This window comes from Anas platyrhynchos, chromosome 1, assembly GCF_047663525.1.
Source record: "Anas platyrhynchos isolate ZD024472 breed Pekin duck chromosome 1, IASCAAS_PekinDuck_T2T, whole genome shotgun sequence".
NCBI lineage: Eukaryota > Metazoa > Chordata > Aves > Anseriformes > Anatidae > Anas > Anas platyrhynchos.
The window spans coordinates 133,350,146-133,422,234 of NC_092587.1; positions in this window are offsets into that span (position 1 = coordinate 133,350,146).

Genomic DNA, 72,089 nt, shown 5'->3' on the forward strand with positions numbered 1-72,089 from the left:
GCCTGATTTGCCTGATACAAGTGACATTAGAATAACTGAAGACTAATACTATGCTGCAGCGACAGACAGTGACACTGTATTAGTACATAGCTGTGTTCTCATCATTTTTCTTTCAGCTGCCATTATGCTATATTACTTGGCTATATTTTTCTTTTTTATCCCTGTCTATTTATTTATTTATTTATTTAATTATTTATTTTCCCCTCCAAAAATGATTCCTTTGTATAAAACCATTAAAAAAAAAAAAAAAAAAAAAACACAAAAGGTAGGCATAGTGGAATACCAGTTAGTAAAGCAGAGGAACTAGAAGGGTATTGTTTATCTGGATGAAATCTTCTTTTTTAATGTGCGTACAAAATTGTTTGGAAGTATTTCTAAGGGGTAAACTGTAGGCAGATTTTGGATATTATGAGCAAAGTGATTCTTATTTAAACTGCTCAGAAAAATTGATGTTTCTCTCTCTCTCTCTCTTTTCTTTTTCTTTTTTTTTCTTTTTTCTTTTTTCCTTTTTTCTTTTTTCTTCTTGGTTTCTGGTCTCTAAGTCCACACAGTAGTAGAAAGGAAGTAAGAAACGTCACCTCTTTTCCTTTATCCTTCCTACTCAGCTGGAACAGTGTGCCTTGAAATTTAAGCTCCCATAAAATTGCTCAACTGTAATCGTAAAGTGCTAATTAAATAACACATATTCCTTGAGAATATGATAAGAAGTAACATCTTCTCAAGTTATCCTGTCTTTGAATAAACTGAAGGTAATACAGTAATTATCCAGTACAGTTTGTAAAGCTTACACTTCCAAAATTACTACAGCATGAACCTCTAAACTTAGCAGGCGGGCAGGTGGTGCCTTACCTTCTTCAAATCAGTTACTTCAATGGACTTTTCTGACTTAAATGAGTCCTAGAGAATCTGATACATTTTAACATCTTTGGTAGCCTTCCATGTAGTTTGAAATTTTGAAAATTCATAGAAATCTTAAAAAACAAAAACCCAAACAAACAAACAAATAACAACAACAAAAATCAGCTGCCAGCTGTTCCTCCAACACTGCCCCTTTCTTGGAGCCCATAATATAATGGTCCTATGACAAAATTGAAACTTCAGTGTGTTCTATACATACATGTATGTAATCCAAGGGTGGGATGTGAGAGACGTATTGGTTAACACATCTCCATGTAATAAGAGAAGGAAGAGCTGTAAACCTAACATTGTTTAGGATAAAGCACAGGAAGTTCTGCACCAACATGTGAAAGAGTTTCTTCATGGTGGGGGTGACAGAGCACTGGAACAGACTGCCCAGGGAGGTTGTGGAGTTTCCTTCTTTGGATATATTTAAGGTTTGTCTGGATGCCTACCTGGGCAGCCTGATCTAAGGAACCTGCTTTGGCAGGGGGGTTGGACCCGATGATATATCGAGGTCCTTTCCAACCCCTTCAATTCTGTGATTCTATGATAAACATGGAAAGTTATTAAGCTGCATTGTGATTTTTAATATGGATATACCCCATGAAAAAGACTTAGAAATGCAATAAAATCTTTAACTCAAGATACTCCTTTTCCTCCAGAGTTGTTGTTGTTGACTGAGTCAACAGAAGTAAGGTTTGGTCTAAATTATTTATTTCCATATGTATATTTTTGTTTGTTATGATTTTCTTAAGTAAAAGAAATCATCCAGGTTAGCTTTTTAAAGTGTGTATATTCAGAATATTTTAGGTGCTAAATTATATTTATATCATTTTCTAATATATTCTTGGGTCAGGCTATAAACAGCACCTGCATGCACAAGAGTTATATAATTTCTCACCCATTAAAGATCTAATGGTCAACATCTTTAATATACAATTCAATATTCAATATATTGCAACAGTAAAAACAATGGGTGGTAGTATGTCTTCCAGTGGATTTCTTAATATTTAGTTTAATAGTAATATCCTTTTTTTTTTTTTTTTCTTTTTTTCTTATTCAGGTAAATATTTGGTATGGTACTCAAATGATAATTATGTTGCAAGAATAATGCTTTATATAAAAAAATGTACATAAGATGTGTACAATGAACTGATACTTAGATTGCATCAAAACTAAAATAATCCATCTGTTGCTTTGAAAATATGCTTCTAAGATATCATTATAAACAAGAGAAGTTATTTCGGTCAACTTTTCAAGAACTGAAACAATTCACAGAAAGACTGATGAATGAAGAGGTACACATGGGATGAATTTGACAGTTCTCTTCAGCTTTGTTCATTAGGCTGTAATTTTCGTAAGTAAATACACAATTAATTGAGATGCTCTGTCACTCAGACAAGCAATACATGTGTCTCATCTGTAATCCTTTAACAAGTATCTACTCCTCTTGCTCCAATAAATAATATTGCAATAATGGAGGAGATAACTACACAAATAAGCTCTTAATTTATAGATGTTGCAATAAGTATTGCAACAGCAATAAGTGTTGATTCTGAGGGATCTAGAAAAGCGTTAGTGAGGCACCAGAAAGATAGGAATCTGTCTTCCTTTTTGGCTGCTTTTTGAACTACAGCATTTCAGATCTTGCCCTACACTAAGTGAGAACTACGCTACACCATTCTCAAGTAAATGGGTTGCAGATCTACAGTTCCTCCTTTTCAACACTTTTTCTTGAGGAGTAAACTTTTTGTAGTTAGACAGTTTCTAGAGGATAAGAAAAGAAAAACCATTCTATGGTTATAATAATAGACTTCCAGTATGACCTCTGACTGACTACTTTGCCTGCAATTTTCTAGATGGCAGGTTGTGTTGGCTGCAGACATATGGCTTGGAAATGTATTTTTGTGTCACTGTTCCTCTTAAAAACATGATAGGCTCAGTTTTGGTAAAACATTTCATCTAAAACCTTTAAACCTGCAAAGCACTTATGCAAATGTTTAATTTTAAACATGTGAATAGTACTATTAACTTTGATGGGACTGTTCACATACCTAAAGCTAAGGACATGCTTAAATGCTTCACTAATAACAGTGAAGAAGGGGGAAAGAACACTCATGACCTCCATTTATGTTATTGCTTCATTTTTTTTTTTTTTTTTATTTATAGCCTCCTTTATGGCATTCATTATCACACTATTGGAGCATGTCAAGAATATTAATGTTGCCATTCATTTGCCTTTTCTTTACAACTGATGTGTTTCAGGAAAATAAATAAATAAATAAATAAAAGGTTCAGTAGAAGACTGGGCTGCTTATGTAGGTAACCATGACAAGTTCTTGATGCAATTATAAAAAATATATTAATAGCTTCCCTCACATAAATATATTCCAGTGCTTTGAGATTTTCACAATCTTAATTTTCCAAATTTTCTGAAAGAAAAAAAAAAAAAAAAGCCTGAACATATAAACCAGAATTTTTCTGGAAAACAATAACTTTTTAACCTTCTCTTGTGTATCTAAGTAAAACAAAAGAAGCATACTTTAAAAATGTTTGCTTAAAATGTATTATTAACTATGTAACTTCTTTTGCTGTTTCCCAGATGTCATATTTTTTATAGGTCCCACCCTTTAGATTAGTACCCATGAATCTAATTCAAGAAATTCACATGATGTCTCTGTTTCTATTAGAAATAAATAATGATACTACAAAGCAAATAAAACACTATGTGTTAATATTGACACCTAGTAAACTGCTTGTCAGAATCAAAAACAATGTTTGTTTCCTTGTCTTTGAAAATATGGTAGCAGAACTTTGACTAACATATGATATGGATACAAACTGACACAGGGTCACAATTCTCATAAAACTTCAAGGTTTTACCCCAGCCCACATTTTTGCAGGTAAGACTCAGATTTGCTTAATGTTAAGTTATTGTATGTACAGGATCTAGAAGGAATGTGGGTCTTTTTTTTTTTTTTGTTGTTTTGTTTTTTCTAAAATGTTAACAACATAAGCTAACAACCATAAATACAAAATGATAACCATACCATAAATGACCATTCTCAAATATAGTCTTTTGTAATTCCTGTTTTGTCTCTATTTGCTCATTTATCTAATATTGGAAATGCAGATTTTAATAACTGACAATGCTACAGGCTCTTCAATGTGAGATCGAGAGAGCAGAATAAATAGCAATGTCATCTCTAAGATGGAACTGCTGATTCTCTTGGGTGTTGTCTCTGCATTTGTTTATTACCATGCTTGTTATAAGTGCTATGAACTGTAATAAAAATAAAACCAAATTAAATATGATGCAATTAATCACTTAGGCAGGAAATTACAAATTCCTTCACACTAAAAGTTTTTAAACAAAACAAACAAACCAAAAAATAACAAATGTGAAAACTAAAATATATAGTTATCAAGCTAATACTGTTCAGCAGAAATACTTGTGAGAAATTTGTAATCATGGTTTGTATCTTGTCCTAAGGGTGGAACATAGGATCTTGGAATTTTGTGATGAAGGCAACATCCTTCAGTCAGGTTGTTTTCACAGAAAGGACTAAGTTATTTGATGACAAGTTGGTGTAGACAGATCTGTTTTTCACTTTTGCTCTGATATAAAAGCTGTCTTCCTGGTCAAAGAGTTGTGCTACCATCACACTGTAATTTCAGGTACATAGATGAGCTGGTGGTAATAATTGGTAATTGATACTTCTGTTGCATCCTGTCAATTCTATCTGAGCTGGAGATAAGCAGACAGGCTGGACAGCATAGGTCAAATTATCATGATATACGTTATCTACATGTATCACGAGTGGCTGAAACTCAAATTTTCCAGCTTACAGTGAATTTTAGTTTGTTTTATAACATAAATAGTTAAATTTGAGTTTGAGATTCAACAGTTGGAAAGTACTAAAAGTTGCAGTGCTGAAACTTGTTAAGCATTCATGGATTTAACTTTAAGTGTTTAGGAATTTAATTGTTAAACAGTCACAAACTGATTGTGTTAGATAAGCCTTAATTATTTTATTGACTGGAGGCTATATTAAATCTCAAAGTGAAATTTTGTTAGCTAACACACTTCAGCTTTACCTAGAAAGAGACAGCTGAAGTTTATTCAATTCTATAGTGTCATCTGCCTTACCTAATATTTTCAACCTTCACTTAAAAAAGCTTTTGTTGCATATATTGTTTATATATATATATATATATATGTATATATATTATAATATATATTATATAGTACATTTATAAATATGTTTACTTTCTAAACTGGTTGTTAAGAATGAACATTTCCAGTCTGTTTTACTTTTGAAGTTGTGCAACATCAGATTTTGCAGAACAATTTTGATGTTAGACTTCAGCGTATGAAACACTTTGGATGCTACCCCATTAGATAGCATTATGGATTAGTGCAAAATACCAGTCTTATCACAGTTTGTGCCATACTCAAGGCTGTAGTGCATTAGGAGCTGGAATACATCAAGAGGTAATATTCTAATACATTTCTTTAATAGAAAGACAAGGAATTAGAAGCCTTTAACCAGGGTTAAAGTTTCTTGTAAAAGTATAAAATGATGTAAAAGCATTCCTTTTATGAATTTAAACCTACAATTATATGTGTATACAAGGCACACTACTATGACATTGAATCCCTAATAGAAATATATATATATATATATATATATATTTTTTTTTTTTTATTTGAGGATTTTTATATGGGAATTTGTTTTCGCATGAGGAGAGGTTAGAAACAAAATTACTACTATTAGACTCTTTAAGCAGTTTTGTGCAGTGTTCTGCTACATTGAAAATAGCAACCAATGTGTACAACCTCTTAAAATTGTTTTAAAAAGTGTTGTACAACAGTCATTAATGAGATATAGAGTGCACTGGAAATACAGATTCAGATAAATATTGCCCAGTTTAATTCCTGCAGGCAGAGAAACATTAAATAAGGGAAATTGGTTTCATTGTTTTATAATGCTTATTCTGTCTGTTTTAGTAGATAATAATCATTGATGCTGCCAACCTTAGCTTCATAGATAATATTTAGTAGTATGTAGCAAATACTAAGAGTTCTGAGTGAGTAGATTTGTGCAGTTCTTTAGTTGTATAATGTGTAGAAGTAAAGTAACTAAAATATATCACGGTTTTACCAAACTAATAAAAGTCATCCCTTCTTAGGTTAAACACAGCCAAGAGCTGAGTTACCATGTTGAAGTTGTTCTTGGGCTTTGGCTTTCATGGTGAATTTTATTTATTTTATTTTATTTTATTTTATTTTATTTTATTTTATTTTATTTTATTTTATTTTATTTTATTTCACTTCATTTCATTTGAAGACTTGAGATATACATTTCCTGAAATGAGAAGTACTCCTGAAATAATTTCTTTTTGTTTTGTTTTCCTTCAAACTTTATGTTGTGTGTAATCTATATTTCTTTTTGAAGTACATCACTATGAAGGCCTCTACAGTGCAAACACCAAATGAAGAGTCTACAGGACAAAATAATTATTAGGTAAATTTCTATTACTGTATAGTTAGAAATTATGCTATTGATACTTCATGCTTGCATGGATTTATATCAGTTATTTAAGCTTTATGAATCAATGAAGAACTGAAAACAGTAAGAGGTTACTGTTACAAGAATGTTAAGAAAAACAGTGTTGAGTATAATAGACAGTGATGGATTGAGAGTAGGTCTAAGCAAAATAGGACTTGTAGGGATGTGTCCATGAAATGTTTAGTCAACAAACATTTATTTCAAAACTATAAAACTATTTTAAACACCTTCTTAATAATATATTCTGACCTGTTTAATAGAATATCTTAGTCTTAAACAAAGTGCCTCACATATATAAAAGGAAACAGGTCTTGGATGATAAATCCCATTGTCAATCAAATTTATAATCTCCTTAAATAAGAAGGTTAAGTATGTTTGGCAAGACTATTTATCCTATTATTTTGACATTAATAATACTTCTAAAGCTTAATTCCAGTATACTGTATCATACTTCCTGTGATTTTGTTCAACATCCATGTCATCTTACTTGAGTTTGCCATTTTTCCAGTGCCTGTTCCTTGGAGCTTATGGAGTAGTCTACACTCTCTATTGTTGACTGCCATTGATGTCTAAGAATGACGTTCAATCTATTCTTTTAAAACAATAGAGAACTACTAATCTAATTTAGCATATCTTGAAAGATGTTGTTTTCTTAATATCTCAATCTACTACAATAGTGGAAACTATCTTGTTATGATTTGTAAGCTCTGAGTATACCCTTAAGACTATAAATAATAATAATAACAATAACTATCATAATAATAAAGAATGTTCTTCCATTACTGTTTACATTCTGCATATTTTAAAGAAGAAACTTTTATCAGTTTTTAGAACTCTCTTGTCCCTGATGTATATTTCTAAAAATTCTTAATGACAGTGTAAATGGCATTGAAATAAAAAGGATGGATTTCTGTATTTTATTCAAATGTTGTGGTATTCATCTGCTATAGCTCTTCCTTTTGTTCCTCTTTTCTTTGGAACAATGACTTTTTCTGTTAATTTATAAAACAAAGAAATTATGCAATGTTCAACTGCACTGTGTATTAACAATTTTAAATCTGTATCCAGTGACTACTTTTATGCATGCTTCGGAAGAGAAAATCCGAGTTTTTCTCCTTGAATTGTTTACTTTCTATAGGGAAAGATTTGGGTATTTTGTGTTTAAGTGTTTAAGACCATATCTTCTCATCAGAATTAGCCCTTTTAACCTATATATATATATATATATACATATAAATTTTACTTGTGTATATATATAAATATATATATATGTATTATTTCCCCCAGGCACATTAATGTCGATAGTCTGGGTTTTTAAGTACAGGATATGAGAGTGACCAGATTCAGTACCATTAATCAGTAAGACAATCTGTCAAGCACAAGTTATAGAGTTTGTATAATAAAATATATCACCCATGTGATATTGCAGAACAGAAAGGTTACTCATGAGATAACATGCAGACATTTTAACTTCTGGTAACACATTGATTGAAAAAAAACAATGGGAAATGACACATGCTTGAGACTTGAATTTTAAAGCACAATTGCATGTTGCCTGCTGTGGTGACTGAGGACTTGTGAAATGAGCCTAGAGCATGCTGCAGTCCTTGAACTGAATTAACTCAATCAGTATGGGAACACCACTTGCTATAGGCAAAGATTGCCTGTGTTCAGAAGAGACAAGATTCAGTAGTTCAGAAAGTTGATCTTTTTAGACAGAGAAATAGATGGAGTTAGGAACAGGATCTTTTAATCTATAAAACTGGGACATAAAACAAGGTAAGTGATATTAAAGCTAGGAAGTTTCAAAGCAGAGTTTTCCCCTTTCTCCCCTTAAGAATGAAGATAATAAGAACAACTTTACATGTCATAGTGCATTCTTTGTGACTGGGAATTTTGGTATGTCTACCTTAAAACAGGAATCACCATTTTGGCGAGATCATCATAATCATATACCTACAATTTATATATCTCCCCAAGAAGGTGTTTTAAAAGTAGCACAGCCATGCCACGAAAGATTGTTAAAAATGCTGCAGGTGTTGCTACAGCAAGCCAGCAGCAGGAATAAAGTTAGATAGCTATAAATGCCTCTCCATTTATTCATTTTTCTAGTATTTTTAAAGCAAAATATTTTGAAAATATACATACTTGAATATACAACAGCACAGAAAAAAAAAATAAAAAAAAAAAAACCTGAGATTCTGGCCCATTACCTATAATTTTTTAAGGATAAAGAAAGTTTTGCCTTGTATTATTCTGATGTGGAAAGTTTTCTGCTAATATGAAGAGACAATAATTATTAAAACTTACTTTTGAACAATTGCATAGTCTTTTTTTTTTTTTTTACTGTGTGTTTAGTTGTTGTCATTTATTTTTACTGAATACTGTGGATATTGACAGTTCTTGTTCTAGGAGTTTTACATAGCAAAGATAAAAAGAGATCCGAATAGGTAGCAGTTTAAAAATTTGGAAAGGCAAATAAAACACAGTATACAAATATATTTTTAATCAATCACATCAGGTTGCATCAGGCTTGAAAAGACACAATTTTAATGCTTACACTGAAATCAGGATAAAATGTACAAAACCTCTTTTCAAATTCAATAATTTATCATTGTTTTCAGAAGTATCATTAATATCAGTTAAACTAGCCTACTTATCCAAAGGAAACTAACCAGTTTTCTTTCTTTCTTTCTTCCTTTCTTCCTTTCTTCCTTTCTTTCTTTTTTTTTTTTTTTTTTTCTGTCTAGATATAGGCCTCAGACTTGTGTGGAAATATGTGCTTAAGCTAGCTGAGAACTGAGAACTTACCAGACAACATTGATTTAGCAATAATTTGATTTCCTTTTCTAATTTATAATGTAAAATAAAAATGCACATACTGGTATGTACTGTATCAAAGATTTCTTTCAGCGCTGATTCTGTACAAGAAAACAAAAAGATGACAGACACATATTGCTAACTGTGTAGCAGTAACCAATGAATAAAAGTTTATTGCTGCCAAGGAGCTGCCATTTGGCAGCTGCTGCTTTTGAACTAATTGCTATGATAACAGATTGCTAAACTGAATTCAAAGGTTCAGGTGTAGAACCAATTGTCTTCAGAGTTAGTGAGGCTAAGGAAAAAAGGCAAGCAAATTTACATTTCTGTTAAAGATCTAAGATTGTTGCTCTAAATATATATACTGATGTTTTACTGCTACTGATTTTAACATAAATTTGAAATAATGGTGCATTAGTCCAACAGAGAGAGAGTCTGGATTAACTTTCAAATATATTTATCTTCTTGGAGCCCGTATTTGTTTTGAGTCATCAAAGAGCTTCTCCTATAAAGAGCTACAAAATAACATTTTAGAAAAAGATCCAGTGATACCTTATGAAGCAGCAAGAAAACTAGAAAATCCTTTAGGCCATTAATAAATTTGTTTACACTTTCCATTTCAGGGTATGTGAAAGGATGATATATGTTGAGCAAAGAAAACTAATATGTATTTGCTTTCTATTTCACCAGTGTGGGGATGTTGAATAACTTTTCCTCTCAAAAGTAGCTAAGACATAAGATTGAGCATCATGTATTGCACCTGCTGCTTACTTAAAATTACTTAAAATTCTTTCATGTGTGGGTGCAGTCCTACAAGCAGTGTGAATTTCAGTGTAAATGTGAGAATGTAGGTGTTATGACTTAAAAAGATACAAGGTGGTAGTGACCAGATATTATCTTCATGAAAATCAGAATAAAATACCTACATTTTATTATTATTATTTATTTATTTATTTATTTATTTATGTGTTGGAAGAGAGAACATCTCATTAGCAAGAAATGAAAAGCAACACCAATCTTTCAACTTTCAAAGTTGTGTTTATCATCAGGGAGGCTAACAATTGTCATTACAACTTTTTATTATTATCACATGCAGTGTGAACCTTATGATATGGGAGATGATGAGTTGTGATGCTCATCTACATGAAACTCTGTAAATTTAAGTGAAACACTGACTGATGTTCACTGTAAAGGCAGAACTGCTTTATCCTGGCTACTCTGCTTTATGAAATTCAGTCTCTGAAAATTATTAAGTATAGTTTCATATCTAAAATAAGACTAGATGCTTATTGTGTCTTTGAATTCTATGTATCCTAAATATTCTCTGAAAGAAAACTCAGTACTTGTGGAAAATATTAGAAACAAAACAAAACAAAAACAAGCAAACAAAAAACATGTAGTCCAGATAATTCAGAGAGAACAAATAGCTAGAATGTGCTATGAAGGACACATAGGGCTTTGAAGATCTAGGACTTCATCTGACAGCAAACAAAAATTCTAAACTTCAAAGTATAAATTTGTCAGTGAATTGCAGAAGAGACAGCCAGTTTATCATAAATTCTCATAACAGTGGCAGCTTTTTCATCCTTGCATAAGCGAAACCTAAAGTCTAAAAACATCTAGTATCACAACAGCTAAGGGTTCTGAAGATGGAAAGATGTTATAACTGACCTAAGCAATACAGAAATTATTAAATAATTATGAATTGAGAAAAAAGGTCAGACTTTTAGATACAGTATTCTTAGTTTACCAAAACTCAGTGTTTTATCGTATCATCTTAATGGTGGCACAACAGTTTTTAGTGGTACAGGATCAGTGTAGTAATTTGTTTTAACTAATGAAACAGAAGTAAGCTATTCCTGTTCTAGGTGTTTCTGCTTGAGTGTGTGATGACCTACAGAGGTCCCTTTCAACCTTATCCTTTCTTTGATTCTGTGACATTTAAAGCAAACAAGCAAACAAACAAACAAAAACAACAACAACGAACAAAGTTTGTACCTTAGTACAAATTCCAAACAATCATTTCCCTCACTGGAGTCAAATATTTAAGCATGTATTTAATTTTAATTGCATGCTTAAATGATCTGCTGATATGGGGCCATGATGAGTTAAATATTTCTACAATATTTTTTAAGACAAATGTTTAGCAAAATTTAAGCAAATAACTTTGGCCACAAATAATAATCTCTTAACTTCATGATCATACATAATGTATTTTATATAAAATGCAAACTCAATAGCATTTAGAATCTGCCCAAAGTCTTCCTAATAAATTAGGTAAAATTAATAGGTGATGTTATGCATGCTGACATCAGTGAAATTACATTAAAGATTAATTTGGCCTACTGCTTAAAATTCATTCTTTAACCTTTAGGGTTAGATGATTTGCATTATGAAGAACTGATACTACATTAAGGCTACTTTTCAGTCTGTATGTTTGTTCTGAAGCCTGATTGAAATCTCAGATACATAAGTAGATGGAATCATGAAAAGGACAAATAATATTGTATTATTATTTGAGAAGAGAAGGTTCTGGGGAGACCTTATAGCAGCCTTCCAATACTTAAAGGGAGTCTACAGAAAAGCTGGGGATGGAGTCTTTGTCAGGAAATATAGGAATATGACAAAGGCTGATGGGTTTAAACTAAAAAAGGATAGGTTTATATTTGATATTTGAAATATTTTTTTTTTACTCAGAGGGTGGTGAGGCACTGGAACAGATTTCCTAGAGAAGCTGTGGGTTCCCCATCCTTGGAAGTGATTAAGGTCAGGTTGGAGGGGGCTTTGAGCAACCTGGTCAGGTGGAAGGTATCCTCACCTTCAACCTCAGGGAGGTTGGAATTAGATGGTCTTTAAGGTCCTTTCCAACCCTAAGTAGTCTAGTTTCAAAGTGATTATTCTCCTTTACTGAACAGTTATTTGATAATATGTTGAACAACATTCTTAGTTTTGGGCTCCCCAGTACAGGAAAGATATCCGCAAACTGGATCGGGCTCAGCAAAGGGTCACCAAGGTGAATTGGAGCTGGAGCACTTGCCTCATGAGGAGAAGCTAGGGGAGTTCTACTTTTTCAGCCTGGAAGTTTTTTGGCTTACCAGATATGGGATGCATAATTCAGATGACCACATGTCATCAGTTGCTTAGTGCTATTTGATGGTGAGGCGTTTGAGGCATCTGTGTGGCTAGTATGATATAGGATCTATAGAATACCTGGAACATCAGGTAGAGGCCAGGCAAGATGTTATTGAGCATTTAAAATGAAACAGTTAGAGAAACTGGTAGCTAAAACAGTAACTAACAGGCAGTAAATAGTACCCTTAGAAACTAAGTGCTGGTATTGAGCAAAAATGGAAATAGCTATGATGAGGCAGGGTAAATTGGTAGATTACCCAAGACATGCAGTAGTAAGCTAACCAGTCCTAATATTTTAGTATATGATGCTCAGGTGTTACCCAACATGTACATCCATAGTCATCTAGAAAAAATGTGAAAAAGACATAAAAAATGTTGGGAAAATATACAACTTACTAATAGTCCAATTAACTGTTAATAACAAATTATTATTGAACAAATCAAAGAACTGAAAATGAATATGAATACATGGGAGGTTTAGACCAAAGAACTTTTATTTCACAAAGTTATAAGCATCTAAAAAAATCTAATAAGAAGATTTCTCAACTAAAACTTGAGTTTTGGTTTGCTAACTTAAAAATTAACTGTCCTTATATTATCATGAAGTAACGACAGGTTATTGTGAAACCAAGTGTAACCTCTCACCATACACTTAAAACTTTCCTAGTGTGACCTTTTCTTCAATGTGCTGTAAGAATCTTGGAAGAACATTGGGCATGTGCACAGAATATACTATATTAATATACTATATTAGTATTATAATATACTAGATAATGTCTAAATACTGTGAAACGAATGATAAACTATTGTTTTATAAATCACATTTTCACTAAACTTTTGCAGCACTTTTGTGTCTTTGATAAATTTGGATACAAAATGTAATAAACACATTGATAGTCTGAAAACAAGCACAATGTTTTCTCATCAGAGAAAATAGTATATGCAAAAATGAATGTCTGAGAATTAAAATCTATGTTAAAGTACCAGAAACATTATTATTCATATGCAGATAATGCCTACAATCCTCACCAAAGACAAAGTTGTTACTCTAAGCATTGAACAAATGTTTTGTACAACACACTCTAATCCTTTCAGTTTAAGAAAACAAGAACAACAACAACAACAAAAACAGAAAGAGGAGAATATAGCATTAATCTTCTCTCAGTGCAGGTGCTGGCATAGAAATTAGATGGTTACGTTAAAAGTTTTGAATTTAGCTCTCTTGACTTTTGGTTGTACATACAGTCTTTCACCTGTCCATAAAATCTTCTTTGCTGATCTTCTTAGCTGATCTCAAACTTCTAACACAGTTCCAATTGTTCTGCTTCTTGCTGGCTTCCTGGCGTTACTAGCTCTCAGCTCTGGAATAGTAGATCTTATTGGAAAAATTGCCATTAAAGTAGAATGTTTCAGAGACAACATTACCCAGTGGCCTGATGTGCCTTAATTATGAGAACCATGTTTATTCTTAATGATATGACTCTAGTTCAGTCTGGATGAAATAGGAATTTCTACTATGAAATAAAAAAAAATAAAAATAAAATAAAATTTCTCCTAGGAAATAAATCTCATCTTCCTGAAAATTTCCCAGATTCCTGTACAAAAGTGTATTGTTATTTTACTATAAGTTGGCAGATATTAGAAAATGGGGACTTGATTTTTGCTCATGTAAAGCAGCATCATAAGTATTAATAGAAATTCATGCTACAGTTTCTATAACATACTTAAAAATTTTGAGTTCTATGTAAACTTTAGAATAGAATTTAGAATTCTAATTATATTACTGAGCTTCAATACATTTTGATTATATGTATATACTATTAGACTATTTTTTGTTAATTGATAACCAAACATTGGAAGTATTTTGATTAACAATGTGTCCACATGAAATCCTGGTAGTAGGAAGTGAGGAGTCCAAAGCCAAAAATGAAGAGAAAAAGAAAAGTTGATTTGAGAACAATGGGGTGTCTGTGGATGAGATTTTGTTCAGCTCTAAGTCACTTGGGTTAGTTTTAGTTTCAAGCAGGACAAGACATTAAATCAGCTAAGCTGTACTGATTGATTGGATAATCACAGCTGACTTATCATAGAATCATAGAATCATAGAATATCCTGAGTTGGAAGGGACCCTTAAGGATCATCAAGTCCAACTCTTGACACCGCACAGGTCTACCCAAGTTCAGACCATGTGACTAAGTGCACAGTCCAATCTCTTCTTAAATTCAGTCAGGCTCGGTGCAGTGACCACTTCCCTGGGGAGCCTGTTCCAGTGTGCAACCACTCTCTCTGTGAAGAACCCCTTCCTGATGTCCAGCCTAAACTTCCCCTGCCTCAGCTTAACTCCATTCCCGCGGGTCCTGTCGCTGGTGTTAATGGAGAAAAGGTCTCCTGCCTCTCGACACCCCCTTACGAGGAAGTTGTAGACTGCGATGAGGTCTCCCCTTAGCCTCCTCTTCTCCAGGCTGAACAGGCCCAGTGCCCTCAGCCGTTCCTCGTACGTCTTCCCCTCCAGGCCTTTCACCATCTTCTAGCCAAGAAGTGCTACCCTGAGCTATCTCTGTAAATAAAAACAAGCTGTGTGGGGGGGGGGGGGGGAGGGGGAAGGGGAGGGGCAGGGAGGAGGAGGAGAAGGAGAAGACAGGCACAACACAAATTGGGTAAAAAAATCTGGATCATCTTTCTTCCATCTCAGAGTAAGATGAGTAATAGTGTAAGTGGGTTTTCATAAAGCCTCTTAGGGTGAAAATACCTATTATTTTAGGTTAGTGAGATCCAGATGCAATTCAGGTGTCTGCAGTGAAGTTTTCTACATGTCATTTTGGTGTCTTTATCTCCCATCACAGCCAATGGAGATGTGTGGCAGTTTTCAGTGCCAGTTTAGATGGTATAACCTATCCCACCTTGCCCTCATAACAGCTTTCAGAACAGCATGGCATTTCATGTCTACCAGTCCTGTTTAAATAGCTCAAATACACAAACATATCCTGAATGTCACAATATACATATATTAAATACTAAGCTGAGCCTGTAGTCTAAATAATAACTAGAAAATCATTTGTCTGATAAAATGTAGTTGTTCAATTTTGTATGACAAAATAACTTTACAAATTAGCTAATTAAATCTTCACTGGTGTAGACATAATGCTGGCATACAGATGTCTTTTACTATTGAGTTACACACTTACAAAGTGTTGTTCTTCAACTGTTATGATAAAAAGCTAATCTTACACATGATGTTTTAAATGACCTAATAGATCTTTATTGTTTAGAGGACAAGAAAGAAGGAGAAAGTGAGCTATGGCTATAGCCTCTTAACATGACCATGTATATTGTAAACTTAACTATTGTAAACTATTAGGCAATAGTCTGTGAGTCTGTATACAACTGGAATCTGTTCTGGAATGAACCAAGGAACACTGTCATTGCAAAGATAATGGCACAGCAATTGTGCATATATCTGAAATTGTTTTGGTTGACTATTCCTTAAAATAAAGGTCAGCATAATATCCATATGAATTGTCCAAATATTAATTTAGGCCTGACAGTCTGTGAAAAAAAAAAAAAGAAATACTGAAGGGAACAGAAATAATAAAAAAAAAGAACACTACTAATAAAAAAGTCCACCAATACTGCCCTTCATTCTCTGCAGAGACACCTTTCCTGGTGTTTTGCGGAACAAGAAGAGTACAAAAAATTTTGGTTTGTGTATTCAGTCAATCCCACTTATTTTACTTTGTTGAAATCAGTATGAAAGTAATTTATGTGTGTGTATATGTGTGGTTTTTTTTTTTTTTTTTCCTCCTTCATATCTGTCAGACATTAGTACAGAATTTAAAGTCTTACTACTGAAAAGTGTTGTATGGTAATGATGGACATAGAGAAGGTGAAGGTACTCAACAACTTCTTTGCTTTGGTCTTCCCTACTGGTCAGGCTTCCCATGTTGCCCATTTCCCTGAACTCATAGATGAGGGCTGGGGGAACAAAGTTCTTCCAACTGTAAACAATGAGCACCTGATTAAAGTGGACATGTGCAAGTCTACGGGGCTTAATGTCATGCATCTCAGGGTCCTCAAGGGACTTGCTGATCTAGTGGCCAAGCCACTCCTTCACATTTGAAAAGTCCTAGCAGTCGAGTTCCTGGTGACTGGAAAAAGGGACATATAACACCCATTTTTAAAAAGTGTAGAAAGGAAGACTTGGGGAACTACATACAGAATCACTGAATGGATGAGGTTGGAAGGGATCTCTAAAGATCGTTTAGTCCAACCCCCCTGTGGTTTGAAGGATTGCCTAGAGCATGTTGTATGGGATGGCATCCGGGCAGGTTTTGAGTATCTCCAGAGAAGGAGACTCCACAACCTCTCTGGGCAACCTGTTCCAGTGCTCTGTCACTCTCACAGTAAAGAAGTGCCCCCTCATACTCAGTTGGAATTTCCTGTGCTTCAGTTTGTGCCCATTGTCTCTTGTCCTGTCACTGGGCACAACTGAAAAGAAACTGGCTACATGCTCTTGACACCCTCCCCTCAGATATTTACATACATTAATGAGGTCTTCCTTCAGTCTTCTCTTAGGCTAAACAGGCCCAGTTCTCTCAGCCTGTCCTTATATGACATGTGCTCAAGTCCTCTGATCATCTTTGTAGTCCTCCTCTGAACTCATTCTACTAGTTCTATGTTCCTCTTGTACTGGGAAGCCCAGAACTGGACAAAATGCTCCATGTGTGGCCTCATCAGGGCTGAGTAGAGGGGCACCTCTGTGCACCTGCTGGCAACACTCTTCCAAATGCACTCCAAGATACTGTTGGTCTTCTTGGCCACAAGGGCACATTGCTGACTCGTGGTCAGCTTGCTGCCCATCAGGACTCCCAGATCCATTTCTGCAGAGCTGCTCTCCAGCATGTCAGCCCCCAGCTTGGGGGCTGGTGCTTGGGGTTATTCCTCCTGACGTGCAGACCCTACACTTGCCCTTGCTGAACTTCACAAGGTTCCTCTCAGCCCAATCCTCTAGCCTGTCGAGGTCCCTCTGAATGGCAGCACAGCCCTCTGGGGTATCAGCCACTCCTCCCAGCTTTGTGTCACCAGCCAGTTTGCTGAGAGTGCACTCCTTTCCACCATCCAGGTCATTGATGAATAAGTTGATACATTGTTGATACATTGTTGAACACTGATAAGTTGGACAACACTGAACAGTGCTGATGCCTGTAGATTACTGCTAGCTACAGGCCTCCAACTAGACTCTGCACCACTAAGTACAATCCTCTGAACTCTGCCATCCAGCCAACTGCCAATTCACCTCCACTCATATAGGCCACACTTCCTGACCTTGTCTATGCGGTTGTTATGGGAGATAGTGTCAAAAGCCTTGCTGAAGTCAAGGTAGACCACACCTATCACTCTGCCCTTGTCTACCCAGCCAGTCATCCCATCATAGAAGGATATTGGATTGGTTAAACATGACTTCCCTTTGGTGAATCCATGCTGACTCTTTCTGATCACCTTCTTATCTTCCACGTGCTTGGAGATGACCTCGAGGATGAGCTGTTCCATCACCTTTCCAGGGATGGAGGTGAGGTTGACTGCCTGTAGTTGCCTGGGTCCTCCTTCTTGCCCTTTTTGAAGACTAGCACGACATTGCCTTTCTTCCAGTCCTCAGGCACCTCTCCTGCTCTCCATGACCTTTCAAAGATGATGGAGAGTGGCCTAACAATAACATTGGCCAGATCTCTCAGCACCTGTCAGTGCATTCCATCGGGGCCCATGGATTTGTGGATGCCAAGTTTGCTTAGATGATCACTCACTTGATCCTCTTCGACCAAGGAAAGTCCTCCTTTCTCTGGACTTCCTCACTTGTCTGCAGGGTCTGAGATTCCTGAGGGCTTATCTTAGCCGTAAATACTGACAGAAAAGGCATTCAGCAACTCTTCCTTCTCCATATCATTTGTCACCAGGGCAATTGCATAATTCTTCAGCTAGACGACATTTTCCTCAGTCTTCCTTTTTCTACCAATGTGTTTGAAGAAGTCCTTCTTGTTGTCGTTGACATCCCTTGCCTGATTTCCAAATGGGCCTTCTCCTTCCTTGTCACATCCCTGAACACTCACAGCTTCCCTATATTCCTCTCAATTGGCCTGTCCCTTTTTCCACATGCTGTAAACTTCCTTCTTCTGTCTGAGCTTCTCCAGGATCTCCCTGCTCATCTATACAGGTATTCTGCTCCCTTTGCTTGCCTTTCTGCTCAGAGGGATGCATCGATCTTGAACTTGAAAGATGTGATACCTCAATACTGACCAGCTGTCTTGGCCTCTCCTTCTTTCCAGTGACCTAACCCATGGAATTATTACATGTGGATCCCTGAAGAGAACAAGTTTGCTCTCCTGAAATCCAGGGTCACAATCCTACTTTTTGCCCTGCTTCCTCCTCAGAAGATCCTGAACTCCACCATATCATGCATGGTCACTGCAGCCAAGGCTGGCCCTGACACTCACATTTCCAACTCATTCTTCCTCATTTATTAATACAAGGTCCAGCAGCACACCTCTCCTTGTTGGCTTTCATTCAACTCAGCTCTTCTTGAGGCAGATTGACGGGTCTCCCCCGCATGTAGTTCCTCAAAAAAATTGGAGTGCAGTGCCATAGCTTATCACCGTAGGGCCTGTTTTGGACCCTTTTCCCCTTCAAATCTAGCTTAAAGCCCTGTCAATCATCCCTGCAAACTCCTGGGCAATATACCTTTTCTCCCTCATAGAAAGGTGCTCCCCATCAGAAACCAGTAGGCCCAATGTCATGTAGGCTTTCCCATGACCAAGAAACCTGAAACTGTGCCAGTGGCACCAGCCTCAGATATTGATCAGCTGGGTTCACCTGTTTCTTTCAGTATTGATCCCCACTACTGGAAGGATGGAGGAAAACACTACCTGTGCACTTAATGCTTTAACCAATTAATCCAAAGCCCTAAAGTCCCTTTTGATCACTCTTAGGCTCCTCTTTGTCACCTCATCACTGCCAACATGAAAAAAAATAAAGGGTAATAATTAGAGGGGTGTATCAGGCAAGTGACTGTCCGAGCGATGTCTCTTACCTGTGCCACAGGGATACAGCAGATTTCCTTATGGGCCGAATCTGGAGGACAAATTGGGCACTCTGTTCCCTTTAGAAGGGAGTTCCCTATGACAATATCCATTCTTTTTTCTTGATGGGGCTTGTTGTAATGTGGGGCATAGGTAAATTTTACCTGGGCAACTCCCCCAACATGTATGGACCATGATCCACATTGTCATTTGTTTGCCCATGAAGTTTCAGAGCCTCATACTAGTTGTTTAGGGACACCTGGGAAAGTGAGGTATGTAGCAGGAGAGTTCTGCTACATCTGCTGCACTGAACAGGAACCCACTTCCATCCCCCTTGTCTCTTAGTCCGTCTCCCCCTGCCTGGTACCAAGGGGGTAAGGGAGCCCTCATTTCCTGCACAGTGACTCTGGCTGCCTGAGGAGCCTGCCTCAGGGATGGCAGAACTTTACCTTACCTTAACAGTAAATCTAATTCTCTGAATCCCTGATAATCCTCAGCCTGCCCACCTCCTTCTGAAGGTCTGGCACCTGGTGAAGCACTACAACTTAGGCACACCTCCCAGAGACCTGTGATACTCACTTCTGTGTCTGGAAAGATTATGGAACAGATCCTTCTGGAAGCAATGTCAAGACACATGCAAGACAAAGAGGTGATCTGAGACAGCCAGCATGGCTTTACCAATGGAAAAGTGTGCCTGACCAATCTGGTGACCTTCTGTGATGGAGTGACTGCATCAGTTGACAAGGGAAAATGTTATCTGATTGGACTTCTGTAAGGCCCTTGACATGGTCCTAAATGATATCCTGATCTCCAAATTGAAGAGATATGTATTTGAAGGGTGGACCATCTGGTGGATAAGGAATTGGCTTGAAGGCTGCACCCAGAGAGCTGTGGTCAATGGCTCTATATCCAGGTGGAGGTTGGTGACAGGTGGTGTCCCTCAGGTTTTCTGTCCTGGGACCGGTACTGTTTAATACCTTTATCAATTACAGAGATAGTGGGACTGAGTGCAACCTCAACAAGTTCTCAGATGACACTAAGCTGAGTGGTGAAGCCGATACAAAAGAAAGAAGAAAAGCCATCCGAAGAGACCTGGACAAGCTTGAGAAGTAGGCCCATATGAACCTAACAAGGTTCAACAAGTCCAAGTGCAAGATGCTGCACCTGGATTGGGATAATCCCAGACACGAATACAGACTAAGTGAAGAACTCACTGAGAGCACTTCTGCAGACTTGGGGGTTCCGATAGACAAAAAGCTTTACATGAGCCAGCAGTGTGTGCTTGCATCCTGGGCTTCATCAACAGATAAATAGCCAACAGTACAAAGGAGTGGATTGTCCCCCTTTACTCTGCCCTTGGGAGGTCCCACCTGGAGTCCTGCATCCAGGTCTGGGGCCCCCAGCACAAGAAGGAAGGCCCCTAGCACCTCTTAGAGTGGGTTCAGAGGAGAGCCACGAATTTGATCAGAGAGCTGGAGTACCTCTTCTGTGAAGAAAGGTTGAGAGAACTGGGGCTGTTCAGCCTGAAGAAGAGAAGACTTCAGGGTGACCTCATTGCAACTTTTCAGTACTTAAAGTGGGCTTATAAAAAAAATGGAGAACAACTTTTTGCTTGGGCAGACAATGAGAGGACAAGAGGAAATGATTTTAAACGATAAAAGCTTATTTAGATTAGATGTTAGGAGCAAATTATTCACTCATAGGATGATTAGACACTGGAACAGGTTGCCCAGAGAAGTTGTGGATGCCACATCCCTAGAGGTGTTTGAGACCAGTCTGGACAACTTGGTCTAGTGGGTGGAATCCCTGCCCATGATGAGGGGAATGGAACTAGATGATTTTTAAGGTCCCTTCCAATGCAAGCCCTTCTATGATTGTAGAAAAAGAATTCATGTATATGCAGTGTGAACATTTTTCTGAATTCTAGTTATTCACAATACTTTTGATACATAAAACTGAGTGTGACTGTAACACCATATCCACATTGAAAAAAGGACAAAAAAAAAAAAAAAAAAGATCCATTCTGAAGACACATAATCACAGAATCATCCAGGTTGGAAGAGATCTCCAAATCACCGAGTCCAACCTCTGACCTAACACTAACAAATCTTCCACTAAAACATATCACTAAGTTCTACATCTAAACGTCTTTTAAAGACCTCCAGGGTGACTCAACCACTTCCCTGGGCAGCCCATTCCAATGCCCAACAAGCCTTTCAGTAAAGAAGATCTTTCAGAAAGAAGCACTTCCCTAGCCCTGCTGGCCACACTGCTTCTTATGCAAGCCAGTAAAGAAGCACTTCCCTAGCCCTGCTGGCCACACTGCTTCTTATGCAAGCCAGGATGCTGTTGACCTTCTTGGCCACCTGAGCACACTGCTGGCTCATATTCAGCTGACTATCAACAAATACTCTCAGGTCCTTCTCTGCCAGGCAGCTTTCCAACCACTCATCTCCCAGCTTGTAGCTCTGCTTGGGGTTATTGTGCTCCAGGTGCAGGACCCAGCACTTGGCCTTGATGAACTTCATACAGTTGGCCTCAGCCTATCGGTCCAGCCTATCCAGATCCTCCGAAGACTGACACATCCACCTATCTCGGTGTCGTCTGCAAACTTACTTAGGTACAAACAAACTTACTGAGGGTGCACTCGATCCCCTCATCCAGATCATAGATAAAGATATTAAAGAGAACTGGCCCCAGTACTGAGCCTTGGGGGACTCCACTAGTGACCAGCCTCCAACTGGATTTAACTCCATTCACCACGACTCTTTAGGCCCGGCTATCCAGCCAGTTTCTAGCCCAATGAAGCGTACGCCAGTCAAGCCAAGAGCAGCCAGTTTCTTCAGGAGAATGCTGTGGGAAACGGTGTCAAAAGCCTTACAGAAGTCAAGGTAGACCACATCCACAGCCTTTCCCTCATCCATCAAGTGCATCACTTTGTCATAGCAGGAGATCAGGTTTATGAAGCAGGATCTGCCTTTCATAAACCCATGCTGACTGGGCCTGATCGCCTGCTTGCCCTGCAAGTGCCGCGTGATAACTCTCAAGATAATCTGCTCTGTGAGCTTCCCTGGCACTGAGGTCAAACTGACAAGCCGATAGTTCCCTGGGCCAACCTTCCGGCCCTTCCTGTAGATGGGCATCACATTTGCTAGCCGCCAGTTGACTGGGACCTCCCCAGATAGCTAGGACTACTGACAAATGATGGAAAGCGGCTTGGCCAGCTCTTCTGCCAGTTCTCTCAGCACCCTTGGGTGGATCCCATCCAGCCCCATCGACTTGCATACATCTAAGTGCTGTAGCAGGTCGCCAACCATTTCCTCATGAATTGTGAGGGCCACATCCTGTTCCCCATCCCCTTCTACCAGCTCAGGGTATTGGGTATCTAGCGAACAATGGGTCTTACTGCTAAAGACTGAGGCAAAAAACACATTAAGCACCTCAGCCTTTTCCTCATCGCTAGTCACTAAGTTCCCCCCCACATCCAGTAAAGAATGGAGATTCTCCTTAGTCCTCATTTTCATAATAATATATTTTTAAAAACCTTTTCTGTTGGCTTTAACAGCAGTAGCCAGATTGAGCTCCAGATGAGCTTTGGCCTTTTTAAGTTTGTCCCTACACACCCTTACAACGTCCTTATAATCCCTCTGAGTGGCCTGCCCTCTTTTCCAAAGATCATAAACCCTCCTTTTTTTCCTAAGCTAGAGCCACAACTCTCTGTTCAGCCAGGCCGGTCTTCTTCCATGCCAGCTCATCTTTGGGCATGTGGAGACAGACCACTCCTGAGCCATTAAGATTTCCTTCTTGAGGAGTGCCCAGCCTTCCTGGACTCCTCTGCCCTTCAGAACCACCTCCCAAGGGGCTCTGCCAACTAGTGTCCTGAACAGCTCAAAGTCTGCCCTCTGGAAGTCTAAGACAGCAGTTTTACTGGTCTCCCTCCTGACTTCTCCAAAAATAGAGAACTCTACAATTTTGTGGTCACTCTGCCCAAGACAGCTCCTGACCACCACACCTCCCACCAGTCCTTCTCTGTTTGTGAACAGAAGGTCCAGCAAGGCACCTCCCCTGGTAGGCTCACTAACCAGCTGTGTCAGGAAACTGTCTTCCATGCCCTCCAGAAACCTCCTAGACTGCTTCCTCTGAGCTCTGTTGCATGTCCAGGAGATGTCTGGGAAACTGAAGTCTCCCACGAGGACAAGAGCTGACCATTTTGCAACTTTTGCCAGCTGCCTGTAGAATTCCTCATCCATCTCCTCATTCTGGTTTGGCAGTCTGTAACAGATCCCCACCAGGATGCCTGCCTTGTTTGCCTTCCCACTGATCCTAACCCATAGGGACTCAACCTTATCATTCCCATACTCAGTCTCGAGTTCCACAACATCAAAACACTCACTAATATATTGAGCCACACCACCACCCCTTCTGTGCTGCCTTTCCGTTACGAAGAGCCTATAGCCAGTCATTGCATCACTCCAGTCATGGGAGTGGTCCCACCACATTTCAGTGATGGCAATCGTCATATCTAGCCTGCTGCACAATGTCTTCCAGGTCCTCCTGTTTGTTGCCCATGCTGTTCCTCCTGTTTGTTGCCCATTATTGTAGATGCACTTCAGCTGGGCCATTGCATCCTCCTCCAGCCCTGACATTGTTCTCCCTGGCTGTACTGGGTCTGGCTGGAATGTTAACTTTCCCGGCAGCAGCCCATACAGTGCCGTACTCTGCACTTGTAGCTGGAACAGCAGTGTTATCACACCAGTGTTGTGTCTACTGCTGAGCAGCAGTGGCACAGTATTGGGCCTTTCTCTAACCCTCCTAGGGGATAGGCAAAAAGTGAGGAGAGAAACATCACTAGAGCAGCTGACCTAAACCAATCAAAGGGATATTCCATACCATGTGATGTCACACTCAGCAATAAAAGGTGGAAACAGGAAGAGGAGGGGAGGGGTGGGCTCTCATTGGGAAAACGTCGGTCCTCCTCTTGAACACCGGCTGCGTGCGTTGAGGCCTTGCTTCAAGGACGTGGTCAATCATCGCTCATTTGTGGGAAGTAGAGAGTAATTTCTTTCCTCTGCACTTCCATATAGCTTTCATTTATTTTGTTTGTTTGTTTTCCTCCCTTCTTTTTATTTTTCCTTTTCCCCTCCCTTTTCCCCTTTCCCTTTTTATTTCCCCTTAGTTAAATTGTTTAGTTCCTGGTAGTCTTTATTTAATTATTATAATTATTTCCCTTTAATTAAATTATCCTTATCTCAACCCGTGAGTTGTTCTTTGCTTTACTTCTCCCCCTCCTCATCTAAAGGAGGGGAGTGAGAGAGCGGTTGTGGGGTTTAGCTGCCCAGCACGGTAAAACCACCACACTGGCACACCTCTAGCAAGCCTTATTCTATTTTCATCCCCCTTCCTACCTAGTTTAAAGCCCTATCAGTGAGTACTGCCAGCTCCTGTGCTAGTTTCTGTTTTCCCCTTCCCCAGACTGGTGGAACCCTGCAGTTAGCATGCCAAATGACGAGTAAAGCACTCTGTGGTCAAAAAATAATAATAATTAAAAAAAATTTTGTGTTGTCACCAGTCTCTGAGCAACCTGTTTATTAGCTGGGCTTTCTGAGTCTTCCCTGTACCCCTCCCAGCCCCTGCAGGGATGTAGGAAAGCATGACCTGTACTCCCGCTCCATCTACTATTTGTCCCAGTTCTCTAAAGTCCCATTTGCTAGCCTTAAGACTTCTCTCCAGTATCATCTCTGCCAGCTTGGACTATCAAAAGAGGATAGTAGTCAGAAGGGTGAACCAGGTTGGGAAGCTTTCTGGCAATGTCCCTAACCCTGGCCCCAGGGAGGCAGCAGACTTCCCTACGGGTAGGGTCAGATTGAAAAATAGGGCCCTCTGTTCCCCTGAGAAGGGAGTCACCTACAACGATAACCCTTCTTTCTTTCTTAGTGAAGGCAGTCCTGAGGTGTGGAGTTGACTTCCTCGCCTTAGGCATCCTCCTTGGTAGACTGTTCACCTCATCCTCACACACTGGTCTCTCAAGCTCCAGGGCCTCAAACCTGGGGAAGCAGGGCCAGTAGGGAGGGGGGTTGCCTGCAACGTTGAGCAGGTACCTGTTTCCATTCCTCCTCAGCTCCTAGATCCCCTCCTTCTGCTCAACAGGGCAGGGGCCACCGGGACATAGAACTAGTAGAATGAGTTCAGAGGACTACAAAGATGATCAGAGGACTTGAGCACGTCATATAAGGACAGGCTGAGAGAACTGGGCCTGTTTAGCCTACAAAAGAGAAGACTGAAGGAAGACCTCATTAATGTATGTAAATATCTGAGGGGAGGGTGTCAAGAGCATGTAGCCAGTTTCTTTTCAGTTGTGCCCAGTGACAGGACAAGAGACAATGGGCACAAACTGAAGCACAGGAAATTCCAACTGAGTATGAGGGGGTACTTCTTTACTGTGAGAGTGACAGAGCACTGGAACAGGTTTCCCAGAGAGGTTGTGGAGTCTCCTTCTCTGGAGATATTCAAAACCTGCCCGGATGCCATCCCATACAACATGCTCTAGGCAATCCTTCAAACCACAGGGGGGTTGGACTAAACGATCTTTAGAGATCCCTTCCAACCTCATCCATTCTGTGATTCTGTGATTCTATGATTCTGTGACTATCGTCTTTGGCAACCAATATTGCTGAAGACCTCTAAATTAGTTGTCTCTGGAGTGCTCCAAATTTCCTTTATACTTATCTGATCATTTATGAAGTGATCAGATTTCCAGTGGTCAGACTGGCTTCTTGATCTGTTTGTGCTCTGGCTCACTTCTTCTGGCAACCTACCATTAAGTGCTATGTATGCTAGATTATATGGAGAGAGGGATATATAGAAGAATTCATTATATGTATATATATTTCCCCAGGGAATTGCTGACATTAAAATATAATCTGTAGTCCTTATAAATGCAGCCTGTATCTAATTTAGACATCAAAAATTGGACATAATCTTCATACATGTAGTTAGAAGACTGAATTAGGTGCCTGATGTAATAACACACATTGAAAACTCCTGTTATGAATTCTGTTCCTTATCCTTTTCCTTAAATTTCTTCCCATTCATTCACTGCTGGTATTAGACCCTTCAATCTGGATCACATCTTTTCCGTCAAAGTGGGCAACGTCTTCTGCAGAAGGTATGTCAGTGCAACACAAGCACAAGTTTGGTAGATATGCATAATCTTCGTGACCAGGAACATTTTAGCTGTAGGGGCAAAGAGGATCACAGATAAATTTACTTTGAAAAATATAATAAAATTTTTAGCTACATCAGTTGAAGTATAGCTGAGGAGAAAATAAGAGTCTTTTTCTACGCTGGTCATAAATTAAAACAACAAACAACAACAACAAAAAGAAATCTTAGTCCTCAGATGTTAGCAATTAATTAAATCATAATGCACTTTAGGCAACTGATACACAAGGAATATATTTTTTCCCAGTCTAATTTAATCAGTTTATCAAAAAGTTGCAGTTCTATCTTCCAATAAGGGAAGCATATTCTTCTCTGTTGATTATCATTTATTTGTGGGTGATAGTTATTGCTTCTGTCAAAACAAAAACAAATGCCATATCTGGGTGCTAATATGCTGTGTTCTTTCACATTGAAGTAATGAAGTATTTTTATTTGTAGGTTGCTATTCAAAATTTTTTTCTCCAAACATACTTAAATTTCCAGTTTCCCAGTCTTTTTATGCTTCAGGCTAATATACATCAATCAGTGATAAAATATCCTGGTCCATGCTAAAATAAATTTCTGATAATAAAAGCAAAAAGTTGTTAAAATATAAATATTCCAATTTTGATTTCCTTCCACAATTGTGTTGAGCAATTCTAATCTGATTGAATGGAAGCATAGGCCTTCAAGGTTTGAAAGAGTGAGGTAATGTCTCTCTAACTGTGACTATACATAAATGTATCAAGAACATGGGTCCCAATTGAAATTCCTTGTAGATAACAACTGCTATCCTAACTTGCAACTTGTACATAAAAAACAGCTGAGGGAACCAAGAAAAAAAAATATAAATCTAACACCACTGTATTTCAAACACAAAAAAAAAGTTTAAAAAACAAAATAATTTTTTCTCTCACTTGTGTTTAACCAATCTCACTGAATCTCATTAGTCCTCCTGATACCAGGATGCTTTTTCTTTTCTTTCTTTCTTTTTTTTTTTTTTTGGTTGTTTTGTCCATCAGAAGACAACAGGGAATGTGAGGATGAAAAGAAGGATAGTAAATAATGTAGCATTTGTGAAGAAATATAGCCAGACATTTCAGAAAAATTCAGAAATTATTCTCTGTGGCAATTTCTCTATATGAAACAAGCCACCATGAGTCACACTTGGATCACGAAAAGGTTTTCCACCTGTCTTCACCTTCAATGGCATGTACAAGTCTGACAGCAGTGAGGATACTGGTTTCATGTTCTGAAATAAATATTCTTTAGAGAAAGGGGAAACAAGTAAAACAGTGAAGTTTTCTTTACAAGTAATCCATACCTCTGACTTTAGAGACAGATGGAATTCAGGGGCTATGCCCAAGCAAATTCTATGTCTAACACTAAAGGAAAACAATGTGGATGTAAATCAGTCCATACTCTTTAGTTTCAGAACCAGAAATTAATATTATTCCTTTTTATTTTACACAATACATATGTCTTAAAGAACATTCCAGGCTTTAAACCCAGATGTTCTCCCTATTTCTATTCTGGATTCATATCTGCTTCTGACTCTACATCTCATACATCAGCCTCTCTTCCACAACATCCATCCCATATTTTTGAATACCACGAAATAATTTTGGAACATTTTAAAGTATAAGCAACTTATATTTTCTGTTTTTTTTTTTTTTTTTTTTTTTTCTGTTTGTCCATTATATATTATTTCACTTCTTATCTGCAAATTCTTCAAATTCTGTAGCACTTTGACATATTTATTTTCCTTCTGTTGAAGTAAAGGATTTTATTGCCTGATTTTGAGTATAGGACTTTTTCTTTTAGCAATGGAGAGCCATAGCTGTCTGAATATCTTAGAAAACAAAACAACTTTTGTTGATCCTCTGTTTTCATTTTACTAAAAGTGGCTCCTTTATTTTTATTTGCCTGTCACTGAAAGAAAGGACAATTCATTTGGCAACAACTTATATATCTCTCCATTTCTGGCTGGCACATTGTCAAAGGATATTAATTCACCAAGTCTCTACTCATTAGCACAATTGCTGTGTGTTTGTTTCATTTTAGAAAATGATCACAAGCTTATCTCTTATCCCTGAACTTTGGTACATCATACATACATACATTTCATACATCAGATCTGAGTTTCTAAGATCAGTACTTTGCCAGCAGTGGATGTCACTGAACTATGCTTTACTATGGATATGTAACCATTTTAGCCTACAAAATGAGAGATAATTTACAGTTCTAAATGACCAGTAGAATGATTTTAAGATGATTATTGTTAATGATTTTAAGATGGTTATTGTTAATAACTACCTCTGTTAAGAAGACCATTTCATTTTATCATTACTTCATCAAGTTAGAAATATTTTAAAGTTCTACTAGTTCTTTCATTTCTTTTACTCAGTATTTCCTACTCAGTCCATTCCTAATATTCATATTTTGGTGTTGTTTTATCCTCATAAATTTGGATCAATATATTCAGAATTTTTTGTTTATCAGAACTTCTAGTTAGAGAGTTTTCCAGATGGGGAAAAAAAAAAAAAAAAAAAAAAAGTTTTGTAAAGATTTAATTTTCATGAACATTTTCTGGATGTATATAAAAGTAAACATGATTTTGTACTATGTCCATTTGTATTTTAAAAATATTAAAAATAATTGCTTGATATAATAGTTTTCCACAGCTTTTTCTTGCAGACTGGTAATCCTTCTCCAAATCACAGAAATCAATAAAATACTTCTGTTTGCCACAAAACATTAGATTATTGGAGCAAAAATCTATAGGAAATTTACATTTCTTTGCCAGACTACCAGCGCTTCAAATCTTAATTTGAAAATATTAATGCAGAAGAGCCTTTTTCTGGTTTAACCCCACATTTCACTTGATTTTGTCCCATTTTCCTTCTGGAACACATTATTAATGTACTTAATTTCCAGCATATTACTCTGGAAGGGACTCACATAGAACAGATGTCCTTAAAGATGTATGATCTTTCCAGACTCATTTCATTGATATTTTAATAGCAGATCTTTGTAAACTTTAAATTACCCTTCTATGACCATCACATGCTTAGAGTAATGAAAATTCAGAGTTAATCATTCCCCAGTCATCATCTTTTCTTACCCATTAGACTTACTAGTGTCTATATATTCCTTCCATTTAAGTTAGGCTTAAGCAAAATTGCTCAGTATATGAATTCCCTGGAGAGAACCTGGAAATATAACTGCAAAGCAACAACTCCAATAATAATATTTGCTCACTCATTCTAAGAAAAATTAAAAGCAAATTATGTAAACATTGATAATAAATTAAAATCAAGATCTTTTCTTGCATCTTTCTTGCAATCAAACCTGATGTACATCTGTACTAAAAAGTGTAGTTTCAGTAGTGTATTATATTGTCTTATAGGAGACTGTCAGTTATGTTTGGTATTTACAGTTCAGGTAAGAGATCCCAAGGTTCTTTGAATTTGTTGTCTTAATACGCATGCTGTTTAAAAAAAAAAAAAGAAGTAGTAAAATGCACGCATCATCAGAAAAGGGCTTAACAGCAAAAGAGAGTGTCTCACTTGCTCACTACAAAAAACTTTGCTAGACTGGTTTCTTGGGTATGAGGTACAGGTTTGGTCTATGCATCTCAGAAGAGATGGAATGAAGTCAGTGAAAGTGAAGATGAAAGCAGAAAAAAGTAGATGGAATTGTAATTTTAAAGGACAGAATAAACAGATGTCCCAGATATCATTACAGGATTGTCAGATACAGTTCAGTAAATATGTCGTAACTATATCATACAAGAATGATAGCTGGAGATCATAAGGAATTCATTTGCTATAGGTATTTAAAATACTACCAGTGTCATGTGTTTAAATACTTCAATAAGTAATCCTTTGTCTTTAATGAAAAGCTAACAGCAAATCTGCAGTGAAAAAAAAAATAATGTAATGCAATTGACCTTCCCTGTAAAGACGAAATATGCGAGTGATGTTTTGTTAAACAGAGAGAACGCAAGGAAATATCAAAGCCTTAGTGACTGTAGTAGAATTATAGAGTCATCTAGGTTGGAAAAGACCTTCAGGATCATCAAGTCCAACCATCAACCTGACCAACGGAGTCCCGTCACTAAACCATGTTCCTTACTGTTGCATCCATATGTCTCTTAAAAAGCTCCAGGTCAAGGGACTCCACCACTTCTCTAGGAAGCCCATTGCCTGACCACCCTCTCCAAGAAGAAATTCTTCCTAGTGTTCAATGTAAACCTCCCCTGGTGCAACTTGAGGCCATTTCCTCATGTTCTATCATGTCACCTGAAAAAAAAGAGACTGACACCCTCTTGCAACCTTATTTCAGATAGTTGTAGAGAACAGTAAGGTCTTCACACAGAATCACACACAGAATTTCTAGGTTGGAAGAGACCTCAAGATCATCGAGTCCAACCTCTAACCTAACACTAACAGTACCCACTAAACCATATCCCTAAGCTCTACATCTAAACGTCTTTTGAAGACTTCCAGGGATGGTGACTCCACCACCTCCCTGGGCAGCCCGTTCCAGTGCCTCACAACCCTTTCAGTAAAGAAATTCTTCCTAACATCTAACCTAAAACTCCCCTGGCGCAACTTTAGCCCATTCCCCCTCGTCCTGTCACCAGGCACATGGGAGAACAGGCCAACCCCCACCTCTCTACAGCCTCCTTTAATGTACTTATACATAGCAATAAGGTCACCCCTGAGCCTCCTCTTCTCTAGGCTGAACAAGCCCAGCTCCTTCAGCCGCTCCTCATAGGACTTGCTCTCCAGGCCCCTCACCAGCTTCGTCGCCCTTCTTTGGACCCGCTCAAGCACCTCGATGTCCTTCTTGTAGCGAGGGGCCCAAAACTGAACACAGTACTCGAGGTGCGGCCTCACCAGAGCCGAGTACAGGGGGACGATCACCTCCCTAGCCCTGCTGGTCACAGTGTTTCTGATACAAGCCAGGATGCCGTTGGCCTTCTTGGCCACCTGAGCACACTGCTGGCTCATATTCAGCCGACTGTCCACCATCACTCCCAGGTCCTTCTCTGCCTGGCAGCTCTCCAACCATTCCTCTCCCAGCCTGTAGTTCTGCTTGGGGTTATTGCGCCCCAGGTGCAGGACCCGGCGCTTGGCCTTGTTGAACTTCATACAGTTGACCTCAGCCCATCGGTGCAGCCTATCCAGATCCTCCTGCAGAGCCTTCCTACCCTCGAGCAGATCGACACACGCACCTAGCTTGGTGTCATCTGCGAACTTACTGAGGGTGCACTCAATGCCGTCATCCAGATCATTGATGAAGATGTTAAAGAGGACCGGCCCCAGCACCGAGCCCTGGGGGACGCCACTAGTGACTGGCCTCCAACTGGACTTGGCTCCATTTACCACAACTCTTTGGGCCCGGCTATCCAGCCAGTTTCTAACCCAACGAAGCGTGCGCCAGTCCAAGCCAAGAGCAGCCAGTTTCTTGAGGAGAATGCTGTGGGAGACGGTGTCAAAAGCCTTGCTGAAGTCAACTTCAACTTCCTTCAACTTCTGCTTCTCTAGAGTAAACAATCCCAGTTCCCTCAACCAGTCCTCAAAAAATGTGTTTCCTAGTCCCTCACCAACTTCATCGCCTTTCTTTGGACATACTCAAGTAACTCAATATCCTTCTTGTAGTAAATAGCCTCTAACTGAACACTGTATTGAGGTGCAGTCTTACCAGTACATCATAGGGACAATTACTTCCATAGACCTGCTGGCCACTCTGTTTCTGAAGCAGACCAGGATGCTTTCTTGACCACCTAAGCACATCGATGGTTAATGTTCATCTGGCTGTCGATTAACACCCCCAGGTCCTTTTCTTCCAGGTAACTTTTCAGCCACACACTCCCACGCCTGTACAGCTGCCATACGGTTGTTATGAACCAAGTGCAGAACACAGCAATTAGCCTTGTTGAATGTCATGCTAATTGGACTTGACCCATTAATCTAACCTATCCAAATCCACCTGCTAACCTTTCCTAACCTCAAGCAGATCAACAGTCCCACTGAATTTAGTATCAGCTGTTTATTTACTGACAGTACATTCGATCCCCTCACCCATATCCTTGATAAAAATATTAAACAAAACTGACTCAAGTACTGAGCTTTGGGAATCCCACAGATGACCAGCCACCAACTGGATTGAACTCCATTTACTATGGCTCTTTGAGTCCAACCATCCAGTCAGTTTTTCACCCAATGAACCATACACCTGCCCAAGACATGAGCAGACAGTTTCTCCAGGAAAATGATGTAGGAAATGATGTCAAACTCTTTACTGAAATCCAGGTAAACAGCTTTTCCTCCATTAAGTGGGTGATCTTGTCCTAGAAGGAGATCAGGTTAGTCAGGCTTGACCTGCCTTTCCTAAAACCATGCTGGCTGCTTCTCATCCCTCAATTGCCCCATATGTGTCATGTGATGACATTCAAGATAACTTCCATAACCTTCCCTGATACTGAAGTCAGAATGTCAAGCCTGTGGTTCCTTGGATCCTCCTTCCTACTCTTCTCCTAGATTGGAGTCACATTTACTAACCTCCACCCAACAGGAATCCCCATTTAGCCAAGACTACTAGCAATTTATTGAAAGTGGCTTGGCAAGAACATTGACCAGCTCCTACAGTATCTTTGGGTGAATCCCATCTGACCCCATAGACTTACGAACATTCAAAACATGGAGGAGGTCACTTACAGCTTCCCACTGGATTACAGAGCTTCGTCTCTGTGTTGGGTCTGTCTGAGCTGGAGTCACCTTTTTCCTGCAGCAGCCCACACAGTGCTGTGCTCTGCACTCATAGCTGGAACAGCACTGATATCACTCAAGTGTTGTGTCTATTGCTACATAGAGCTGGCACAGCATCAGGACTCTTTCCAAGCCCCCAAGAGCCAGCAGGCTGGGGGTGGACAAGTGATGGGGAGGGGACATCACCAGGACAGCTGACCTAAACCAACCTGAGGGATATTCCATAACACCTGATGTCACACTCAGCAATAAAAAGGGGGGCTCTTGTGGGGGAGGGGGTTGTTCCTCCTGAACAACCACTACGGTTTTTGAGGCTCTGCTTCCCAGGACGTGGCCAAATATCACTCATTGTGTGATGGGAAGTAGAGATTTTTTTTTTCCCTCTCTCTGTGCTTCTGCGCGGACTTATTGTTTCTTTTGTTTATCTTTTCTCCCCATTCCCTTTCCCTTTAATTAAACCTTTCTCATCTCAAACCTCGAGTTCTCTGTGTTGTATTTTATCCCCCTTCCTCTTTGAGGAGAGGGGGAGTGAGAGAGCGGTTGTGGTGGAGCTCGGCTACCCACCTGAGTAAAACCACCACACTCTCTCTCCCCATTACAATCTTGCAGCTCAAGGGGCTGAGTACTTTGAGAACAATTGTCCTTACTAATAAAGATTGAGGCAAAATAGGCATTAATTACCTCTGCCTTATCCTCATCATCCCTCACTACATTTCCCTTCACATCCAATAAAGGGAGGATCCTCTGTAATCCTCCTTTTGCTGTTGATGTATCTATAAAAGCATTTTTATTGTTTTTTACTACACTGGCCAAACTGAGTTCTAGTTGGGCTTTGGCCCTTCTGCTTTTCTCCCTGCACAGCATTGTAACAGCTCTATAGTCCTCCTGAGATGCCTGTCCCTTTTTCCAGAGTTCATAAACTGTCTTTTTCTTCCTGAGTTCCAGAAGAAGCTCTCTGTTGAGCCAGACTGGTCTTATCCCCCACTGGCTCAACATTTGGCATGTTAGGGCAGTCTGTTCTTGCAGCTTTAAGATTTCATTCTTGAAGAAGGTCCAGCCTTTCTGGACTCCTTTACCTTTAAAAGCCACCTCTTAATGGGCCCTGTCCGCCAGGACTATATCATAGGCAATATGGAGCTTGTAAAGATGGAACTTGTAAATCCACTCACTCCAGAATTGTACTTGACTTCAAATATCTTCAAAATGATTTTTGGTAATGCCTTGAACTCTTCTGGGGCTGTGGTAATCTCCCACTTTACTCTATACATGATAATAAGAAATGTTTTCAGGAAAGCTGAGGAATTTTTTATGATTGTTATATGGATTTTTGTTATGTTTTATATTATTTTGTTTGTTTCTGACAACACATTAAATGTAGTATAAAATGGCCCAGCATGGGTGGTAAAGGAAACACAAACACAGGAAATGTAGCAAGAACTATAGGGAAAGTATCAATGGCACAAAGTTTTGAAGTCTAATTTGGCAGAAGAGAAGCACCAAAATTTGTTGAAACTAAAAGCATTCCAGTCTGAAGAGTTTAACTATCTGATACACGTTGAAAAGGACTATCACAGGGCTGAAAGTATTCAGTGAGTTCTTGGAACATATTGGGAATGACTTAAATTGAAAATAGTACAAGATTAAGCTCACAATTTGTTTAGAATTAATTCTGCATAATAACTCTCAGAAGTCAAATTAAAATTTGAACACAGTGTAAAATAAGCATAAAAGACTAAAATTTGTATATTTCAGAGTTGCACAGTTGAATAATAATGTACTTCAGGAAAGTGGATTTAAACAAACCTGACAACTTGTTTGTGAAGAAAGTAATCTAAAGCAAAAATATAGAACAAGCAGCATTTCTGAAAATGACAATATTAAAAGCAGTGAGGTGAACTATCCCCATACAAAGCAAATGTAAGGTTGGTAGATCAGAAATTAATGTAATCAGATGAAAAATTATTTTAAAAATATGAAAAACAAAAAAGAATGATGGTAAAAGTGAAAACAGTCAAACAATACAAAATAATTGATGAAAGAACAGAAAAAGCACATAGTGACTATAATTAAATGCCTGGGGAGCTGCCAAATACTTTGGTAATCAGTATGTTTCATGATTAGAAATATTCTATAGAAAAACAATACACTTAATAATTCACAAAAATGGACAAATTATTTTAAATCTCTTCCTAGAGGCAGGATTTAAAGAGGAAAGACAGCAGTTGTTGATCAAATAACGGATTAACTGGAAGTTGAAAACATGACAGACTGCACCCAAAGGTACTGACAGAGCTGGCCAATGTCCTTGTAAGACCACTATCCATTATCTCTAAAAAACTGTTGAGACTAGAAGACATTTCACACAACTAGAAGAAGGCAAATGTCACGGCTACAAAGGTTCAAAAGGTCAATGTGGGCAATTACTGGCTGGCTAGTCTCAATTTGACCCTTGGAAAAGTCATGGAGTCATCTAAAACCCTACAATACAGTTTTGAGCTGTCAGTGTAACAAAACTTTATTTTATTTTATTTTATTTTATTTTATTTTATTTTATTTTATTTTATTTTATTTTATTTATTTATTTAGTAAGTATCATACTTTTGGAAGCATCTGAAAAGACAGAATGGTAAGATACATTTCTGTATTCATAACAATAAAAAGTAGATCTAAGACCTTTGAAACACATGAAGGTGAAGGTGAATAGGAGCAGCCAACATGGATTTACCAAATATATCTTATGCTTCACCAGCATAATTATCTTTTACAATATAACGAGGACAAATAGGCATGGAGAGAATAGTGAATGTCCAATACTTTGACTTCAGTAATACTTTTGACACTTTTTCCCATTATATTCTTTTGGCAAAATTAGGATGTTACAGTAGACAACTATATGAGAAAAAAAAATAATTTAATGTTTAATGGTCGTTCTCTGTTAGGATGCCTCTGACAAAGGTCATAGCACATAATCTATTCTAGGCCCTGTTGTGTTTAAAGTCTTTATCAACAACCTAGAAGAGATACTGAAGAGATGTTCGTTAAGTTCCTTAAGTTTTCAGGTGATACCTAATTAAGGTGACCAGTTGATATGCTTGAGGGCAGGGATGCCATTCAAATGACCCAAAGAAGCTAGAGGAATTGAGAAGCTCTGAGGAAAATTTGTTGGAACGGTGGTGGGAATATCTGTCATGTGCCCTGACAGCTCCTGGGCTGTATGAACAGGGGAACAGCCCACAGATCAAAAGGGATTTTCTCCTTTGTTATCTCCTACTGAGTCTAGGTGTTATTCACAGAAAAATATCTATATATAGATTTAGGGTAGCAATTTCTCTCCTATATCTACAAAGAACTCTCAGAACAATCTAACTGAAAAATACATTCACAGGTTATATATATATATATTTTATTGCTGGACAGTCTTAAAAACACAATATAATTGAACAGTGTTTGGTACAGGTTTGTGTTAAATAATGTAATTTGTACAAAAAAAATATTATGACTATTGCAAATGTTACAGAAATTGAAGGTGAACAAAGAGATGAATGGATGAAAAAAAAAATCCACGATTTTCAGATCAGGAATCTGATTACGATATTCATAACTGAAAAATACTGTTGTGAGCACCTGTCACATTATATATCTTTTAGAAGAAGTATGGATAAGTTCACTCCCAGGTTCTCATTGGTTTGTAATAACATTTATTGTAAAATTAAGAATACTTTTTGTTTTGTGAATAACAAAATACATAATTCATAAAATTTCTGAGACAGTATAGAAATATACTGTCACTAAGCCATAAAATTGCGAAGGGCCTGAAAATGTCATCTACTCTGTTCTCCCACTACAAGGCAGATTAATTAAACTTAAAGCACTCCTGAAAGATATTTGTCAAATATTTGTCTAAGCCATTCTCAAAATTCTCCTCTTCCACAAACTTTTTAAGCTGTTTATTCTGATGCAGTACTAGAATGTTTCCCTTTAGTTTAAACTAGGTCTCCTTTGCTTCTGTTTAAGACTACCACTTCCGATCTCAAATCCTACAATACAGTTTTGAGCTGTCAGTGTAACAAAACTTTTTTTTTTTTTTTTTTTTTTTTTTTAGTATCATGCTTTTAGGAAGCATCTGAAAAGACAGAATGGTAAAATACATTTCTGTATTAATAACAATAAAAAGTAGATCTAAGACCTTATTTAGGATATAATGTAGAGTTTTGGTTACCTACATTAATGAACTTAAAAAGAAATAAGTTCAAAGAAATAACAAAATGATTTGTAATGGAAAAAAAAGTATACAGAAGGAGGTTAAAGGTCTTGATTTGTTTGTTTTAGAGGTCATTTAATTTGGCTGAGCTAAATATTTGGGGCTTTGGAAGTGAGAAAAAAAATAAATAAATTGAAATGTAATGCTGGTGCAAGGCAAACAAATATAATTTGATTATGAATATATTTCCAGACAGAATAAGTAAAATATTTACAATCATGAAATAAATTTTCAGATAAGATTACTGATAAGAAGATTGTGGAGACAATTACTTTAATTACTCTAAGGTTAACATTTAACAAATTTTATGGAAGAGATTCCGTTGATCCTAGAATGTGTTGATCCTCAACCCCCTTTTCTCCAAGCATAACAAACAGAGTGGCCTCAGCTGCGCCTCATAGGACATGCCTTCCAGCCTTTTAACCAGCTTTATTGCCTTCCTCTGGACACATTCAAGTATCTTAGTACAGTTTTTGTGTTGTAGAGCCTAGAAATCACTCCAGGTGAGGCCACACCAATGTTGAATATAGTGGCATAATCACTTTTGACCGCCTGGCTATGCTATTTTTAATGCACCCCAGAATACTGTTTACACTCTGACCCACCAGGGCACACTGCTGACTCATGTTGAGACTACTGTCAACCAGCACCACCAGATCCCTCTGTGCAAGGTTGCTCTCCAGCCACTCATCTCCTGGTCTGTACTTCTGTCTGGCATTACTCAGTTCCAAATGCAGAACTCAGCATTTGTTCCTGTTAAATTTCATGTCATTGCTGATGACCCAATGTACCATTAATTGACTTCATCTCATTGTTCCTAATAGTATTTCTTTTCCTTATTAAACATAGTTTAAAGCCCTTTTAATAGGTCTTGTCAGGTTTTATTTATTTGCCAGAATTTATCTGAAACAAACAAGTTTGAAAGTACCTTATTTTTAACCTCATTTTAACCAGTATAAAAATCATCAAAATCAAACCATATGTCAAAAGTGTGACCTGGGTTTATGGAATTAGGCAATGCTTGTCCCATGAAAGTTTATAGGTCCTTCAGTATGGTGACAGATGTTAAAATTTATCCTAGAATCTCTAGAGTCACAAAAGCAATAATACTTTATCCTTCATCTCTCCAGTTCCAGAATTTCATTATTAGAGTTTACAGAACTGTTTGCGGTGTAAATATTACAGGTGCTACTTTAGGAAAAAGTTTTGATTGCATAAAAGTTTTTTCTGAGATGTGAAATTGCTTTAACACATGCAAGTACTGAAATAAACAGTATGTAGAGTAGAAAACAAAATTAAGATTTTTAATTTTTAATATTTAATAGCTATATCCCTGACTTGTTTACTGATATTAGCCTTAGTATTTACTAGATTTTTAATGTTCTTCTATTACAAATCTTCCCAAAGCATCTGTCTCACAAACATTCATGTCTGTGCCTAACATCTTTAAATAAAGTCATCCCATTAGTGAAATTATTATGATAAAATTAGGTAATACTGAACAGATTAAATTCTTGCACATTCAGGTTTAAATTAATGTTCTTTAAACCCGGTCATTCTCTCAAAGGTATAATATGGTCTGCAGGCCAGGGAATTGAATACAGTGGCCCTTCATGAAGAAATATGTCTTTTGAAAATGGCTTAAAAAAAGACCTATTTGCATCATGCCTTTAAAAAGTAATTAGCTCAATAGTAGCAAAATGAAACATTTAGAAAACTGAGAAAATGTGAAAAATTCCGATTTTCTTAATAACAACTTAGTAACTTAGAGCTAGACTTTCGGGAAAGGCAAACAAGGCAGGCATCCTGGTGGGGATCTGTTACAGACTGCCAAACCAGAATGAGGAGAGGGATGAGGAATTCTACAGGCAGCTGGCAAAAGTTGCAAAATGGTCAGCTCTTGTCCTCGTGGGAGACTTCAGTTTCCCAGACATCTCCTGGACATGCAACAGAGCTCAGAGGAAGCAGTCTAGGAGGTTTCTGGAGGGCATGGAAGACAGTTTCCTGACACAGCTGGTTAGTGAGCCTACCAGGGGAGGTGCCTTGCTGGACCTTCTGTTCACAAACAGAGAAGGACTGGTGGGAGGTGTGGTGGTCAGGAGCTGTCTTGGGCAGAGTGACCACAAAATTGTAGAGTTCTCTATTTTTGGAGAAGTCAGGAGGGAGACCAGTAAAACTGCTGTCTTAGACTTCCAGAGGGCAGACTTTGAGCTGTTCAGGACACTAGTTGGCAGAGCCCCTTGGGAGGTGGTTCTGAAGGGCAGAGGAGTCCAGGAAGGCTGGGCACTCCTCAAGAAGGAAATCTTAATGGCTCAGGAGTGGTCTGTCTCCACATGCCCAAAGATGAGCTGGCATGGAAGAAGACCGGCCTGGCTGAACAGAGAGTTGTGGCTCTAGCTTAGGAAAAAAAGGAGGGTTTATGATCTTTGGAAAAGAGGGCAGGCCACTCAGAGGGATTATAAGGACGTTGTAAGGGTGTGTAGGGACAAACTTAAAAAGGCCAAAGCTCATCTGGAGCTCAATCTGGCTACTGCTGTTAAAGCCAACAGAAAAGGTTTTTAAAAATATATTATTATGAAAATGAGGACTAAGGAGAATCTCCATTCTTTACTGGATGTGGGGGGGAACTTAGTGACTAGCGATGAGGAAAAGGCTGAGGTGCTTAATGTGTTTTTTGCCTCAGTCTTTAGCAGTAAGACCCATTGTTCGCTAGATACCCAATACCCTGAGCTGGTAGAAGGGGATGGGGAACAGGATGTGGCCCTCACAATTCATGAGGAAATGGTTGGCGACCTGCTACAGCACTTAGATGTATGCAAGTCGATGGGGCTGGATGGGATCCACCCAAGGGTGCTGAGAGAACTGGCAGAAGAGCTGGCCAAGCCGCTTTCCATCATTTGTCAGTAGTCCTAGCTATCTGGGGAGGTCCCAGTCAACTGGCGGCTAGCAAATGTGATGCCCATCTACAGGAAGGGCCGGAAGGTTGGCCCAGGGAACTATCGGCTTGTCAGTTTGACCTCAGTGCCAGGGAAGCTCACAGAGCAGATTATCTTGAGAGTTATCACGCGGCACTTGCAGGGCAAGCAGGCGATCAGGCCCAGTCAGCATGGGTTTATGAAAGGCAGATCCTGCTTCATAAACCTGATCTCCTGCTATGACAAAGTGATGCACTTGGTGGATGAGGGAAAGGCTGTGGATGTGGTCTACCTTGACTTCTGTAAGGCTTTTGACACCGTTTCCCACAGCATTCTCCTGAAGAAACTGGCTGCTCTTGGCTTGGACTGGCGTACACTTCATTGGGCTAGAAACTGGCTGGATAGCCGGGCCTAAAGAGTCGTGGTGAATGGAGTTAAATCCAGTTGGAGGCTGGTCACTAGTGGAGTCCCCCAAGGCTCAGTACTGGGGCCAGTTCTCTTTAATATCTTTATCTATGATCTGGATGAGGGGATCGAGTGCACCTTCAGTAAGTTTGTTTGTACCTAAGTAAGTAAGTTTGCAGACGACACCGAGATAGGTGGGTGTGTCAGTCTTCGGAGGATCTGGATAGGCTGGACCGATAGGCTGAGGCCAACTGTATGAAGTTCATCAAGGCCAAGTGCTGGGTCCTGCACCAGGGGCACAATAATGGTTAGTTATAAAAGTTAGGTTCATATGGGCCCACTTCTCAAGCTTGTCCAGGTCTCTTTGGATGGCTTTTCTTCTTCTTTTTTTTTTTTTCTTCTTTTATATTGGCTTCACCACTCAGCTTAGTGTCACCAAATTAGGTGGGTGTGTCAATTTGCTCAAGGGTATGAAGGGTCTGCAGGAGGATCTGGATAGGCTGGACCAATGGGCTGAAGGTGAAGATTATACCATGACCCTAGACTCAAAAAGTCCACAGAAAGTGGATAGTAGGCTAAATTAGTAAAGTTATGCCAAAAGGAATAGAATTGTTTAATAAAGTAATAAAAGGCTAAAAATTACTAATTGAACAAATATCAGCAAGATAGAAAAGTTTAAGCACAAACTGAGGTACCTCAAACAAGAACATTACAAGGGAAAAAAGAATATTCTGTTAATGTGTTAGATGAAGATTACCAACAAAATGGATAGTTCTCTACATCATAAAAAGGCAAAGCTGTTGTTTATTTTGTGGAAAGTATGAAATGTAGAATGAGTTCACACTTGACTTGAGATTACTTTTGATTGTGATCACATAGCTAAAACAGTGGGGGATCTGAACTATATGTACAAGAATGTGTTAAGAGACTGCTTGGGTAAATTTAAAGTTCACACATCAAAATCTAATTCATTCACTATATGATACCCTACAGAAGTAAATAAGATAATTACAATTATCAATGAGAATTCAAAGAGAAAAAGGAAAAACAGAGGGTTAAAACCAGTGCCAATTTTAGAAAAGAAATCAAAAACAGCTAATAACAAACAGAATGACATTGAGCAAATACTGTCAGACTTAATTTCCTTTCACAAAAATACAATGGGATTTGGGGGCAAGTATGAAGAAACACTTAGGTTCTATTTTGAGAACATCAGAATTCTGACAGTGTTTCCAATGCATGATGTAAGATACAGAATTTACAGAAGCACTTTAGATGAAACTGTTCTAGAAAGGTATAAAACTGGGTAAATACTCAGAGTAGTTATCTCTGAGATGTTGCACAGATCTTTCTAATAGAAAGGATCAGAGGTTATAATAATTTCCAGCATTGGCAGTACCATCCTGATGTGGAAAAAAAAAAAACAAACGTTCTGCTGACATATACACATATAAATAAAGATGTAATTTTAAAATACACACTATTTCAAGACTGTGTAAAATTGTTTGAGAACACTGAAGGCGAGCAATTTGAAAAAGTCTGCAGAAAACAAACAAACAACAACAACAACAACAACAACAAAAAAAAAACAGAAGAAATTAGCAATGGAATCTTATGAAATAAAAAATGAAAATAACACCTAAAAATTTTTAAATACACGAAAAAGCTGTAAAAATAAGATGAATTAATTATCTTCAATGTTCAAAGAAGATAGAAGTTACTGATAAACTCAGTCACTCCAAGAGATAGTTAGTTGTATTTAAGTGAAACTTCCTAATCGAAATTACAGTTAATGAACAGATTAGAATGACCAGGGATGTTGCAGTCTCCTGCAGGAATGGTTCAGATATAGTTGATAGCAAATTTACAAACAATGATTCATCACAGATATCAGAATTTTTTATTTTTGTTCTCCTTTCTTTGTTTTTGCAAAGCAGATATTCTTATGTGTCTCATGTCAAGTAATGGGGTGAAACAAGATTTACTGAAACAACATTACAGAGATAAATTGCATGTTGGTAAACTTCTCTGACACATCAAGATGAAAACTGCTACATAAGGGCAAAATATTTTATTGTATTACTAACTCCATGTATCACAGACATTTGGGGATGAAAGCAAACTGTAAACAAGGTCATCAGACTGATAATCTTTACAGACCTTTCTCCACTCTGTCAACTCTATTTAGAATTTGCTCCGTGTGTGCATTTGTAAATCCTGAGTTTTAAGAAAAGTTCAAAATAATCTTGCTGCTGCTCCACAGTAAGTGTTTGTTGTACTGTAATGTTTCTTAAATATTACTGAAGAAAAAGACAAAGGTTTGTCTATTTCAGTGTCAGATTTTCTAGAGAAGATAAGGAGCTTCCAACAATGGATTAAAACAAAACAGAAAATCAAAGATAATTTCAGTGAGAATAAATGTGTATTTAATAATAAAGGCTGAATAAAGACTGAATTTCAATTATTCACTTACAAGTGGTAGTCATTTGCAATGCATGTGTCAATCTGTTTGAGGGTAGGAAGGGTCTGCAGAAGGATCTGGATAGGCTGGACCGATGGGCTGAGGCCAACTGTATGAAGTTCATCAAGGCCAAGTGCTGGGTCCTGCACCTGGAGCACAATAACTCCAAGCAGAGCTACAAGCTGGGAGATGAGTGGTTGGAAAGCTGCCTGGCAGAGAAGGACCTGGGAGTATTGGTTAATAGCTGAATATGAGCCAGCAGTGTGCTCAGGTGGCCAAAAAAGCCAACAGCATCCTGGTTTGCATAAGAAGCAGTGTGGCCAGCAGGGCTAGGGAAGTAATTGTCCCCCTGTACTCGAGGACAAGGGGGAATGGGCTAAAGTTGCACCAGGGGAGGTTTAGGTTGGATATTAGGCATTGGAATGGGCTGCCCAGGGAAGTGGTTGAGTCACCATTCCTGGAGGTCTTTAAAAGATGTTTAGATGTAGAGCTAGAGATTTGGTTTAGTGGAAGACTCGTAAGTGTTAGGTCAGAGGTTGGTTGGACTAGGTGATCTTGGAGGTCTCTTCCAACCTAGACAATTCTGTGATTCTGCATTTTTTTTTCAGATTGGCCATTCAGTAGTACATATCAAATATAAACAGTAGCAGATGGAAGAAGAAGGTATGACCTCTAAGAAAAAAAGCAAAGCAGTAAAGGAATAATGGAAATCGGATGTTTTTCATGCAATCTGTCTTCACAGCTACAAACCAAAATATACAGACATTATGATTCTTTAGTAACAACTCTGAGAATGACATTTTTTATCAGAAGAAAAATTCTGCTAGTTGAATTTTCAAGCAATAGTAAACAGTACAAAATTAGTCAGCTACTCAGACCTCTCATAATTTTATCCTCTCTACGTTTGATTCCATGAAAGTTACCATCACACCAAAAGCTACATTATGTATGGCAATAAAATATTTGGATTTATAATGATATGCCTATGGAAAATGCTTTTTTTTTTTTTTCTTTTTCCATTTCTTTTAAGTGACAAAAAAAGTGACAGTGCATAACTGCATACCAATTTAGGATAACAGTTAATCTTTCCAGTTTATCCTCTTACAGACTTACTATCAATACGTTAATAATAACTGGAGTTCTGGCAATGCATCATACAATTTTTAGGAAGAGTCATGGTTTCCTGTAGCTCTTTTTAAAAACCTGTGAAGAAAAAAAGACAAGATCATTCTTATTCAAGAATTACATGATAACTCATGTCTCCAGACTTATGTGTTTAAATCTCTTAGTGGTCATTATGTGTGTCTGTGATACTTAGCTATAACAAAACAGGCAAAATCATCCTTCTCTGAAATCAGTAATAGAAAAAGTAGGAAAATATCTTTTCGTTTGGATAAAAAATAGTTTTAAGTGAGAGTCTCATGACTATGCATACTTTCAACAGCATCTTACTCTTCTCAAAACAAAAGGTTTGACAAGAACTACTGGAACTATTGAGACCTGAAAGAATATTGTCCAGGGTTTTTGTATTTATTTATTTATTTATTATGTCTGAGATCTAATACAGTGACGTCACAAGCACAAGTCACAAGTGACTGTCACACACATGTTACAGTGTCTAAAAGGCACAACAGAGATTACATATATATGTATATAGTATAGATAAAAGAGTTTGACAGTTTGCTAAAGAGAACATTTTTGAGAGGATTCTTAGAAAAAATGGGCTTGAGGGACATATCAGAGTTAGATGATCGTTCTACTGAAAGAGGTAGGGTGACATCAGACTGGGAAAAAAGGCTAAAGAGACATGAAATGGAGATGAGAAGGCAGACAATATGAAGGTGAAGGTTAATTTTTATAAAAAGGAAAAATATGTCATTTAGAGGTTCTGTATGCTCAAATAGAAACATAGCTTATATATAACATGTAAGATATAAAAGTTATTAAACTAGGATTGTGGTCAAAGAAATAAGTTTGAAAAAAAATGAATTTATATAAGTTTAAGGAATTGGAAGTGAAAAAAATAATGGTAGTTCACCATAATATCAACACCTTAGTGAACTGTGTTGTTCTGTATCCGAATTTCTGTATTTATGGGATTAAAACTTGATCTATTAACTTGTAGCCAAGAGTTTATATGCATCAAAAATTCCATGAAAGTAAGTCCACAGAATTCCTAGAATGCATAACTAATTATATTTTGGTGGCTTGACTTTCCATTGAAAAAATGTGTATAAGAGACATGCCAGTTTATAAGTCAAAATCTTGGCTCTTTCCATTTAAATAATAACTTTCTTATAGCTGTTAGCTGTCACATCTTTCACCTACATTATCTATTATATATATCAATTTTCATGGTCTGTAGTTTTAACTTTTGATCTTTCTCTAACAGTCGTTTCAGGTTCAAGTTCTTATTCTCTTGTCAGCATCAACATGTTCTGCAATATCTTCAGCTTCTATCCTTTAAGATTTATTCTTTCTATTATCATTCATTATAACTGGTACTAATATGATGCACAGATATTAGAGCTACAACACAGCTTTGGCTATTATGTAATATAGAGCTTACATAGTTCCAGCCTGATCAGTCTTGGGGAGATCATCATGAATCCATGATAAATCTACATACTCCAGTAAATGGAGACCACAGACACACCATGGACATGATCATAACTCCATACTTTCCTGTCTTACTTTGAGAGGAATTCAGGTCAATATAAAGATTTGTAAATTCAGGTTTCACATGTAAATGAGGTACCTATGCTCCTATAATGATCAGTGAAGATCCAGGGAAAGATTCAGTCTTTTTAAATGTTGTAGGTGTCCTTTCTGGCCAACAGTTGCTTCTCTAAAGGCAACTGTTCTTACTTCATCTGTAAGTCTTGTATCACATCTGCCAACCAGATATCTTATATTCCTGCATAGGTGTCTTAGACTCCCTAGAGCCTTTCAAATGCTGATACTTAGGCAACCGAATTCCATTCTTAACCAGCAAAGTCAATGGAGATGAGAAAACAATTCACCTTAGTCTGAAATATCTTTGGTTCAATGCTGGTGTCCATAGAGCTACACCCTACAGTATCCAGGACAAGATTGTCAGATATGACACAAAACTTGTGGGAGACATTATTTTGTGCCAGCAGGTGGATAATTGGCAGGATACTGTAGGCACCTCAGATTTTTATGTTTGGACATTAACTCACTATGCATGGGAACTGAGTTAAGTCTCTAAAGACTGAATTGTTCTCTAAACTCCGTGGTGTATTGCTTAGATATCCTTTGGCTTTGGTAGACACTAAACATGCTCACATGTAAGCTCCCCAACTTAAGTATGTTTAGCTTCCACTGAATATTTACCCTTTCTTCTAACTCCATTTAGTACAGCAACAGAGCATAGAATCTCTCAGCCTACAATTTAGCGAACATTTTTTGTGTACCCTTAAAAGCAGATGTTTAAGAGAAGCTACAAAAGCGACTTACATAGGAAAAATAAATAAATAAATAAATAAATAAATAAATAAATAAATCTATGTTCCCATTGTTAATTCCACTTCACAGAATCACAGAATCAGAGAATTGTCTAGGTTGGAAGAGACCTCAAGATCATCGAGTCCAATTTATATTCCACTTATCCACTTATATTCCTTGATCTTTCAATGAAGAAGTGAAGAGTCAATCTCTTTACAGTTCTATACTGTTTTGAAAATACATGATGTGTGATGAGAAAATCTCTAAATTTTCAAAACTCTTCCATGAATGGAGAAATAATTTTCCTATCCAGTTCTTTTAGAGAGATTAGCTCTTATTTTTTTATGTTGTATTATAACAGATCAGTTATGTCTTGTTGTTTTTCTTTAATACTAGGTCCTCAGTGGCAGGAATAGTGGCTTCATAATCTCCCCAGAGAGAAGAACAGGAGCTTCCAAGAGAGAAGAACAGGGAAAAAAAAAAAAAAAAGAATTCTGAAAGGCAGAAGAGAATATGTTCAATCATTAGAGGTACCAAAAATTCTACTTCATATACAAACGCATATTTATTTATACATGTATATCCTCACTGAAATATAAGACCAGCAGATGTAAATGTTTGTGATCTGTTTTTCTCCATACCCACCTTTTCTCTTTGCAGGACTGCAAAGTAGAATTACATTAAATTAGTTTCTGTATACTTATATTGACCTACTCAAACAGAGCCCATGTCTCCAGGCTCAAACAAAGAATCTTTGCTGGTTTTGCTGGAGCTTTGACTTCCCTGTTGGTCAGGCTCATGTCTGTGGAAGCATAAGGTACTGCTGAACAGTACATCTGAGCTGCACAGAGCATCACTGCTGATGAACCTGCTGCACCATCAGAAAGGGGGAAATGTATTTGTTTGCACCTAGCTGGACCTGGTAGGAGAATAGGATGAGGTGCCTCACAATTTTTTTAAAAAAGAATGTAGAGTTAACAAGAATAAGACCCTTCTTCCTTCTCAGAAACACAATTAATTGACTGCTAGAACTGCCTCTGTTGCTGGTATTGATCAGTGACAGTTAGAGACATTCTTTACAATCACTTACCCTGTGAGGCCTAATTAACAAAGGCTTGCTTGCTGAATTAGATAAAACTCAATGCCCACTGAAATTAGTGTGAAGCTGTCTAAGTGTCTTTCAACTATTAAGGAAAAATCAAGTTTAAGTAGAAGAAATGAGAGAAGTCCTGTTAACGACTAAAACAATAGTGACTGGAAAAGTGGATTAAGCCAACACTTTGGCAAGGACAATGCACATAAGCATATGGGAAAGACACAAAGAAACATTAAAAAAAGCTGTTTTTTCTTTTTCTTTTTTTTTTTTGTTTTGTTTTGTTTTGTTTTGTTTTTCATAATACATATACTGGTTACTACCAAAATAATCATTTCAGCCAACATAGCCAACATGGCTTCTCTAAGGATAGTTTGTGCCTGACAAATCTATGGCCATCTATGATAGGGTTACAGCACTAGTGGATAGGGGAAGAGTAAAAGTGTCCTGTGTCATACCCAGATTTATAAATGAGCTCTTCAAGGAGCCTAATCAGACCAACCAATCAAAGCCAACAAAACCTTCAGATACTTAGGAAACTCTCTTAACAAAAATGAAACTGTGCATTACAATACAGGATATCAAAATTATTAATGCAGAAGGAACACCTGCAAAATTCAGTGGAGTTTATTAGAGTTATATAGCTGTGTTCTACCTGAGTTTTTTATTATCTTTAAAGAGGTAACTCACCAATTATGTGAGCTATTCAGCACTCTGTTTTCTTAGATACCCTGCTTACTGTTTATGTCACCTCTTTTTACGATATAACCTCCTCATATGTGGATTGTACATTTTCTTAAATAACCTGTTTTTCTGTGAATGAGATGAGGGTATTTTTTTTCTTAGATTTAAACCTACTTTTTATTTATTTATTTATTTATTTATTTATTTATTTATTTATTTATTTAATGGGTTCTTTCATGTGTTTTTCTTCAAGTGCAATTTAAGATAACTTCAGTACATATGGCCAGATATGTTCTTCTTTATTCACAGGTTTCTCACGGTCCCTGGAAATTGATGTCACATAACTTTAAGCATCTAAAATACTCTTCTAACTACTTATTAATATTTAGCTTTTCTCTATTTATGGTATCTTTAAGGTTAGTTATTACAAATTTTAACTCAAATTTAATACATTTCAATCAGGCTACAATACCTGGTTAGATCTGGAATTCCTGAGATTGCTAAGCTTCTCTTCCCTTGGGTGATGAGACTCCTTAGATGTAGAGCATAGCTCTGGAAAAGTATCTTCCAGAGCCATATGTACTGTATTTAATCTGGTTGTTTATCCTGTTTTCGTGGACAAATCCACAGGTGTATCGTACAAAAGGAAGGGAAACACACATTTATATTTATGTGCAAATCAGTAAGATCGTTTATAGAAGTAACACTTAGATTACTGTAAATAGTCAATTCTGAAATAGAGAGACCTATAAGATAAGCTTGAAGGAAATCGTGCTACAGGAATGCTCTGGCTTTGGAGCAGACTTCGAATATACAGTAAAAGTAGCTGAAGTTTTCATTGTACCCAAATCCAGGGAAGACTATTTGGCAGAATGCCAACCCTTTTGCTTTCAGAAGTCAGCATTTTTGAGATATACACTGGGTAGACCCTAAGTCTGTCAGCTCCAGTCTAGACTCTCCTTTTCCCTTCTTTGATTTTGGTGACAGTTAATCAAATCTGAAATGTTTCAAATGATGCTTCATCTGCCAATTTACTGTAATTGCTTGCTATCAGCAAGAAACTTTGAGAGAGAAAGAATGTCTCCTCATTTCCAGGATAAAATAAATTAAAAGTAATGTAACTTGGAAATAGAAATCTGTCATAATTAGCCACTATCAATACCTTTTTATCTCGTCTGTAATCATTGTGCGTTCATGTGCAAAATTTTCAAAGCTTAATTTGGTGTAAAATATTTGCCTTTTTTGACAGGATACCGGAAATTGAAGAGCTGAAAGTTTCAGTTGCTTTACTCTTCTCATCTCTTTTTGAGAGAAATATCTCAGCATTGGTGACAGGATCAGTTTTGAACTTAATGGACTGTCTATGAACTACATGAATAATTCCACCTTACTGTTCATAGGGTTAATAAAATAAACTATAAGGTTTTGTATTTTAATTTCCATCTGCTTGATGAACATTCTGCAATTCCGTGAATATTTAAGCAGATGTTAGTCTTTTAAACACTGAAAAATGATCTACTCTGTTCAATAAGTATGGGAATAATACAGATGCAAGATATCAAATGACAGATATTTACACATCCTCTCCTTTTATACTGTCATTTTTCAGAATCAGGCTTTTGTTATATGTAGAGAGGTTTAAATCAATAACTAGAGATAAGCTTGTTTTGTATTGATCTGTTAATCAGATTATGGATGAAGAGTACAAGGAGTTATGGCTGACATAAACCAATCTCTAATTACCTACTGGATTTAACACCTTTCAGTCAATTCTATGATCACAAGAAAATATCAGAAGTTTTTAATTATTGTGTTGTTCAGTGACAAAACAATACAGTCTGCAGAGCGTAAACTAGAACCTTTGGAGTGAGAATATAGAATTTTATCCTTTAATCATCTTTTAGTAGACAATTAGTAAGTCAAAGATGTGCAGAAAGAAAATTTGTGATTTGGTTTTGTATTTGTAAAAGTACATGGAAAAAAAAAAAAAAGAAATCAAGAAATCAGCAAGGAAAGAGTTGGTGTCTTAAGGCAAACATGTAAGATGAAGATAAAATGGGATTATTCATTCATGTCATTTCATTTATTAACAAACCTGCACACATTATCAACTCACAGCAGTTGAATAAAATGTATAATCTAAAATGAAAAATGTTTCTTTTTCTTCTAATTATTTTCATTCTTTTCATTGCCACGTGTTTCTTATACAGTCCTGCTCCCATCTTCCCCCAGTAGATATTATCTGAATTGAATTAACTCCTCATATTTTCCAGAAATATATTTGTTGTGCTTTCAAATATTGGGTTACTTTTGTGTGGCCTTGTTAATATCGTGATGTATGAGCATATAGGATTAGATAATGAATTGTCTTAGATGATTCTGGGCACACTTGTTATGCCATACCTAGAAGTAAAAAGTATTCAGAAAAGGGACTGCACCTTCAATCTGGTTAGGAAAAAAAAAAATAAAAAATTACTTGATGCAAAAAAGAAGAGAGAAGAGAAGAGAAGAGAAGAGAAGAGAAGAGAAGAGAAGAGAAGAGAAGAGAAGAGAAGAGAAGAGAAGAGAAGAGAAGAGAAGAGAAGAGAAGAGAAGAGAAGAGAAGAGAAGAGGAAGAGAAGAGGAAGAGAAGAGGAAAAGAAAAGAAAAGAAAAGAAAAGAAAAGAAAAGAAAAGAAAAGAAAAGAAAAGAAAAGAAAAGAAAAGAAAGGAGAAAAGAAAAGAAAAGAAAAGAAAAGAAAAGAAAAGAAAAGAAAAGAAAAGAAAAGAAAAGAAAAGAAAAGAAAAGAAAAGAAAAGAAAAGAAAAGAAAAGAAAAGAAAAAAGAAAAAGAAAAAGAAAAAGTTCTTCAGAACTTTTTAACTTCCTTCTGGAAGTTAAAAGTGAGCAGGTTGGTTGGTTTGGCCTTCCCTGATCCTGGAAGGGAAGAAGACTGTATTTTTACATGTTGGTCTTGCCCCACTCTTCTGCCAAAGGTGTTTGTCACTGGTGAGATGAGCAGTGGTACTTCAAGTGTGTGTGTGGCCTCAAGTATGTGTAATTTTATCTGGTTCCACCTAATACAAGCAAGCTTGTATTAAAAATAGGTCAAACATGGAATTAAGAACAGGTTTTCATGGGTTTATTGTAGTATATTCTGAATCTGTAGCTTATATGTGGTTCTAGAGATAGAATATGAATTGAATAGGTGTCATATAGACCCCAATTAAATTTAGAGTCCAAGTGAAAGCCAGCAGCAGAAATACATCAGGATTAATTTGCATATCTAGATGTAAATCTGGATGTAAATATAGTCTGTCCTTTTCACTTTTGTTTTATCTTTTACTAGAGAGCATGAAGTTGACTACCTTAGTAAAGAAAATATGTCAGTTAAGAAATATTTTAGAAAATAGGTCTTATATACGTCTACAATGTTAAACTAGTACAGCAATACTCAAAAATTTTTGATAAAGTCTTACAACATTGAATAGTTAACTGGAACAATTAAACAAAGCTTTAGACAAAAGTTAGAAAAATCTAAATCCTAGTAAGAACTATTCTCCCTTCATTTTTATACAAATATTTTTATTGAAAGTTCCCTACTTTGTGGTTGTATTATTATTATCATTATTATTATTATTTATTAATTATTATTAGTTATTATCTAAATGTGTTACAGCATAATTGCAAGGTCCACAGACAACCTGTACCTTCTCATTACTCCAGAGATTTGAAGAATCAAAGGGTTTTGATAGTAGTGTTAGAAGGATACAGGCTCTTTAAGAAAGACAGACAGGGGAGGCAAGGAGGGAGGGCAATGTCCTTTATGTCAATGAGCAGCTGAAGTGCATAGAGCTCTTCCCTGGGGATGGATGAGGAACTGACAGAGAGTTTAGAGGTCAGGATTAAAGGCAGGGCAGAGACAGGTGATATTATAGTGGGAGTATGCTACAGACCACCTGATCAGGAGGATCAAGCAGATGAGGACCTCTACAGACAGATAAAAGCAGCTCCATATTAACAAGCCCTGGTCCTCATGAGGGACTTCTGTTGGAAAGGACATATCTGTTGGAAGGACAACACAGCAGGGAAGAGGTAATCCAAGAGGTTCCTGGAATTCACTGATCACAACTTTCTTCTTCAAGTGATAGTGGAGCCATTGAGGAGAGGTTCTGTGCTGGAACTCACTCTCACCAACAATGACAGACTGGTGGGGAATGTGAAGAAGAAGCTCTGGAACAGGTTGCCCAAAGAGGCTGTGGAGTCTCCTTCTCTGGAGATATTCAAAACCTGCCCAGATGCCATCCTTTGCAATGTGCTCTAGGTAATCCTGCTCAGTGAGGAGATTGGACAAGATGCTTTTCAGAGGTCCCTTCCAACCTCAGCCATTTTATGATTCTGTGATTCTTTGAAGCTCAAGGGCAGCCTTGGCTGCAGTGACCTTGAAATGGTGCAGTTTTGGATTCAGAGAGCAGCAAGGAGGGAGCACAGCAAACTCACTATCCTGAACTTTGGGAGAACAGACTGGGCTCTTCAGGAATCTGCTTGGTATTGTAACATGGGACAAAGCCCTGGACAGAAGTGGGGCCAAGAATGTTGGTTAATATTAAATGATTATTACCTCCTGCAAGCTCTGGAGCGATGCATCCGAACAAAAAAGAAGTCAGGCAAAAAATGCCAGGGGTCCTGCATGGATGAACAAAGAGCTTCTGAGTAAGCTTAAACAGAAGAAAAAGGCATACAAAGTGGAAGCAATGAGAGATACCTTGCGAGGAACACAGAGACATTGTCTGAGCAGCCAGGTTAGGAAAGCCAAAGCCTGATTAGAATTACATTTTTCCAGGAATGTCAAGGGCAATAAGAAGGGCTACTATAGGTATGTCAGTGATAAAAGGAAGATTAGAGAAATTGTAGCCTCTCTCCAGAAGGAAGTGGTAGACCTGCTCACATGGGTTATGGAAAAGGCTGAGGCAATGACTTTTTTGCCTCAGTCTTCACAGATAAGATCTCCAGACACATAATCTGGGCCCCAGAAAGCAAAGGCAGGAACTGGAAGAATGATGAACTGCCCAATGTAGGAGAAGATCAGGTTCAAGGCTATCTAAGGAACCTGAAGGTGCACAAGTCCATGGTACCTGGTGAGACACATCCACAGGTCCTTGAAGGAACTGGCAGATGTATTTGCCAAGCCACTATCCATCATATTTGAGGAGCTGCAGCAATTCAGAGATGTTCCCACTGACTGGAAGAGGGGAAGATTAACCCCAATTTTTAAAAAGGGAAAAAAGGAATACCCAGGGAAATAGGTCAGACAGTCTCACCTCTGTGCCCAGCAAGATCCTGGAGAAGATCTTCCTGGATATAATGGTAAGCTACATGGAAAATAATTGGCGACAACCAACATGGCTTCACTTAGGGCAGATTTTGCCTGAAAAGTGTAGTGGTCTTCTGCAACAGGGTTACAGCATTGGTAGATAGGGGAAGAGCAACTGATGTCATCTACCTGAACTTGTGAAAACCATGTGACACTGTCCCCTGTTATACCCTTGTCTCTAAATTGGAGGAAAATGGTTTTGATGAATAGAGTACTTAATGGGTAAGGAATTGGCTGGATGGCTGCACTCAAAGTGTTTAAGTCAATGGTTTACTGTCCAGGTGGAGATCAGCAATGAGTGGTTTACATCAGGGGTCAGTACTGGGACTGGGACTACCTGACATCTTTGTTGGTTACATGGACAGTGAGATTGAGTGCACCACCAGCAACTTTGCCAATGACACCAAAGTGTGTGGTGCAGTTAATATGCTGGAGGGATGGAATGCCATCCAGAAGGACCTTCACAGGCTTGAAAAGCTTGAAAGGTAGGCCTGTGCAAACCTCATGAAGTTCAACAAGGCCAGGTGCAAGTTCCTTCATCTGGGCCAGGGCAATCCCTAGCAGAAATACAGGCTGAGTAGAAAATGGATTGAAAACAGCTCTGAGAAGAAGGACTTGGGAGTATTTGCTGGTATTTGCTGATGAAAAATTCAATATCAACCAGCAATGTGCACTTGTAGACCAAAAAGCCAACTGTATCAAAAGCTGCATCAAAATAAATGTGGCTAGCACATTTAGGGATGTGATTCTCCCCCTCTACTCTGATGTAATGAGACCCCACCTGGAGTACTATGTTCAGCTCTGGGGTCCCCCCACACAAGAAGGACTTGGAAATATAAGAATGAGTCCAGAGAAGGGTCATGTAGATGATCAAAGGTCTGGAGCATCTCTCCCATGAAAACAGGCTGAGAGATTGTTCAGCCTGAAGAGAAGGCTCCAGAGAGACCTCATTGCAGCCTTCCAATACCTAAAGGTGGCCTACAAGTAAAGCTGCACAGAGACAGTTTGTCAGGGGGTGTAGCAACAGGACAAGGAGTAGTGGCTTTAAACTAAAAGAGGGTAGGTTTACATTAGATATTTGGAAGAAATTTTTCACTCGGGGTGGTGAGGCCCTGGAACAGGTTGTCCAGAGAAATTGGGGATGCCAAATTGGATGGGTTTTTGATAGACCTGGCCTAGTGGGAGGTGTCCCTGCCAGTGGTGAATGGGTTGGAATTAGATGGTCTTTAAGGTTCCTTCCAACCCAAACCTGGGTTGACCTGTGATTCTATAATTCTAAGATTCCATGATTCTATCTTCAGACTAAGAATGTTGACTGGATCTACCTGTACATCATAACTGTTATCTTCAATGTGCAAAAACAAAAATACAATCTATTTGAATCCCCAGATGATGAGTTCCTACAAGTACCCATTCTCACCTGAATTCCAAGACTTGATCAGAAGTTCATTGTTATTGTATAGTAGCCCTATATAGAACGGTCCTTTCAGAACCAACATAGTTGAGGCAAAAGGTTATACTAGATTTTTATCATTTTTTTCTCCTTGAATTTTCTGTTAGAATATCTATTTTTGCCATTTACAATAAAATATCTAAACAGCATGGATTTATGTAAAATATTTCACTAATAATGCTGCTTATAAGTTTCATAATTGCACCAAGAACACATTTACAATGCTGAATAGTTCTTAAGACATTACCATGTATGACATTTATTCATATAGTAATATATTTTCATTACTTGTGGACAGCCCATAAAAATCTTACTCATGATAATCAAACAGAAACCAAGTAATGACTTATGATCTTTTTGAACAGTAATTATTCATTTTATCTAATAACCTGAGATTAGAAAATAGTTGTTTAATACATATATGGTCTCTATTTTCGACAATTGTAGTAAACCTGTAGTCATTATCTAGCAAACAATTACTGATATAAGATAAAATAGTTTACTATCTATACTCTTTATTGAGTTGTTCAAAATTACAGTGCAAAATTATAGCTAATGTAGTGACAATGTATGCATGTAACAAAACAAGGGAAAGAGGAGACAATAGAAGCATTAAGATGAAGTAGGATAGAATAGGACAGAAAGTATGAAGATAGCTGGATAGAAAATAAAACCTTAAAAAATGGATAGTAAGGAACAAAAGATAGTACTGAGCTCATAAAGATTTTTTATTTTGCATAAAACAGTTTTCTACCAATACTTTCCTTGCATAGTTTTCTTTGTGCAATTTTATTTTCTAAGTGCAATCTGGATCCTTGCCACTTTTGTGCTGCTTAGATTCTTTCCACGACTTTGGAATTAATGAGTGATAACTTTAGCATCTCTGATACGATCTTCTGACACATGCAAGATTGACTTTGATATAAAGAGCCAAAATAACAGGGAACAATGTTCCACAGTGACTGACTGGATGATCACAGAAATCACAGGATAACTGAAGTATCAAGTAACCTCTGGGGGTCTTCAGTTCAACCTCCCCCATACAAATCAGTGCCAGAAGTTGGTCAGAATGATTCTTCAGTAAATGCATACTGGCTGCTCCATACCCATAGATGTAATCTGAGAGGAGCTGTCCTGTGATTTTCCTGGGGACTGATTGAGATCTTAATTTCCATGGGTTGATTATAGTGTCTTTTTGGAGGTGGGTGCAACAATTTCTTCCCCCCAGCTTTCAGTCACTTCCCTCAATCTCTACCAGCATATAATAAAAATTTTTGAAAATCAAGTTAGAATTGCAACCCAACTTTTAGCAATTCTTCTAGTTCCTTCTCTATTTTTTATTCATGATTACATCTTATTCTTACTGTCTTCATATCTGAGACTATATTGTTAGACCTGGGCGTGTCCAGCTGCATCCCACCTGCTTTTCCAGCTTTGTGTCAGGGTAAGATGTGTTTGGCAATGCTTATATTTCCAGCATCTGGGAAATTAGACGTGCCTGAATGGAGGCTGTAAAACATCTCAACAAGAAGAAATGGGGAAACGTAATAGTTATATAGGCTGTTTATTTGTTAAGAGTTTAATCTACAAAAACATTGGTCAAAGACACCATCTATATGGATTCACAGTATATTTTCTCAAAGAAGCACATTACAGAAAAAGAAGTTGAAACAGAAAAACAATTGCAAGCAGAGTACATGTACCTTTGCGTAAAGAATATTATCTCCATCAGAACTAAGACGAACTTATCAGCATAAAAACTGTTCCTCAGAGTTTGTACCTCAATTCTTCTATCCTTGCTAAACTATTTCTGAGGACTGAGTCTTACTGCCATCTAGACAGAAAAATTTCGAAACCTTTTAGCCTCAGGCCCTCAGTTTTGACATTGTACTTATTCAACTTTACTCACAAAAGTTATCTTCCCAAATAGTGTGCTAACCATGTCTTTATACTGTTATACTTTATACAGTTCTAGTTATACTTTTTGCTTGTAAATCACTGCAGTCAGATATACGAAGAAAATAAACCAAGGATATGCATGGCAAAATTAAAATTAGTACTGATACTTTCTATACCTTTAAGGACATCTAAAATAATAAAGGTTGTAGGTGCACACAGTTGTCTGCCAGCTGTTCTTAGGAACATGTAGAAACTCAAAGGATTCTACTTCATGAATATAAAGACAAAATATTTTTCCTGATCTTCATATTAAATGTGGAGCTTGAAGAGAAGTCCCTTCTTTCACCCTTTGCTGATGCACTGGAAGAAGAGTCTGGACAAAGGAGAGCACTGTACAAAACAAGTATTATTCTCTTCTTGGTACAGAAATATTAATAGTTACTATATCTTATGATAAAGTTATACATTTTATTTACTCTAATTTCTCTTGTTATACTGCCTGGTTTTGTCCTGAAATTTACTTCATAGAGTTAGTGGAGTTCTGACAGTTCCTGTCACCAAGAGTAGCTATTTGCCATTGTATTCATCAAGAAGTTCTGCATGATGAAATTCTCTAGTAATCTGGATAAGTGTTCTTTTCCTGGAACATCCCCTACCTACGCAGACCAGTTGCTGTGCAAGTAGACACTATATTTGTGTCACTATTTTAATTTCAATTTATTTTACATTTTTTTTGCTTGCAAAAAATTATTAGATAATTTAAATTTAAAAGTAGAAATGTCTTGTGAGATGAGCCTTCTATTTAGTGAATGAATATAAAAAGATATACATAAAAAAGAAGTCAATGGAATACAAAGATTTGCATCCAAGGAAGTGAAAAAAACTTTTGAATATGTTATGTAAATTTTACTTATGCAGTTGAAAATCATGGGAAGATTTTTCTAGTAGCTGACAGGTGAGAGCAGAAACATACAACTAGCTGATATACAGAGGGAACCAAGAACTACAGTAATTTTATTTGTGCTATGCTTTCAGCTTCTTCAAGGCTATTACTATTATAACTAAGGCTGTTACTATTACCAATAGCTATAATCAAAACGAAACTAATGTTTATTTTATTATTATTTATTTATATATTAATACAAATGATTCAGAAATCTCTAAATAGCTTTTCAATTTATTATACAGGATAATCCACTCACCGCCTATCTCCCATAACTGGAATTCTGGAATTTTACTGGGCACTTTTTATGATCTTTTTGACCTATGTATCTCTATCTGTAAACTAAATCTTCACAGTATATTTAAGGCAGGTTGGAGAGGGTTTTGAGCAATCTGATCTGGTAGAATCTGTCCCTGCACGTCAGAGGGATTGAAACTGGGTGATATCTAAGCTCCCTTCCAACCCAAACCATTCTATGATTCTATGATTCTATGATTGCTACTAACCTAATATTTACTTGTTCTTTCCAGCTCGTGTCTGTTTCTTCTACTACATGTATAATTATTATATAATAATTTTCTACAATCAATATGCTTATCTGTTTTCTTTGTGTACTGTTTTAAATACATAGTATGATTCTGTAAATATTTGATAAAATAATAATTTGAAATACAAGTTTAGATTTTCTCCAAAGGATTAATCATTTTATTCTTAAAAAAAAAAAAAAGTAAAAAAGTAAAATGCACAAAATCTGCTTCTTTCCACACTCTCTGTCATGTAATTTTCATGATGGTGCACTTATTTCAGCACTTTTACCCAGTAGGTTATAGGAACAATGCAATTTAACTACATAAGCTCTAGACTAAAAGAAGAGCCTGCAAGTCAGTTAAGGTGAGTAAAAAGGAACGTATAGAGCACAGATCAAACTTCTTTGTCCTTTATTTTATTGTACTGGGTCTGGCTGGGATGTTAACTTTCCCTGCAGCAGCCCGTACAGTGCCGTACTCTGTACTTGTAGCTAGAACAACAATGTTATCACATCAGTGTTGTGTCTGCTGCTGAGCAGTGCTGGCACATCAGGACTCTATCTAATTCTCCTAGGGGGTGGGCAAAAAGGTGAGAAAAGAAACATCACCAAGGCAGCTGACCTAAACCAACCAAAGGGATATTCCATACCATATGATGTCACACTCAGCAATAAAAGGTGGAAACAGGAAGAAGAGGGGAAGGGTGGCTCTCGTTGTGAAAACGTTGGTTCTCCTCCCAAACACCAGCTACATGTGTTGAGGCCCTGCTTCAAGGACGTGGTCAAGCATTGCTCATCTGTTGGAAGTAGAGAGTAATTTTTTTCCTCTGCACTTCCACACAGCCTTTATTATTATTTTCTTTTTTCCCTTCCCCCCCACCTTTTTTTTCTCTTTTAGTTAAATTGTTTAGTTAATAATAATCTTTACTTAATATTTTTTTTTTCCATTTAATTGAATTATCCTTATCTCAACCTGTGAGTAGTTCTTTACCTTACTTCTTCCCCTCCTCATCTAAGGAGGGAGAGTGAGAGAGTGGTTATGGTGTTTAGCTGCCTAGCATGGTAAAACTACCACATTTATTTAGTTAAAACTGCTACAGCAGAGAATGATATTGCAACAGAACAACAGTCAAGAGCTAGAAAATTATTCAGTTGAAGGAAGTGATTCAGTGATTCCAAAGAGATTAGTATTAAGTGACAAGTACAAGTGACAAGTTTACTCATAAAGACAGCAGCATAGATATTTTGGATAAGTGAACTTCGGGAATAGAAATATTAACTGAGGATGTGGGCACTTGATTGGGGGATGTGGGCTGCCCAGGGAAGTGGTGGAGTCACCATCCCTGGAGGTCTTTAAAAGACGTTTAGATGATGAACTTAGTGATATGGTTTAGCGGAGGACTTGTTAGTGTTAGGTCAGAGGTTGGACTCGATGATCTTGAGGTCTCTTCCAACCTAGACAATTTTTTTGACTCTGTGAAAGGGGGGGAGGGGCAGAGGAGTGGAGGGATTTGTTCTGTTATTGTTTTTCACATGTTGATTTTTCACTGGGATATGGCTCAAAGTATCACTTAAACCATTGAAACCACTCACATTGCTCAAAGAACCTAGGTTACTTTTATGATCAAGTGGTACTTAATCATAACATTTGCATGTGCAAATGAGGGTACTGTTGCATTAGAAGTGCATATATGTGTTCTCTCTCTCTCTCTCAAAGTGACTAACTTGTTGCAACACATCCATTAAATTATCCCTAAAGATCAACTTGCATATCAAATATATTTTGCTTGAAGTTATAGATTCCCTTCACCTGAAGCTTCTCTTTCTTAACTTTCTTAACTCTTAAATTTCAATTAATGTAGAAACATCTATATGTTTTTTAACAACTTTGGCGACAGAAAAGGTAGGTAATAGCAATATCAAGGCAATAAACATTGCTCCTATACCAATGACAGTTGTTAGCAAAAATGCTAACATTGGGAAGACATGGGAATATATACAGTGTGTATTTCAAGTCACTGATATCAATCATTTGTTGTAAAGATCTGCTGAAGATATGATGACATCATTGTTATATTACAAACATAACCCTGAAGATCTAGGTCATATTATAATGAATAAGACAGTTGATGTACAGTGCTGTAAGACAGAGAATAAATTTTATGGTTGGTTTATCCAATCAAGGAAATTTTTCTCTTTGGTTTTAATTCTGGAATATTCTTTTCCATTCTATTTTCTTGTTGTAGGAAAATTATTACAGAAAAAAAAAAAAGCTCTGTGCTTATCTACATATTTGAGTAATTTATATATGGTTCATTTCTGTCTTTTATAATAGAAAACAATATTTTTATTCTCTTTTATTAAAATATGCATTATTGAAAAAGATTCCTCTACAACTGACTGTTTGGAACTCTACCTACCAGAAATTTCTCATCAGCACATTGCTGCATCTTGAAAGTATAATGGGAGGGAAAGAATCTGCACAGGTTTTGTTATGTATGGTTAGAAGCAGATATGTAATATCTTGGAAAAAAATGGAAAATGAAAATAAACCTTTTAAACTGTTTCAGTGAGAAATTTTTCTCCATGTTTCTATTAATTCTAATCTCTGCCTCTATTTTCTACTCAAATCTTTATTCCCAGTCAAGCATCATAGAGCTGAGAGACAGATAAATGCAGTGAGCAACAGCAGCAGAGAGGGTAAATTATGGAAAACTGGCACAAAAGTACTCTTAGATTTTATACAGCAGCTGCTTCAGACAGACTTTTTAAAATGGGATGTAGGAAGTATGTTTGCTGAGATGAAGATCTAATTCTCAGATAAAACACATATAACAAAATAAAAAAAAAAAAATCAGACTGCATTTGTTGTAAGCATAGGATTTAAAAACACTTGTAAAATAACCATTTATGGAAATAATCCTCCTCTGCTGTGTCTGGGACATTTGGAATATGCTGATTAGTTTATTACAGTCCTACCCATTTACACTTTTGGTTGTGGTTGGGAGATGGTCCTTCCTTCCTTCCTTCCTTCCTTCCTTCCTTCCTTCCTTCCTTCCTTCCTTCCTTCCTTCCTTCCTTCCTTCCTTCCTTCACTGAGGAAGTTAAATTCTTTCATTCACCAATGCTGAATTAGATTTCATTAAAGGACATTTTGCAAAATTAAGATCAAAATTAATCAGGCAATAAAGTGAACTAACAAAATTTATGAGATTAGAGACAGATGAAAATATCTTGCTAGGAGTACCTAATGAAGCAAAGATAGAACTATCTAGAATTCCCCCAAAGAGAAATTTGTATTAATTAAGAAAAGGGAAGTCTTGCTCCACAAATAATTGGGGGTAGGTAGATGAGGTAGGAGGGGAAAGGGGAGGGGGAGTTGGGGAGAGAGGAAACGGTGGAGACTTGCATATGTATTGGAAGCCTAAAGGAAACATTGTGTTTATGTCAGCAACAACAACAACAAAAAAGGATACAGCTTTTTATGACATCAGTGTATAAAAAAAGGTAGCAAAAGTGTTAGAAGATATGAAAAATGTCAACACAGCATAGTTATTTTTAGAACATTTAGATACAAAGATCGAAGTCCTACCTACATAAATACTGCAGAGACCTATAGTAGCAGCCTGAAAAACAAAGATCTAAGTATGCAAGAAAGGCAAACAGAAAGAGGTATTGAGGAAAGTTAAATGAAAAAATAAGGAGTAAGATCCTACATGCCTTGCTCACTATATTATTCTCCCTCTTTGCAACACTAAAAATTCCAAACTGAAAGAACTGGCTGGAGCACATGGAGCTTGGAATGTGTTTCAAAATGGGCAACACTCAAGCTACTCTAGTGTTCATGGTATATCACAGAATCACAGTCTGGTCAAGGTTGGAAGGAATCTCTTGAGATTCCTTCTCAGCCTTCTCTTCAAGCTAAGCATGTCCAGTTCTCTCAATCTTTCCTCATAAGAGAGATTCTCCAGACCCCTAATAATCTTTGTAGCCCTCTGCTGGACTCTGACCGGGACCTCCATGTCTCTGTTGAACTGGGGAGCCCAGAATTGAACACAGAACTCCAGATGTGGCTTCACCAGGGCTGAGCAGAGTGGGAGGATAGCCCCTCCTGACCTGCTGGCAACACCCTTCTTAAAGCACCCCAGCATTGGCCTTCTTAGCCAGAAATGTACATTGATTTAATAATATATTGATTTAATTATTTCAGAGTACAGTACAAACATTTAATTAACTGTAGAACATTAGTAAACAAGTAAATGAACACTTACTATTTTTAGACTGTCTTGAGGTCCCAAAACTGCATAATAGTGAAGATAAATCCCCTTTCCCATAGCTTGTTTTTATTCTTGATCATTAATCTTGTACATATTCCTTTCTAAACCTGAAGGACTGTTCCCCCCCCCCGAAAAAAAAATAATATATATATATATATATGAAAATGAATAGAACAAGATAGTCAGCTATCATTTATGTAATAAAATATTAGCTTTAAAGCACACTAATCAGAAAAAGTGATCAGCCAACAACATCAACTATGAATTGGTTTTAAGCATTTCTCTACATCAGGTGTTTGGGTTATGATAATACATCTTCTGATGTGTTTGTTTTAACACATAAATATCAAAGTGCTTTTTTTTTTTTTTTAATATACTGAGGATGCAAAGAACAAATAGAAAATGTACTAATAAACCCACAGGAGTTTGGAACACTGGGCTGCTTATTCATTTTCCTTTCTAAGAGAATATAAATAATTCATCTAGAACTTGGATTTCTTCAGTACAGTTTAGCTCAAGATTTTGTTCCTTAAGCTTTAATTTATGACCAATTTATGCACATGGTAATAATTCTACTAAATCATTTACTGGTTTTGTACAGGTATGTTCTTATTGCCTTTGAGTACCCTCTGCTCCCTTTTGAATGTCTGCCAGTATCATGTTTACAATATCTCAAGATCTCACGAGATCAGTCCCAGAGTTTTTAGGATATACAGAGGAAGCTGCTGCCTTCACCTCTGACCTGAACACATCTTATTATAGTGCAAACCATGAGCTCCTAATAAAATAAATATGGATGCAGTGTAAATCAATATATTAACAAAGGCTTGGCTGTTTGAGGTACTTTCCTCCTAGTTATTTCATATTTTTTTCTCTCCTTTTCTTTTAAATGCTTAATCAACTCTTTTTATTTTACTGGCCCGTGCAGAGCAGGTTATAGCTAGTAGTAACAACTTACCATTCAGAGATTAATATTGTTATTCTTGTGAGATAGGGACATCAAAAGTAGTATAAAAACATTTGGAGTGACAAGTGGCATTTGCTCTGTTACTTTGCTTTTGCACATGCCTGTGACATCTCTTCATGCACACAGTAAGGCTTTGATTCCATGGTGGTTTGTATTCATGTACTTTCACAGTGCTGCGATGGATCTACAGTATGCTAGGAATTGCAGAAATTCAAAGCATGCATGTAAAGGGATAAATGATAAATTGTTGATGAAAAAAAAAAAAAAAAAAAAAGCCCTTGGTCAAGTATGGGAAATAATCCATGAGATATTTGTATTCCAGAATGACTATAAACTATCATGGGAACATAAATGATCATTATTGTTTGTGCGATGAATTTCAGCCATTCCAGAGAGGTTTTCTACTAATACTTATCTTAAAAATAGATGGTAGTTATCAGAGGCCATAAATGTACACTCTCATAGCTGGGTAGTATATTTTAATTTTGTAAGTGTCATTGTGCCACTCTCTGGTTCAATGTTGGTTTCCCAGTTTAGTATTCAGAGAGCTAATTCATTTTGTTGCTGGCAGCAGTGCATTAATGATCAAGCTACGACAATGAACACTGTCTGCATAACAAATGTGTCTTTCTCAGGCTGCAGTAAATACAAAGTGATTAACATGAAATAACTGCTCTAGCAAACTGCTTCTCTGCTTTTAAATAGACACCAGTGTTTTTATTTAACCCTGCATTTGTCAGATATGTCTTGAATGTACTTGTTTGCATTTATTTTTTGGTTGAATTAAAAGCAAGTGGGGCCTTGCTACCCTTGGAGCTTTACTTTATACAGAATACATTCTCTTGGAGGGCTGCCTTTAGCATATTGGGTGCAAATGATTATTAATACTCTGTTCCCTGCTTCTGACATTTACTAAGACAGAAGCATCAAATAGAACTAAATCACGTCATGCTCCTTCCAGCTAGCCTAATCCTGCAATCCTATATAAGCTAACGAAAATAAGGTCTGAGCAGGTTAACGTTTCAGTTGTTAATAACCTTTAAATCTAACAGAGCTCAAGGTGGTGTTAGTTAGCCTCCTGAGTCAAATGAAAAAGTACAAAGTGCGAAGGTGGTGGAAAGGGAAAAATCAAAGTGAGGTTGCTCTCCCCTCACAGCTTCACCGCCATTTTTCTTCATAATCCTGGCATAATGAAAGACCTGATCAATGTCACTGTAATGTGAAAAGATGGGATTATTCTATTCTTAGAATCAGTAAAACAGCAACAGAGATGAAGGCAATTGATTTGACAGTGTCCCTTATCCTCATTCCTCATGCCACTCAAATCCTGTTGGGGGAGCTCCTACCTGAAAAGTAAGACAGAAAGGAAAAGCATTGCACCCTCTACAAAACACTTTGAAATGGTTCTCTTGTCATCCAGACAATCCTTTAAAGCTGTGTTGTTCACATTCTCACTGTCATCTCACTTCATCTCATTATAATGTGCCAGCAGTGTAGGCTTTCTGCTCCAGAATAGTCTGGAAGTATTTATTGTTTTCATGTACTTTTAAAAGTCTCTCTCTCTCTCTCTCTCTCTTTCTCTCTTGTTTAGATCATATATAAGACACTTGAGACACTTTAAAAATGGGGTTTAGAACTTGAATTTATGTCTCGTTGCTGAAATAATGCAGTCTTTTTACTGTTCTATGAATTTCATTTAAAGATATATCACACTGAAAAACAAAAGCAAAATCAAAAAATGGGATCATAACAAGAGGGAATGTATTAAAAAGGAGAGGAAAAAAAAGGGTAATAAGGGTAAGTTTGCTCTCAAGGATAATCAAAAAAGTATTAACAATATGTTTTTATTGAAAGACATACCAACCCAGTCAGCAAAAATATTTTTTCAAATGTAGAGGGAGAAAACAAAGAAGTATCATCAGAATCTGGTTAAAAAATTGGAACAAGTTCCTTTCTCACTCATTAAGCATAAATCAGGTTAATGGAAACCTTAACTCAAATGAGAAAAATTCTCCCTCTTCCTGATACAAAATGCCTCTGGTCTATTAAAATGAAAGCAAGATTTTGGCAATGTATTTCCTTGGATTGGGATATAAATGGATTTGTAACTACAATATTAAAAAAAAAAAATGCAATCAGGTTTAAAAACAATGAGATGAATAGAGCTCTGCTGATTCAGAGGCACAGAGATTCCCATAACTGTACATCTCATCTTCCATTTCAGTAAATCATGGTAGTTCAAAGAAAGTGGGATCCACATAATGAGAGGATGAGGTGTGCCTGCTGTGCTCAACAGAGGAAGATCTGCAACACATGCAACCCAAAAGACCCACTGACATTTAAATAATCATAACAAATTTAACAGCTTCTATCTCATGCTTTTACAGCATGTTAGGTGTGCAATGAAAAGGTGTAAAGACTTCCTCCTTGACACTTTCCTTTTTTTTTTTTTTTTTTTTTCTTAACTACTTTTGTTAAACCTAGCGATTTGGAGCTATAGGAAAACTCTTATTAGTAGCAAAGGTAAGTTCAAGAAGTCTCAGAAGACAAATGTATCTTGTTCATGGGCAAATTTTGCAGGTACTCTTAACCTCTGTCCTAACTCTTTCAAAATTGTGACTGTTGATGATGTAAAAAGATACTTATGCTGGTCATATCAGATTCACATTAGGGCCATCCAGATAACATTTCTTTTCATGTTTCTGTTCTTAAAATAGGGATTATATGCCAGGCTTTAAATGAAAGGACACTGATGGAAATTTTGTAAAAAATGAAAAATGAGCTTTTGGTGAAATTATGAAAAGTAGAACTGTATCATACAAGAAAAGCAAGAATGCTGGCTCAAACTCACAACTCTTAGAACAGTTGACCAAATTTCAGTTGATTTCTCAATTAAATAAAATAACTGACTCCCTGACAAAATTAATTAATGGACAAATGAAGAATAAAAAAAAAGCATAAAAGAAGTTATGATTGTCATGCACTGATGGTAAATTGTTTTTATTTTTAATTGTAGTATGTCCAGAACATCCCAACAAATTAAAGTACATTTGTTGAACACCATGTACAAAGACATATATTAATAAAATCTCTATTACTTTAAAAAGTCTAGTCACATTTTACATTGACAAAGTAAAGGCTTGTATATAGGTTTCATTCTTTGCCTATACTACTCAGATAATTATATATGTTATGAGAGAATCAGTAGACATATGATATTTTTTGCACCAGGGAACAATTTCAAAAACAGAAATAAACCTGCATGCTATGGATTCTTACATTGTACCGTACAATATTAATTCATGGTAAGATCATTAAAAGAATTATGATGATATAGATTTATTTATTTATTTATTTATGATAAATGTTCTGTAAGTCTCCGTTTTGAATCTTCTTATCTCTGTTCTGGCTTCTCACTGTTAAATCATAAAAGCTTAGCTTGTCATATGCTTTATGGCTACTCAATCAGGAAACACAGCTGTGTATCAAAACTGACTAAAAACTCTTAAGAGAGTTTTAAGTGAGTCTAGATCCTGCTATTTTATTATTAATATTAGTATTAGTATTATTTTCTAACTTGTTTCATTCAAGTAACTCTTTCTTTATTCATTTTTTTCTTTCTTTTTAACTTGTTCACTGGAGACTTTATGTGCAAAGAGAAAACATCAACTAGGTCAAAGTTTAATAAATAGTTTTGGCCCTATGTTGGTAGCATTAGCATACTTTTTCCAGCCATTTAATCTTAACTTGTTTAATGTAAACATCTTTAACTTGTTTAATGTAAACATCTTTCTAATACATATTCTTCCTTTTGCAAAACCCTCTCTACATTATTTACTTTATCAAATCTCTTTTTTTTCCCCCCAATTTCTGTCAAAAAATACATGTTATGTAATTTCTTTGTAATTTTTTTTTGTCTGTTTTTTATTATTTAATGTAATGCTTGCATTATTTATCACAGTAAAGTATATATATAAAAATAAAGTTTAGATATAATATATTGTATGCTGTATAAAACTGCATTGTTTCATCTTAAGGAATTATCTTGATTAGATGTCGAATTGTGCTTTGCTTATACAGACTCCACTGGTGTTCCATGTAAGATACCTAACATTTGGGGATAACAGATTTTTGAACAGCTTTGACAACCACTCTGAAACATTGATAAGAAGCATTAAGGAAAAGAAGAGAAGTAGAACACCACATGGAGTTTTCATTAGTAGAGTTGTGATAAATTGACAGTTTACTGCTTGCTCTTTTATTCATGCTCTATCACTTGGGAGCATCAGGCTGCTGAAGTAAACATCATGGATAGGAGAAATAAACAGAGCACACTGCACTGCTACAAGGAAGGAATGATTTGGGAATTTATCAGCATGTTTTTAGTAATTTTTGTCTTCCCTGGTGTCAGAAAACTTTTTTTTTCTTTCCCAAATAGTGTTGCAGTTTCTTATGTTTCCTTATAGTCACTATACAAAAATAGGGAATTCCACAATAATACTTTTTACTAATTTATTTATATACAATTGTGATATTAAGAGCAGAGATCATTTTGTATGATTTATCAAGCCAGGAATATGGACCTTCATGGAACATCTTGTGCTAAAAAGCTAATTTAAGCTCTAAGTTCATGTAATTTTTCAGGGACAGAAGGTCTGCAGGTGACAAAATATTATGACAATTTTTTTCTAAATGGTCCACATTTTACCATATTTTTCCTTAATGAAACATACTTAGTTATTTCAGTAATCTGAGAAATATTTATATATATTTATATTGAATCCTGAACAAAAAGCAGTTTACGTTAGATATATAAAAGAGATCTTTGAGAAGCAAAAATATGCTGAAATTTTTATATAGTTTTCCAGTTTACTTATGGATAATACACTAAAGTGGAGTGTATTACCTGCAGTTGGAATATGAAACAAATAAAATTTGTTTCCTTTTCCCCAGTAGTCTCCACGCTTTATTTTTGTTTTATTTTTTTTTAGATTTTTATTACCCATACTCATTCACATAGGGTTGGATGAAAACAGGCTCCTGACAACCTGTTTTGATGCTGCTTGATACTGAAATGATGAGAAGCTGTTGAATTCCTACTGGTTAACCTTGTGGATTAATGAAGGATGAGACAGAAATTGCAGAGCTGCCATGCAAAATGACCTTACCTGATAAGACTGTTCTGCCTTCACTGCAGTAGGTGAGAAGGGCAAGCTGTATGCAGCAGGCTGTTTTTTTCTGCACCTTAATGAGAAAAATTGACCTGTTTATCCACCAGCTGTCTTCTTTGTTTTTGATTCAAGCCATTTTTTAGAAAACTTTTATCTGTTGAATTCAAGCAGAATCCAAAATGGCTTATTGTTGGTAAAATATAGTGGCTTGCCACAATTTATGGAAAAATGCTTGTCAATACATGCATTTGTAAGACTATGACATTCACAGATTACTTTAAGACACATAGTATTACTGACTTGACTTATATGACATAGGAAGTGTATGAGTGAACATAGGCTCTTTTTTCCCACCTACTAAACTGTTTTCGTCATCTTCTATACACATTTTTTTCTGTAACTTAATTCAGATTTTTATTTCTGTATTGTACCTCTACAATATTTTTAGTGAAATAACAAATGACAAAAATCTCCAAATTACAGCTTTCTTCATGCAGAAAATGCTCACTTTGAAAAACAACAAACAAACAAACAAACAAAAAACAACTAGAAAATGTCTTTAATTTTACAGAATCAAACTTTCAAAAACTAGGAAAAGGAAAAATAAAGATGGAATGATCAATTAAGTTAAAATTAAGATAGAGTGAGAAATTATCTTTTCCACTACTCATTTTCTGTTTTTCACAGTTCTGGAATCCAGTATCTTTCACCTTAGCAGCGAAAACTGACAAAACAGGCACTGTGAAACTGCCTGTTCTATGCCTTATTTCATGAGGTCTACTGTCTCACTGAACAGTGCACGCAATTTCTTAAGCCTTCCTTTTGCTGCCACTGCTTTATAAGAAGATTTTTTTTTTTTTTGCCTTTAATGTTTCTTTCTCTTCTCCAGTACAAATAAGTTATAACTTTCCTAACTCCTACCTTTTTTTTTGTGGAGATTACTTAAAATTACAAGATAAGTGATAGCATCATATCAAACTTTTTCCAGTACACTATACTCCCAGACACAAGTGAATTTATGAAGGCCTTAATCTACAGATGACTGATTCATCCCTCAAAATCTACTGATCAACTGCCTTTTACAGTAGTAGAAAACGGACTGTGGTATTTGGTATGAGGAATTTCCACAACAAACAGTCTCTGTCCTGCTCAAAACATAAAGATTTCAGTTTTTATGAATTGTCTGAGACTTTCATTTTTACACTGAATATTTACACAATTACACAATTACATCCATGGGATGCTTATTAATGGTATGCAGAGGATATTGCTTTTAGTAGCAGAATCATAGAATCACAGAATAGTTTGGAAATAGAATAGTTGGAAAACCGTAAAGATCATCTAATTCCAACCCCCCTGCCATGGGCTTTGACACCTTCCACTAGACCAGGTTGCCCAAAGTCTCATTCAAGCTGGCCTTAAACTCTTGAAGGGGTAGAAAATCTGCAGCTTCTCTGGGCATCCTGTTTCAGTGCCTTCACCCTGTCTTAGTTTAAAAACATTACCCCTTGTCCTATCGCTTCACTCCCTGATAAAGAGTCTCTTCTCATCTTTTCTGTTGCTCCTCTTTAAGTACTGGTAGGCCTTCCCGGAGCCTTGTCTTCTCCAGGTTGAACAACCCCAACTCTCTCAGCGTGTCCTTATAGGACTCACTCTGGACTCACTCTAAACAGGTCCATGCCTTAATTTATCCTGGAGGTCTCAGAGTTGAGTGCAATGCTCCAGGTGGGGTCACAAAAGTGGAGTGGAGTGGAGTGGAGTAAAAGGTGTCATCTCCTTTGAGTTGGTAGCTACATTTCTTTTGTTGTTGCCCATGATACACTTGGTTTTCTGGGCTGCCAACACACATTGCTGGTTCATGTTCGTTTTTTCATTCACCAAAATTCCCAAATCTCTCTCTGCTAGGTTGCTATCAATCCACTCATCACAGAGCCTGTATTCATGTTTGGGATTGCCCTGACCCAGGTGCCTGATCTTGTGCTTGGTTTTGTTGAAATTCAGGAGGTTTTCATGGACCCACCTCTCAGACTTGTCCAGGTGCCTCTGGATGACTTTCCTTCCCTCCAGTGTTTTGACCACACCACTCAGCTTGTTATTGTCTGTGAACTTGCTGAGGATACACTTAATCCCACTGTCTATGTCACCACCAAAGATGTTAAATATTGGTCCCAGTAAAGACTCCTGACTAGTAACAACATTTGTTAGTAGTCCCCATTTGGACATTGAGCCATTAACCACAACCTTTTGAATGGGAGCATTCAGCTGATCTTTTATACACCAAGAGGTCCATCAAATTCATGTCTCACTATTTTAGAGACAAGAATGTTGTGTGGAACATAATCAAAAGCTTTTCACAAGTCCAAGTAAACTCCTCTGTCATCTGCTATCAACTGTTCTTTCCTTATCCACCAGTCCTATAATCTCATCATAGAAGGCCATCAAATTTGTCAGGCCTGATTTGCCTTCAGTGAAGCCATATTGGCTGCCAAACCAAGCACAGAGGTGAGACTGACTGGCCTTTAGTTTCCCAGGTCTTTTTTTTTTTTTTTTTTTCCCTTTTTAAAAGTTATATTTCCCCTTTTCCAGTTACTGGCAACTTCACTGGACTGCCATGACTTCTCAGATATGATGGATAGTAGTTTAGAAACTTCATTTGCCAGTTCCCTCAGGACACGTAGATGCATCTCATCAGGTCCCATGGATTTGTGCACCTTCAGTTTCCTTAAATGGTCTTGAACTTGATC